At 37.2% G+C, this 72089-nt stretch overlaps 1 protein-coding gene and 1 pseudogene across 1 annotated transcript; both read left to right on the forward strand.

Annotated features, from left to right (window-relative positions):
- The first annotated feature begins 39903 nt into the window (after positions 1 to 39903).
- On the forward strand, positions 39904 to 42210 carry LOC149161218 (putative disease resistance protein At4g27220). The gene has a single exon (XM_089434812.1). The coding sequence runs from the start codon at positions 39904 to 39906 to the stop codon at positions 42208 to 42210; it is 2307 nt and encodes a 768-aa protein (XP_089290938.1).
- Positions 42211 to 42312: 102 nt separating this feature from the next.
- LOC149161219 (ferritin-3, chloroplastic-like) lies at positions 42313 to 56550 on the forward strand (annotated as a pseudogene).
- The last annotated feature ends 15539 nt before the right edge of the window (positions 56551 to 72089 follow it).

Below are 72089 nucleotides of genomic sequence, written 5' to 3' on the forward strand. Positions count from 1 at the left end.
TATTTGCATGCTTTCCTTATTTGAGAGAAGCTCAGATGCCCCAATCTTCTGTGCCATAGCCAGTGTTCATCATTCTTGCTTAGATAGCATTGTTGTTGTCCTCCTTTGAGTATGTATCAATTATTTGGAGTTCTTATGCCTTTGATCACTGTTTCTCGTGTATCAAGCTCACGAACAATGCATCCATTTGATCGAAGGATTACTTCATTTCCTTGATCACACATTTGACTAACACTTAATAGATTATGCTTTAAGCCATTAACATACATAACATTTCCAGCCTTGACCTTTTCTTTCAAAAGAACAGAACCTTTACCTTTTATGAGTGCAGGGGTGTCATTTCCAAATGAGACCTTCTTTTCCTTTTCTAAGGCACTATATGACTGAAGTTTTTCTTTATCACCTGTCATATGTTTCAAGCATCCACTGTCGATGTACCACTAATTTTCCTGTCCTTCTGCATATAAGGCTATCCCACATCTTTCTGGTTGCGATTCTTTCTTTCTCCATGTTTTAGGATTCAATGAACCTTGCTCCTTCTGAGTTGTTTGCCGAAACCTACTCCTGCATTCAGAATCTTCATGACCGAAGTTGTTACAAATAGAACATTCTACTTCATTCTCAAGAGCATAAAAGTTATTGTAGGTCCTTTTCATGATCCCAGTCATACTCCTTTATTTTTGAGCTTCTCTAGTCATGATGGTCTTGTAGGCAACACATTAAGCAGCTTTATGACCAAAGTTATGACAAGAGAAACATTGGCCATTGAAGAAATTTCTGCAATTATCAAACCTACCAACCAAATGATTGTAGTTTCTATTGACATCCATTCTTGAGGAAAATTGAGAATGATTTACCTCTGGTTGGTTGAAGCTTCTGTTCATCCTTGAAGTAGATTTCCCTCGATTTACTTGGTAATATTTGTCCATTCTTGAAGTAAATTGTCCCTGATTTACTTGGTGATCTGTATTATGCTTTTGTTGTCGATTGTTAACCTGTTCACTTTTTCTTGCTGCATCAATATAACTTTTGGAGGTGGATGGCTTCTGTGCTTGAGATGCTTCTTCAGTATATCCAAGACCTATCTTGATTAGAGGAGAATGTTGCACTTTGATAATCTCATCTAAAGTTTCAAATCCTTTAGCGAATCTAAGATTAAGAGCTTTTGATTTCTCAATATCTTTTCTAAGTCCCACAATTTCACATTCTAACTTTTCATTGTGTTTTTCTCTTTCAGCAAGTTAGAATGTCAGAGTATCTATAATCATATTCTTTTCCTCTAAACAAATTTTGAGTTTAGAAATTTCTTCATAAAAACCTTCTTCATCTATAGCATCCAAGAAATCATCATCTTCAAAAGCCATCAAAAGTCTATAATCATTACGTTGTTCATCTTCATCACTATTTGAATATCCATCACTGTCTTCATGTGTATAATAGCTCTTCTTACTTACATTATGTTTTCTATTCCATCTAACTGGTTCCTTACCTTTGTCAAGTTTATCTTTATGTGGACACTTAGCAGCATAATGACCGACTCTTCCACAAGCAAAGCATTTGAAAGGCAGCTTACCTCTGAATCTTCCAGTTCCCCGTTGAAGGTTCTTGACAAAATTTGATTCTTCCTCTTCTTCTGACATATGTCCTAACTCATTGTAATCTCCTTTTCATGAGGCTTTGAATGTAGCTTCTCTCCTGTCTAATGGTCCCCCTTTTCTCATTTCGTAAGTAGTTAGGATTCCGTGCAGCTATGACATGGTAATGCTTTGTAGATTTTTTTTTTCTTCTATGACAGAAACTTTTGAATCAAACGTAGTAGACAAAAATCTTAGAACATTTTCAACCAAAACAACTTCTTTTACTTCTTCACCCAAGTTTTTCATACAATTAACAATCTCATCTATACGTAGGAAATAGTTAGCCACGCTTTCATCATTGTGCATTCTGAGATTTTCATATTGAATTCTGAGAGTTTGTAGTTTTACTCATTTTACCTATTCATCTCCTTCATAGCTCAGAATGATCTTGTCCCATATTTCTTTTCCGATTTTGAGCTACATAACCTTGATGAATTCTGATTGAGATAGACTCCCTAATAGAGTATTGACAGCCTTTGCATTTGTTTCATACTGCTTCTTACCAGCCGTATCTGTAGGAGTTGCTGATGGAAATGTGTATCCTATTTCCACAATATCCCAAACTTCTGTACCAAGAGATTGAAGATAGGCAGTGATTCTTACCTTCTAATAGACGAAGTTGCTCCCATCAAAAATTGGTGGCTTGATTGATGCTTCCTTTTCGTAGTTGCTCATGATGATAGACCTACTCTGATACCAATTGTTGGAAATAATACTGAGAGGGGGGGTGAATTAGTATTATCAAATCAATATAACTTTTTCATTTCCATATTCAGATTCATATACACTACTTCAGTTAAGGAAAACCGCATGTATACGCAACTGTGTATAATGCAACCAGCGTATATTCAATAACTTATAAATCAGTTAGTTGCTTCTTAATGAGTGCATCAAAACATTATTAACCATATGATCAGTAATCAGGAGCAGTAAAGCAGACAAATCATCATACATAAACAACACACATGAACACCAAGATGTAAGCTGGAAACCCAATGTGGGTGAAAACCACCTGCTGCAATTCGTCTCTATCTCCTTTTAATTAGAAACTTCTTTTTACAATGTATCTGTACTGGTGCAGTCTTATACCAGTACGCAAGCTGCTACCTGCAGAAGGCTACTACCTTCTCTCATTCTCCAGCTTCTTCTGGAAGGGAGCTACAACCCCCTTTGCTTTTGTACTAGCTGATGTACTAGTACGTAGGTGCTGACCTACAGAAGGCTGCAACCTTCTCTTTCTTTCAGGGACCACGTTTCATAAATTTTCAGACTGGATCCATGAATAACATCAATCAAACATCAAGTATAACTCCAACAACCAATCTTCTTGTACAAACCAATACTGAATCAACCAATCACTTCTCTATATGCTATACCCAGAAAACAATAACTGTAACCAGACACCATCCTGAACCCAGAATACTGCAGCAATAAACAGAAGTATCTAAAACAGATTTCATGAGACATACGCTACTTCCATATGCAGAAACCTGCGTACATACGCAGCTGTATCAAGGCCAACCAGCGTATACGCTGTCTTCACTTGCTGAACCTGCGTGTATACGTACCTATGCTGCGCTGAACCTGTGTACAGATCTACAAAAGATAATTTACTATTTTACTTAATCAGACATCAATTATACCTAGATTATCATATTTATAGATCTAATCATGCGCCAATTATAATAGATCAAAAACACACAATGATACTACTATTCAAGCCTTAAGATCTTAACCCATCAATAGAGCTTATCTATCTTGTAATGCTCAGGTTCCTCCTTGATTCAGATCCATCTACACATCACAAACCAATCACTAGTATTCTAGATCTTGCTCCTCTTAATATATTCAACCCTTAAGTCAATACTCTTTCCAAAAGATCTCCTATCCTTTTTATAGTCTAGGCCTTACTCAAACCATGGTCCAAAACCATTGAGAACAAATTCTAGGGACCCAATACCTGGGTTTAACACGTTAGATGCAATACCAAGGACCAAAACCATAGGTTTAAATATGTTGGACCAATCATAAATTTTTTCACATGTACGCGCTTTTCTTTGCATGAAAGTGCGTGCATACACATACACGCCTTTTGATCGGCAATACTGCGTGTATACGCGACTTTGTTAAGATTAACCTGCGTATATCTCTTTTTCTTTCATTCTGAGACCCTGAACTGTGATCTGCCATTTGAGTGAGTTGCCATCAAGGACAACACCTGTGCCATAGTGCCAAAACTGTGTCATAATGCCAACAGAGATTGATGGTGTTCCAAAGGGAGCTACTTCTTCATTTGATTCACCTCCTCATGAAGGTAATGAAGGTGAAAGAAAAATGCATAAATCTGATTTCTGTCACACTTCTTTTGATTATGTTAAGCATGGTAAATTTCCACATAATCATTGGAAAAAAATTGCATGTTCCTTTTGTGGTTTGGTTAACCATAGTGTTTCTAGATGTTGGAAGAGAATGGCCACATACAGGAAACTTTTGAAGGAAAGAAAGCAAGAAGCCAAAGGTCCATTGGACAAGAAAAATTATGCTGTCAAGAATATGAACATGTGTTGTTCTTATTGCCATAAGCAAGGACATATTGTTGAAAGGTGTTGGACTTTGAATCCAACAATGTTTCCACGAAATTTGAAGAAAGTGGAAAAAGAGTATAGTAAGAATGGAAAGGAAGTTTCCATAATCATTGTGTTTCAGAATGGTCCACATGTTGATGTCGATGTGCAGTTAAAGGAAGCACCTTTGGTGTGGATTGGTAAGAAATGGTTAGAGTTCTTATCTAATTAAAGTTACATGTATTTTGATGTCAAAAGAAATGTGTCACATATATTTGCATTTCTTTGCTAATGGAATGCAAGTTGCAAGATGGAAAAGTTGAGTATGTAGACTCACTTTATTGCAACAAAATTATATTCATTTCAGCTTTGAAAGTACATGTACATGTGATCGAGGATCTTGTACTTATGATTGTACTTAAGAGAAAGTTGAAGAATCAAATACATGCATGAGAATGGAATGTATGAACATAGGGATGTTAATGATTTCCTTGTATTTAAACATGTATGTAATTGACTTGATGGAAAGATATCGACCATCATATTGTTTTGTTTAAACATGCATGTAATGTCATGTCGACTTGGAAGAGTTGATTTGGTCTCCAAGATTGTAAAAGGGAGATAATGATGAAGTGTTTCATCTTTGTAAAAGAATCATTAAAATTCTTTTTGTACATGCTTGACTTGAAGGGTCAATTGTTGAAAGGGCATGTTTTAGTCGGCTTGTGACTTAGTTGATCATTTGTACACAAGATGTAAAGACATGATGATGATTCACATGATGTGAAATTTGTTTCTTTTGATGGAGCAAGAATTTATGTCGTCAAGTTGTTTTCTTGTATTTTGACATCGTCTGCTGAAGAAGATTTGCAGCAGCAAAGGTCACCATGGAAGTGGCTTGGAAGCGATGTTCAACTACCTTCTGTAAATTTTGAATGAGTTCAAGGAAGACAGTTCTTAACAGGAGGACAAGCGCATCCAAGAAGGGAAGTGTCAACTACCTTCGAGTTTTGGTTCAAAGGCACTAGCCATGTAGGCAAGTGTATGGAGGTTGAAAGAAGAGGGTATTGTACTCTCATCTACTGTTCAGATTAGTATATCAGTCTTTTGGGGTCCAAAAGATTCCCAATGGGGAGGAGTGATCAGATATTGATCCAGGACTTTAATGATAGCTCAAATTTCAAAGTGTTCGAAAGAGTGTCGAACCTGAACAACTGGATAGATCTCGTCTTCTTGATTCTCGTTTCTTGAACAGTTCGAAAAACTGACACCATATGAAGGAGTTATCGCAATTTGAAAAAGTCTAGTAAACTACAATTTCCAAGAATAAAATGATTTTTGGAAAATATTAAAAAAAGAATATTCCAAGGAATATTCCCTAGAATATTCCTTTTGGCCGACCAATCAGGAGCTGACATGTGGCAAGCCCGAAGGCCACCACGTGGCCCTAGAATGGTATGGTAAAATTTGTTGGGGGTCCGACGGAATCGAACTTGTGACCTCCGACAAGCTAGCACAACGCTCTAACCAACTCTGCCAACGATGTTTCTTAACCTCTATGGGTCACATGGCATATTTGTGTTATAACTGGTCGCAGTTTGGGGGTTAGTACTGTCAGCAGTCTTACCTGCCAGTTGTCCCCACGAACACTGTTCACATAACCCGCGATGCTTAGCTGTTGTTTGCAAACAGTCATACACGGTGGCATGTCAACTGACCGCCATCTTAATGGTCCTCCTCCCTAACCACCGCATTAACCGCCCCATTTGCATGCGCAGACAGTTATGAAACTGTCAGTCCGATGGTTAGCTTGGTGGAGCGGACAAAAAGGGTGGATTTTGGCAAATTTAACTACAGTTAAGTGCAGTTAACCAGATTTAGTGGAGGATCTCTAGGGAAAATTTCCTAAAAGCACTCTAGAAGTCGCTTTTGACCTAAGAGAGTGAAACAAGAGGCTAGATAGGCTAATTGAAGCCTTCTGAAGCCAATGGAATAGTCTAGAGAAGCTGAAGAAGCCATCTTCAAGGAGATTTTCATCGAGGGAGATTTTGGAGCTTAGGGCCACCAGGGGTTGGAGGCAGTTGCTGGTGTTAGGGCCTAAATCTACCTCAGGTTGAGAAAGGTAGGTCTAGGGTAACATCAAACCATGCTTAACTTGGTAGCTAGCCCTACTAGGTCAGGAGAGGGCTCTCTCCTTGTCAATCTCAGGAAAAAAAAATAGCAAATGAGGCTTGAGATGACTGATATAAAGACTAATTTTAGGCTAGATATATGCTCAGAGGATTTTGATTGAGTTTTATGTTGGTTTGTTGGCTCAAATGTGAAAGGCAGATTTGGGTTCGGGGAATGGACTCAGTCTTGTAGAGGTTTTTGTGGGGCGAGGTAGGCAAATGCTTTAGTACTTTAAATTGAGTGAGATGGAAAGTCTTAAGACTGGTGGGGAGTTGGAGAGGGCATTAGAGTCTCAGGAATCCTCTTCAAACAGTTTAAAACATGAAAAAATAAACAAACCCTAGGCAGAGCACTGCAACATCATTGATTTCTACCTTTATCCTTGATTCATTTAGTTCGGCTAAAAATAGAGAGATAATGGCATACATAAACACATGTAAACTTTGAATTATAGAAGAAGAAACAATACCAAATCAACTTGCCACAAGAATCCCACAAAATGCTGCAAAACCTGGTCTATTCTTTTGCCAAACTGCAGAGATGAATGCACAATAATGCTCAGAGCATTCACAAGAGTCCAACCCTTACAAATGACTTCTGCAACTAAAATGAAATAAAAATGACAGCAAATGATCTGTACATGTGTAAATAGACCAGCAGATGAAAAGCATGAGGGAAATTGATAAGGAACCACTACCATCAGATGATCCATGACCTAATGGAATGCAGCTGATCGGATGAGACACCTAAAATGCATGCAACAAGAGAATTTTGATCACTGATGGAGGGATGAATATACCGACACTAACAACTGGAGCTACCAGTATTCGTTCTCAGCGAACCAATAGTCATTCCTGACTGTAATAAACCTTCTGAATCCATTGCAAAGGTTTATAGAAGCATTTAAAGACTTCTAAAGTCTGATATTCTACAAAGAAGTTTCAAGCAACCCAGTGCCAACCGTGGAGGAAGGCCTAGATTGGGGATGCAATTCTCATTTTGAGCAAATGAACAGACTATTGTTGATATCTGATATGTGCTGGAGATAGTAGAAGAGGTTTCAGAGACAGTTGAATAATTCTGAAGGATTTTGTGCCATCAAGAAGCTCAGGGAAGCTCAGTGCACCAATTGAAGGAATCAAGTCTAAGTGATCCTAGATTTGTTTGCAGAATGATGACAGCCATGATAGGGATATAGATTATTTTCTAAGCCCATTGGTTCAGTTCAGTAACCTTTGGAGTTGAGTGTGGAACTTGTAAAAGAAACTTTGCCATAATTCCAAAGAGCCAAGTCAAGATGACAAAAGCTCAAGGAGACATAGCCCATGATATTCAGGTGAGCTCCTAAATTAAATTTGATGTTATGTGTTGATGTTTATTTGCTGCATTATATGCCTATTATGTGCGTTTAATATCAGCAAAAACAAATCAACTTAAAGCATTTAAACAATTAAAAATAAACAAAGACATACCCCTGTTTCAAATACTTAATTCCACAATTGTCAACATAAGCTAGATCATATGATTGTTAAGCTTTGGAGTGGGAGGTTCTTGTAAGTATAATGAGATGTTAAGCCCTCATTTCAGATCACTCACATTCCAGGAGATTACTATCATTGAGAAACTTTGTGTAGTTGTTGGAATACCGTTGATAGCAGTATTACCCTTCCATAGTTAACTAGCATTTCGCCCACCATTTGGATTGACTACTGAAGGTTTTCCCCTCCCCTTTTCTTCCCTCCTTTACTTTGGGTTTGTTGCTCCTACAAACTTCCCAATTTCATCCCAGGTTGATCCACGGGATTTGACTATCTTTGGTCTATGTTAGCCATGTACTGGAACGTTTCTATATATAGTTTCTTTTGGTATTCTGGTATAAATCTTTCATCCAGGTGTCGCCACTCATTCATAAGCCTTTTTAGAACTGCTTCCTCCGTGCTCAGCTCCTCCTTGGATGCATTGACCTCCATTGCGGTAAGATCAATTGATTGTTCATGTTCCTCTTTGTCTGATAGTTCTGTTTGGGCTTTCCTCTTTGGTGTGATTGTTGATTTGGATGGCTCTCGATCTTGGTCTAGGTCCTCTAATAGTTCCACCTCTTTTGAGCTTTCCCCTTCCTCCTGCAGCACTTCAAACCTGTTCTGGATTACCCTTTGCTTTTGATGGTTGGAGCCTTGATTCTGTTGCACCTTTGTGTTCTTCTTTTTGTGTGGAACCTCCTTAAACCCCTCATTCTTGTCTTGTGGTGAGGTTTGTTCCTGCGACAACTTCAACTCTTCCAAACTAGATTGATTCAATGGGAATTCTTTGTACAGATGACCATACTCATGACAACGGTGACAAAAAAACGGTATGTGCTCATAATCCAAAGATTGCTACCAAACCTCATCTTGGTATTCTAATTCCACTGATTCTGGGAGGGGTTCCGAGATATTCATATAAACATAGATGTAGGTATAGGAGGTATATCTTCCCCTATGAGTAGACACTTCTATTTTCAAAAATCTGTTGATTGAGTTTCCGATACCTTCCAAGATTTCAGGGTCCAATAAATCAACTGGTAGCGAAAAGAGGCGAACCCAAATAGGAGCCGCTAGGAATTGCTCTTTGTCTGGGTTCTAGCATTCCTCCCAGTATCTCATGAAGAGACCTGCATTGTGGTATAAATAAGGCCCATTTTTGAAAAATATTTCCTTATCTTACAGATTCGAGAAAATTACTGTAAAAAAACCTCTGGCTCCCAGATTTAGCTCTATATGGCCTTTTGGCTGCCATTTATGCTGGATTGATTTGATTGAGTCATTTTCCGTTGGCCAAATGCCAATAAACTTGGAGATCATAGCATGGTATTTCATATAGCTGCGATATTTCTCTAATTTATTTGTTGAGGTCACGAATTGAAGTTTCTTGGTTTCTCTAGGGAGGAATTTACCTCCGATTCGTGCCTGCCTCTGAATCCCGCCTCACCAGGGTTACCTTTGGATGTGCCACCAAAGTTCATTTTTATGAACTCCTCTAAGGGGGAATATAAATTTCAAGGGTGATTCGATGGGGGGGGTTTTATTTTCCATGAATGAGGCACTGGAATCTACGGAGACAAATTGAGCACTGTCAGGATAAGGGCTTCCTCAAGAGGGACTTTCCAATCATCTGGGTACTATTTATCTGCAAGGATGGTTTCTCGAATGTTTTGGTTGATTACTTGCCAGACATCTATCTCAGTCTATTTTTTATCTTTGAATACCCTCTAATTCCTTACTTTCCACACCGCCCAAAGGAGAAGTCCAATCTAGATGGCCCAGGCTCTATTGAGGATAGCTCTTTTATATACTCTTTTCCTCTATATTTCAATTGTAGCCTTGATGCTTGAACGATCTTTGTCTGAATGGCCGAAGAGGTTTTCATGATTCTGTCAAAGTTGATTACTAAAGGGGCATGAATTTAAGAGGTGCTCCATAGTTTCCGACTGTGATACACATGCTACATGCTAAAGGACCCTGAACACCTCGTTTTTGTAATTGGTCCCATGTGAGGGCATGTCCATGACTAACCAACCAGAGGAAGAATGCTACCTCTGTCCATAGTTTCCCCAAGCATGGTCTACCCCAGATGGTTGGAAAATGCTGATGTTGGTGTTCTACTTTCAGTTTATATCCTTCTGTTGTAGCGACTGCAACACCCTCCAAAATTTTGGCCTGAATTCAATTCCGGAGTCTCCCTTGGATTTTTACTTGATGTATGCAAGCACTCAGGCTCACCCCGTGGGCTCATGTGAGTCTTTGCACCCTCCTTTCTTGACCATTCAATGGACAACTTTTTGCATGTTGGTCTCAATGCCACTCTTGCAGCCATGTTTTGGTCATGCACAAGGTCCTCGCTTCGTGTGTACATGTTGTATTTGCTATGTGAACATCCGTCGCACTCACACATGAAGTTGTATGCACTGTCACGCAAGCATCGTCGCGGTCGTTCAACAATCTATCACAAGCATCACGCTTGTTGCTCGCACCATCGGTCAGTCATGTTGAGCATATGTTGTCTCGATGGTTTGAGGCATCTTTTCGTCAAGTCATGTTGAGTGTGTGTTTGCAAGGTCACGTATGCACAAATTCACTCGCTCACACACTTAGTCATTTTGTTGAAGTTCTGATGACTAGATCACCCTCTAACAACCAGACCTCCACCATGCAATTGACTCAACCAACTGTCACCTAGAACAACGTAGAAGTGTACAACAAGGCATTTCAATCTACGTTGCTTGCAAGTTGATCAACCAACCCTCCTATTGGTCAACCAGAGAGTTTGACCAGGTAGTGACCCCGGGACTCACTCCCCTAAAAAATTGCGCAGAAGCTACAAACCTTGCCCACTCCACTGACTAAGAAAACTGCACAGACAGGCCAGACACACACCCAGTGCCCGTCCCTGTCTCCCTCCAGGAATTGCGTAGTTTTCCCAACCAGCCACCTAGACAGCCGACTGGTTTCTCACCCAGAAAACTGCGTAGATTTCTGAGCAAGCCCCTCAACATCCCAGCATATTGCTCAACTCAGAAACTGCACAAAGATGTTCAGCAGGTCAACCTCCCAGCAATTGTGCAGTTTTTGTCTCCAGTAACCGTGCAACCTGCTGCCAGCTCCCTCCAGGAATTGCACAGTTTTTGCTGCCAAGCTATCTCGCAGCCTGCTACCAGCTCCCTCGAGGAATTGTGCAGTTTTTGCTGCCAAGCCTCCTGAAGCCCGCAGCCAGATCCCTCCAGGAATTGCACAGTTTTTACTACCAAGTACCTCAGTTGCCAGCACTGCCTCCCTTGAGAAATTGCGCAGATCTGCCCTCTAGCCGAGCCAGATCCTGTAGATAGTCACTGCTAAGCCAGATTTCCTATATCAGTCTCCCAGTGACTTCTGCGCAATTTTCACCAGTAGTGCCAAGATCTTGCATCCCAGCTTGAAACTTGCCTCACGTAGTTTCATAGCCTTGTCCTCTCTCTTGACCACCTGCATCTAAAAGAGAATGACCATGCATCATGGTAGACTAGGAGGTTTATGGATTTGATGTCGTCTCTTCATGAGTGACTACAGATACAGGTACATGAATAGACATGACGTGACGACATATGGGATGAACAAGGAGAGTACATGCAAGAGGATGTGTTTGCAAACAGACGAACAAACGATGCATGCGAGGAGATGTGTTCACGAATGGACAAACATGCGAGGAGAAATTTTCACTAATGGACGAACATGTCAAGCATGCCAAAGTACAAGCAAGGAGCAACGTGCACATATGACATCAAGCGAACCCCAATGACCATCGAAGACTCTACACACCTTGCCATGCAGAGGTGAAGTTGTGATACACCAAGAGGACATCCATCACTCAGCAACACTGCAACTCGACATGCACACCACCACCAGCATGAACATACTAGCACTGTCATGTCAAGTCGGTTCATGAGTCATGTCAGCCACATCACTATTGTGGGCCTTACTGTTGTAAATCAATGTAATGTAATGTGGAAGTACAAGAGACCCACTTGTAATCTGAAGAGTCATGTAAAGCCGAAGAGTCAAATAAGTCAAACAGTCATGAGGGAAGTTGAACAATCACAAGGGCCAGTTTCACCCTTGGCTATAAATACCCCCTCATTTGTACATGCAAAGGACTTTTCACCTTGGCTCCTCTCACATAGCCTTGAGAGTCTGTAGTATTTTCTTTGAGGAGCGAGCAGTGGCTCCAACGCCCCTTTCACGGGGTTAGTGATGTATGGTGTATCGATGTGTCTTGGAACTTTCGCTTAATTCAGAAGCCTGATCACAGGCCAACACATTTTCACACATGTGTTGTAACTATTTGTAATATTAAACTTGAACGATTGTAATAATCGTTGCTTTAACTTGTGTTAAACAATTAAACTCATTCATTTGCTCTAATACATATAATTATGAAAATGTGTTGTATAACTTGTTAATGGTGTCATGCCCATGTTGGTTACCTCCCGAACATCAGACAAAACCTTTCACATAAACTTGTTATAACGATCGTCGCACTTGCGCGGGCTGCTCCTCTAGGTGTTGTACGTGCTATCTTCTCGTGTGTGTTGTGGCTGCCACATCCGTGTGGACTGCTCCTCTGAAATCTGTGCATGTCCTGTTATGTTGTGTGTCTTTAATAGAGTTGGCACTTTCTCCCCATCGACTAGAGACTCACTTCCATATTCTCTCTCTGCTGTGAAAGAACCTTGACATAAGTAAAATTATCATTCACCAGGCACGCGAACCTCGAAGACAAAGAAGACCACTCTCTTGTGCTGACAAGAAAGACATAAGGCAAAAATTTAAGATAATGGAAACCGGGCCATCATACCGGATGTGAATCTTACACCAAACGGTGTGAGGTCTAGTTGGGACTTCATACCGGGGAGATCCCCTTAATGTTGGCAGGTCCAGCACCGTCAACATTTCTGGTGCTAGAAGGAGGGCTGCTAGTTGTTTATGGTTGAATGTCCTCTCACCCCCACTCATCAATCATCTGGTCAAGGCAGTAACTCGCACCCCCTCTCATCTACGCGTGACTCTGATGTTGGATACTCCTCACCTGCCAGGACTGAACAAGAAATTTCGTATCAACACCTTTGCTCCATCCATCCCATCACCCATTACTTCGTGAAAGCAGTCAGACAGATCCGAGGAATACAACATCTTCCATATGCATTAAGAAAGCCAAAAACCACTCCCACAGGGGTTGTTGTATCATCGGTGGAAGAATTTCTTTCCAGACTTGAAGGTTTGGCAGAATTTGTTGAGAACGAAGAGGAACCTACGGTCTTCCAACAGGGAGAATGAGACACCCTCGTGATCTTGGGCTCAGTCTCTGATATAGGAGGTGGAGGGGAAGGCAGCGGAGGAGGATGAGGCGGAGAAGAACCAATAGACTTAGAGCCGGAACCGTCAAAATTTGAAGAAGAGGAGGAGGATGAAGAGCAAGAAGACATGGCTGACCAAAACTTGGAATGGTTGACTCAGGGACCATCGACTCTCCCGGGTGCTTTGCATAGGATGCCGAAGCAGTGGGAGAGAATGATCACAAAGTTCGACCCTGACATCACAGTGAAGGTAGAAGATTACTTAGATAATTTCTACCTACAGCTGCAGACTATTGAGGTACCGTACGATGATGTTGCATGTAGATTGTTCCCATGTACCTTGGATGGTCGCGCAACAGAATGGTATCACAACTTTCATGTCAAATCCATACACTACTGGGGTATGTTCAAACATATGTTTCTGGAAAAGTTTGTTGATGACAAGACCCCAGCCATGTTACTCAAAGAATTGGGAAGCCTGAAGATGGAGGGGAAAGAAAAGGTAAAATATTTCAATCAGAGTTTTTTGTGCATATTAAATAAGTTTGCAGTGGACACTAAACCTCATGACTCCATCACCATAGATTACTACACGTACGCACTGCCGACCAGCATTGCGCAGTTTTTCAAGTGAGCTACGAAAACAACACTGTTAGAAAACTGTGAAGAGACAATCGTTGTTGAAAAGGACATGTGCACAATTGGAGTCATCAAGGATGATGAACCAAAAAAGGACTCCAAAGATGCGAGGAGGAAGCCATAGGCTGCAGCGAGCAAGTGTAAGGACAGAGAAACAAGTGAAATTGAAACCCTTACTCGTCTTGTAAAAAATTTGACAACAAAAGTGTCCGAGCTCAAACAAAAAATAATTGACACATCTGCAAGGATCTGACTGCCCAGACAGAGACAAGGGAGGATGTCATCAGGCAACAATCACCTCCTGACTAAAACTGCATAGAGCTTAGTGTTCCAGCTCGAACAATGCGCGAACAATTAATTCTATTCATTTCATGAAGATGATCACTTAGAAGGGTCTTGTTCAGATTGGAAGCGAGTTTCAGGCTCAGTATGCAACCGTGAACTTGACGTAGCGAGCAGCGTGTGTTAGAGAAAGATTACATATGACAGAAAAATGCAAGACATATAATATGCGGAAAAACAACAAACACATAAAACGAGAGAGACAAAAATATACGTGGTTCACCTAGTTTGGGCTACATCAACCCCGAACAGCCAGCCCTTCCTTTCTATTATCCTCAATATGAAGAGACACAACCTACAACAGATCCGTTGTAATATCCTCTGTTTTCTCTCACAGTCTCACCTCTCTGTTTCTCGCTCGAATAATACACATCTATTACACAGCCTCAATACAATGCCCTCATACAAAGAGAGGGGTTGCCTTCTAGGGAAAAAAACCCTAAACTAAATATAAGTTCTACCGTTAGATCATCTGCCTAATGAACGGCCCAGATTGACTAGAAATTACTATACTTTTACAAGGCAATTTTACATCTGTTTTTAGCTTCAGGGGTGTTGCCCCCGAAACCCCCGCCGAGGGACCGCTGGCCCCTAGACCCCCCAACCCGGGGGGATCGGCCCCCCCGAACCCCCGCGGGGGGGACAAGTCCCCCCCGAACCCCCGCGGGGGGGACAAGTCCCCCCCGCACCCCCCCCCCCCCCCCCCCCCACGTGGAGGGGTGTACAAACTTCCTGGGGTATACATTCGGCTGAAACAAAGACCTCTAAATAATCATGCTCCACACCCAACAATCTCCCACTTGGAGAATGATTGTAGCAACTCCACCACTGCTTCATTTGCTGGACAATGACTCCTCTTTGGACCTGGCTGTTTCTCATCTTCATCGTCATCCTTGAAGACCAATTGAAACTAAGCATATTCTCAGTTTCTCCCTGGTTACAACTTTTGTTAGCATATCTGTAGGATTCTAGCTAGTGTGTATCTTTTCTAGCTTCAACTCTCCATCTTCCAACACTGATCGTATGAAATGGTACTTGAGCTGTATGTGTTTAGTCCTGGAATGAAATGTTGAGTTCTTTGCAAGATGAATGGCACTTTGGCTATCACTGTATAACGTGCCCATATCATGCTCCTTACCCAATTCACCCATAAACCTTTGTAACCAAATCATTTCTTTACTAGCCTCTGTAGCAGGAACATACTCTGCTTTTGTTGTTGAAAGTGCAACAACACTTTGTATTTTTGAAACCCAACTGACAGCCATTCCACCTACAGTAAATACATACCCTGTAGTGCTCTTCCTGTTATCTCTGTCACCTGCCATATCTGCATCAACATATCCCTGTAGAGAAATGTTTGAACCACCAAAGCATAATGCTTGATTTTTGGTACCTTTCAAATATCTGAGAATCCATTTCACTACCATCCAATGTTCCTTTCCTGGATTGTTCATGTACCTGCTTACAACTCCCACTGCATGTGCAATATCAAGCCTTGTGCAGACCATCGCATACATTAAGCTTCCAACTACTGATGCATATGGAACTTTAGACATATAATCCATGTCTTCTTGGGTCTTTGGGCACATTTCCTTACTAAGTTTGAAATGGCTAGCAAAAGGTGTACTAACTAGTTTTTCATTGTGCATATTAAATCTTTTCAACACCTTTTGTATGTACTCATTCTAAGACAATGTTAATTTACGATTTTTCCTGTCTCTAGTTATTCTCATACCAAAGATTTGTTTTGCAGCTCCCAAATCCTTCATTGCAAATGAATTTGCTAATTTTCCTTTGAGCACATTTATTTCCTGCATGTTAGACCCTGCAACAAGCATGTCATCTACATACAATAACAATATAATATAGCTGCCATCATTTTGCTTTTTCAGATAAACACAATGATCAGAGTGACATCTACTATAACCTTGTTCAGACATAAACTTGTCAAATTTTAGATACCACTACCTTGGAGCCTGTTTTAAGCCATACAATCTCTTCTTCAATCTGCACACTAGTTTCTCCTTCCCTTTCACCTCATATCCTTGTGGTTGCTGCATATATATCTCTTCCTCCAAATCCCCATGGAGAAAGGTTGTCTTTAGATCTAACTGCTCAAGATGCAAATCTTTAACTGCTACTAGACTTAAAATAGTTCTGATTGAAGTCATTTTAACAACAAGAGAAAATATTTCATCAAAATCAATACCTTTCTTCTGTGCAAACCCCTTCACCACAAGTCTAGCTTTGTACCTCTGTTTTCCTCCATCTTCTTCCTTCAACCTGTAAACCCATTTATTCTGCAATGTAGTTTTACCTGCAGGCAACCTGACTAAGTCCCAATTCTGGTTATGCATTAAGGAGTCCATCTCTTCTTCCATGGCTAGCTCCCACTTCTTCCTGCTTTCAACTTGCATTGCTTCTTCATAACATTCGGGTTCACCAGAATCAGTCAATAATAAATAATATAATGAAGGAGAGTATCGTTCAGGGGGCATACTTATCTTGGTAGATCTTCTAACACCACTTTCAGGTGTTTGGGGTGCCTGTTGCTGTTGTGGTGGTGGTTGTTGTTGTGGTTGTTGATTATTATTATTTTCAGGCACCTTTACTTTTTCAGTGATCTCATCAAGAACTGTGTATTCCTTGTTTTCTTTTTCCTGTTTCTTTTCCTGCAACTGATTCTTATACAAGACCTTTTCATTGAATATTACATCTATGCTCCTAATGATTTTGTGATTTCCATAATCATATAAGCGATAACCAAAATCATTAACACCATATCCAATAAAGGTACATTTCTTTGATTTTGCCTCAAACTTTGTTCTATTTTCTTTATTAATATGGACAAAGGCCTCACAACCAAAAGGCTTTAAAAAGGAGTAGTTTACCTTTTTACCTATCCATGCTTCCTCTAGAACACCACCATCCAAGGAACTTGAAGGCCCTCTGTTTATTAGATAAACAACAATATCTACAGCATCTGCCCAAAATTGTAAAGGCAATCCTGCATGCAATCTCATGCACCTTGCATGCTCCATGATTGTTCTGTTCATCCTTTCTGACACACCATTTTCTTGTGGTGTTCTTGGAACTGTCTTCTCTCTGCGAATTCCATGCTCTAAACAGTACCTATCAAACTCTTTGCTGCAATATTCACCTCCATTGTCTGATCTGAGACACTTCAATTTCTTTCCTATCTCAATCTCAACCAAAGCTTTCCATTTCTTGAAAGTATCAAATACATTAGATTTATTCTGAATACAATAAATCCAAGTTTTTCTAGTTGCATCATCAATAAAAGTAACATAATAATGAGAGCCACTGAGAGATGATACCTGAGCAGGTCCCCATACATCTGTATGCACAAGCTCTAATTTTTTGCTCTTCTTTTCTTTCCCAACTCTGATAAATTTGACTCTCTTCTGTTTTCCATAAATGCAATTCTCACAGAAGTCCAAATCAACATTCTTCAAGCCCAGCAACAAATTCCTTGAGTGAAGAATTTTCATCCCCTTCTCACTCATGTGTCCAAGCCTATGATGCCATAATGCTGCATCTGCTCCTTTGGAAGTTAAAGCATTAACAGAGTTAGAAATACCATTGCATAAATACAATGTACCAACCTTTTCCCTTTTGCTATTACCAGTGCTCCTTTGGTGACCTTCCAAGCTTTATCTGTGAAAGTTGTCACACAGCCTTCACCGCCTAACTGCCTTGTTGAAATCAGATTTTTCTTCAGATCTGGAACATGCCTTACCTCCTTTAGTAGCCATTGGTTTCCATTTTGCTGTTTTACAAGAACTTTACCCATTCCAACAATTTTACAGGGTTTATCATCACCCAAACGGACTTGTCCAAAATATCCTTGAACATAGTCATGAAAATATTTCTTATCAGGTGTGGCATGGAATGAGGCCCCTGAATCTACCACCCAGGAATCAGTAATATTTTCGAAAGAAATAATCAAAGCATCCTGTAACACCTCACCTGTCACATTTGCTTCATGATTGTTTTCTTGTTGTGCATCTCCTTCTTTTCCCTTTCGAGATCTACAGTGTTTCTTTAGATGTCCCTTCTTTCCGCATTTCCAGCACACTATCCCCGATCTGGACTTGGATCTTCCTTTCCTTGATTTACTGCGATATCCTGAGCTCTTTCCTCTTTCCATTTTTCTTCCCCTAGACTCTGCACTCAAAGCATTACTCGATGTCTCACCGGAGCTTTTCTGTCGCATTTCCTTGCTAAGGATAGCACTGATAACATCATCAAGCTTTAAAGTACTAGATCCAGAAATAGAGTTACTAATGGCCATTACTAAACCGTTCCAACTTTCTGGCAATGAGCACAAGAATAACAGAGCTCTAACTTCAGCTTCAAAGTTTACCCCTACAGAACTTAACTGACTTGTAACTGTATTAAAATCATTTAAATGGTCTGCAACATATCCACCTTCTGACATCTTCATATTAAATAACGGTTTCATAAGAAATACCTTGTTTAAGGCCGAGGGTTTTTCATATAGTTTCGCCAATGCTTGAATGAAACCCTATGTCGTTGTTTCCTTCAAAATGTTGAAGGCGACCGACACTACGAGGCACAACCATATTGTTGTGAGTGCCTTTCTATCGAGAAGGTTCCATTCTTCATTTGTCATAGCCATCGGATTCTTTGTTTTTCCGCTCAATGGTAGGTATAGATCTTTCTGATACAGATAATCTTCCATCTGTATCTTCCACAGCGAGAAGTTTTGGCCGTTAAATTTGTTGACCCTACACTTACCATCTTCCGCCATTGCTCCCACTCGAACCAGGAACCCTTCTCTCCTGCGAGTTTGTTAGCCAAATAGCCCTTCGACTCTGATACCAGTTGTTAGAGAAAGATTATATATGACAGAGAAATGCAAGACATATAAAATGTGGAAAAACAACAAACACATAAAACCAGAGACACAGATATACGTGGTTCACCTAGTTTGGGCTACGTCCACCCCGAACAGCCAGTCCTTCCTTTCTATTATCCAGCAAAATGAAGAGACACAACCTATAGCAGATCCGTTGTAATATCCTCTGTTTTCTCTCACAGTCTCACCTCTCTATTTCTCGCTTGGAGAATACACATCTATTACACAGCCTCAATAGAATGCCCTCATACAAAGAGAGGAGTTGCCTTCTAGGGCAAAAAACCCTAAACTAAACATAAGCTCTACCGTCAGATCATCCGCCTAATGAACGGCCTAGATTGACTAGAAATTACTATACTTTTACAAGGAAATTTTACATCTGTTTTTAGCTTCGGGGGCACTGCCCCCAAAACCCCCGCCGGGAGGGGTGTACAAACTTCCTGGGGTATACATCCAGCTAAAACAAAGATCTCTAAATAATCATGCTCCACACCCAACAGCGTGCAAGGACAACCGAGAGATACAGACAATGATGAAGATGTTGCACCAGATGAGGCATCAAGCTTTGGGCATGTGGTAAACATGTATCAGTGCTCGCAAGTAACGTGGAAGACGAACATCGAGAAGCAACCCCAAAAGCAAAATGACCATTACAATCTTAGAAGTAAGGGGGTTCCCCCTATAGTTGGGGAAGTGAAACAAAAGCTTGAATTGTTGAGGAAGGTTGATCCACCAGCTGTCCAAAAGTAGAAAATGAAAAGAAAGCCTAGGAAGACAGTGGCAGACAAGAGTACGTCCATGAGCAGCAAACTGCAGAACACTCTGCTGGATAACACGAATACCAGTCTTACCGTGGACGCCTTGGTAAGTCTACCCCCTTTAGATTACAACATTGTGGATGACATGAATAAAACTCACGCAAACATCAGTTTGTTCGAGTTGGCTAAGATCCAGAGTAAGCGGGACATCCTGCTGCGCGCACTGGGGTAGACATCAGTGGACAACACAACCTCTACAAGCAAGGGAGAAAGCACACCTCCTAGATCACTTTCAATTGTGCTAAACACACTTTGGATGGAAGAAGCAAACTCTATTTTCCCTCCATTCCTGATTTCATTCGAAATCTTCAACTGTAATGTTCACAACTATTTGGTTGATTCTAGCATGACAACCAACGTCATGCTACTCTCCATTGCTAAAAAGATCAATGCGCAGTGGAGAAAGACATCCGCTCAGATCATCCAACTTGATCGAACATTCGTACTAGCCATTGGTGAACTTCGGGATGTGATCATTCGACTATCTCATGATGACCGAGTTCACCAGTGCATAAACATTGTTTTTGTGGACATACCAGAAGCGTATGGATTACTACTCAATAGAGACTGGTCCAGCAAGTTGAACGGATGCTTTGCTACAGACTGGTCACACATGTGGCTTCCGTACAAGGGAAAAAACAATCAAATCCGGGTGTTATCCGAGAGATATATGAGGCAAAATGTCACTCCCATCAATGGTGAAAATGAATCGTTGGCCTTCGCAAAGCTCATGTTCAACAACTGCCTCTTGGAAACAATGTTGGGGTGTTATCCCGCACGGACAGCTCCAACTCCACCAGACACACATTTGGGTCTCCTTCCTTGCTCAACTGATGGAAATGAAATATGTACAGTACATTGTAACAGTAGTAGCAATAGCAGTAGCGAAAACAATAGCAGTAGTGCAAGCGCGTCGAATGGTCCATGTACAGATGAGTTTTGGACCATGTACTTCGACGGATCAAAGTCACAGGATGGCTCAAGAGCCGGGTGTGTCTTGATCGACCCAAAAAACAGGATACATTTGATTTCAAGCCGCTTGGAGTTCGAGTGCATGAACAACATTGCTGAATACGAAGCACTCGTGTTGGGCTTGCAAAAAGCCATTAGCCTCAACGTGTTTGTGCTCAAATTGGTAGGTGATTCAGAAATAGTGGTATGACAGGTACATAACACCATTCATTGTTTATCACCTCATTTCAAAAGTTACCAGCAAGAGGTATGGCGACTGATCTCTAACTTCCAAGCATTTAATATCAATGTTGTACCAAGAACGTGTAATGCAGCTGCCAATGCTTTAGCAAACGCAGCTTCTAGAATGTCACCGCTCAGGGATAGATTTACTGTTGAAAATTTGTATAGACCATCTATCCCGAATAACATAACTAATTTACGCGTATTTGATGATGATCAACAGATATTGCATTTCATTGCCAATGCTGATACCTTCAAGGATGCAGCAATAGACAAAGACAAGCACGAGCGATCTTTCCAAGCTGGGGTAGATATCAAGAAGGGACACCTCATCCCCAAAGGTGTGGTGTCATTAGAAAAAAGACTAGCAAGAACACTTCCAGGGACCAAGGAACAACAAAAACCACATCTCTACCATGATGCACGAATTGATTAACTTGGGAACATAACAAGATCCGAAGTTCGTCAATCTCGGTACATGTTGCACGCAAGAGGAGAAGCAAGCCTTTGTTTGCTTGTTCAAATAGTATCAGGATGTGCTCGCGTGGTCACATTATGATCTGAAAACTTACGACATGTGAATAATCTAACACATCGTTCCAATCAAAGAAGGGGTCAAGCCATATCAGCAGAATCTAAGGAAAGTACATCCGTCACTTGAACCCCTCATAAAGAAAGAGCTCACCAAGTTGTTGGATGCATGGATCATATACAGAGTTCATCATTCTACATGGGTTTCAAATCTTGTTCCTGTACAAAAGAAGTCTAGGGAAATCTGCTTGTGTGTTGATTTCTGGAACTTAAACGTGCCTCGGACAAAGACAACTACCCCGTGCCCTCTATGGAGCACATTTTGCAAATAGTGTCTGGGGCACATATGTTTTCTCTACTTGATGGGTTTTCAGGATATAATCAAGTTCTGGTAGCGGAAGCTGACATACTCAAAACTACCTTCCGTATCAAGTGGGGTACGTTCGCATACAGACGAATGCCATTCGGGCTCGTGAATGCAAGCACGACTTTTCAGCATGCCATGGACATCACCTTCTGTGGACTCATCGGACAAAGCGCAGTGGTGTACCTTGATGATGTGACTGTGATTTCAAGAAAATGGGAAGACCACATACGCCATTTGAAGAAAAATTTTGAGCGATGCCGGAAATATAGGATTTCCTTGAATCCCAAAAAGAGCATATTTGCAGTGTCTGAGGGGAACCTCCTTGGACACATCGTTGCCAAGAGCGGGATCAAGGTTGATCTGGATCAGGTCCGGACTATCACACAGATCCCTCACCCAGCCAACAAGAAAGCGATGCAGTCCTTCTTGGGAAAGATAAACTTCCTCCAGAAGTTTATCTCAGATTATGCACAGATAGTCAAACCAATGCAAGCCATGATCAAGAAGGATGCAGTTTACAGCTGGGGAAAGAGGGAAAAGTACACATTCACCCATATCAAGTAGGCTATTGCAGAAGCACCTGCACTCTACAACCCATATTTCAACAAATACTTCCGACTATACACCTTCGCCTCCGATGACTCATGCCTTGCAATACTCACTCATAAGGATGAAATGAATGATGAATGTCCCATCTCCTTCATGGGCACAAGCATGCAGGGACCTGAACTCAACTGTCCCTCCATTGATAAACAAGCATATGAAGTATACAAGGCAGTGAAACACTTCAGACCCTACTTGCTAAAAAACCATTGCATAGTATATGTGCCTCACCCAGCAGTCTGCTCACTGCTTGTACAACAAGATTTGGGTGAACGAAGTGTGAACTGGATGACAAGCTTGCAAGATATGATCTTGACATCAAGCCAGTTCACACTATCAAGGGTCATAGTCTCTGCAGACTCGCAACTGAGGCAGTACACGCACAGGAGGAAGAAGAAGAGCTCATTGGTTGGGAGCAAGAAATTGAAATGTATTATGTAGTGCGAGCACCACCCACTATAAACAGAAACTCTTGGTACGTAGATGTGTGCCAATACCTTGAGCAACGCACCATACCCTCTCACTTTTCCATCAAACAGAAGAGGGAATTGCATCTCAAAGCTTTAGCTTATCAGTTGGTGCACGAAGTGCTTTACAGAAAGCACAACAACATAATCTTGCTCAGGTGTTGTTGGCTTAAGGGGGCCTGACCCAGGTTTAGAGTTGTTCGCACCAACCAACAAAACCCTAACTGTTGGCCCTTTTGGCAATAACCTGCATAGCGCAGGCTGCAGTCTCACCCAAAGCAATATTGGGGGATGCTAGAACCATGTTTCTGCATCCAGGGACATGTGATAAATGGTTCTTAGTCTCTGACAATTTAGATCTGCCTTCGTGCAGATTGGTATCCTTCTAGGGCTCGTTTATGTAACTAGGTTAAAATGGCTTCTAGACCTTCGTGAAGGTCTGTGATCAGTCCTTGCAGACCTTAACTCAGGGATTTATCTATTTTCACGTATCAATAAACAACCCTAGATTTGAGTTCGCGCAGATCATTCAATTCGTCAGAAAACATAGCAGAATTAACTATTATGTTCGCGAAACAAGATAACTTCTTAAATCATGTATTAAGAAGACAGACCCTATGATTTCGCGCAACATTCATTCATTATTTCATAAAAATATATCATTAAGTGACGGAATATAACATAAACAGATTCAACAAAAATACACAATAATTCTTCAAAATATGTCTTTATTGATCTTCAATGTTCAGATTACAGACTCTTCTACCCTGCGCACTCAGATGCAGGGGTCCACACACTCAGCTGCAGACTCTACCCAAGCCTCATGCGCACTCAACTGCAGGAGCCTTCCCTTCTTCACCTAAGTACAGGAAGCAGAGGCTTCCTGCCTTAGCACTTGCCCAAGACAACAAAAACCCTTCAGCGTACCCAATTCTCCATCAAAAGTTATATCTAAGACTCGCTATGACTCAACTATTTATAGATTTCCTTCATACAATACCATGGTCCACGGACCATGGGTGAGTCTCAAAAACCGACTTAACTATCTATCCAAACAAGGGGCTAAGACCCCTTTGACACTTATCTATCTGCGTGCTCTGCATCCACATATCATGGAGACTTTACATATTTTACAAAAACATATACAAAAGTTGGGTTAAGTAACCCCAAAACTGACCCTAGGGACCCTATCCCAACAGGTGCCTGGAGGCACATGAATAAGAGAAGGTTTTGCAAGATCTGCATGATGGACCAGTCGGGAGTCACTTTGTGGGGAATACCACTACACACAAAGTTATGCGAGTCGGTTTCTATTGGCCCACATTATTCAAGGATGCACATGCGTACGCCCACAAGTGCCCAGTCTGTTAGTGATGCATCGACATAATGCGAAGGTCAGCATCCCCACTGCACCCTGTTGCAGTGATTGAACTGTTCCAACAATGGGGCCTAGACATCATCGGGGAAATTTTACCACATTCGTAAAAACAATGTCGCTACATTCTGACAGCTACTGATTACTTCACCCGGTGGACAAAAGCAGTTCCGCTCAAGCAAGTGAATGACCAAGAAGTCATCAGCATCCTCCAACAGAACATCATCTCACACTTTGGTGTTCTGGTATCACTTGTGTTTGATAGTGCAACTTATTTTTCATCTTTAAAGCTTTATGATTTTTCATTGAAAAATGGTTTTGTGCTGAAACATTCATCTAATTACTACCCACAGGGAAACAATCTCGCAGAATCCACAAACAAAAACCTTATCCATATAATAAAAAAGACTGTTTACTCTGAGAAGCATAACTAGCACTCTGCCTTGACGAATGCTTTATGGGTTGAATGCGTAACACCCAAACCCTCTCTGAATACCTCACCATACTTCCTGGTCTATGGTAAAGAAGCCATCCTACCGCCCAACATCTACTTGTCTGTGCTTCAGTTGTCTCAAGAATCCCAAGGCAAGCCTTGCATGCTAGTTCAACGTAGGATGGATACACTTCACAAACTGTAGGAAGAAAGGATGAAATCAAAAGAAAATTTTACACTCCACCAGAACCATATCAAGAGATGGTTCGACAAGAATACTACAGGGAAAGTTGACTTCGATGTTGGTGACTTAGTCTTGAAATGGGATGAAACCCATGAAGACAAAGGCAAGCATATGAAGTTTCAGTCCCTGTGGATTGGTTCGTACACAGTCCATGAGAAGCTTGGCCCACACACATACCATCTGTAATCACTTGACGGGAGGATTGAAAACCTTCCTGTCAACGACCAAGATCTCAAGCACTATTTTTAGTAGGTCGGGCCAAGCCTTGCGCCATGTACTTACTATTCCTGTTTCGTTTGTTTGGTTTTCTTAGTATCCTGCTATTTCTTGTCTTTTATAAATAAGTGCTACCCTTTACTGGATTCTGGTTTTTGAATGAGTATGTGGCTGAGATCTGAAGAGACTTGTGACACTTCAACACTTGGCCTACCCTGCGTCCGTCTTCTCTATGCTTGGTTATAACTTTCAGTGAATGAAGTCTTGACAGAAAATACGAGCCGTCTGCAAGGGAAGCTTGGGTCCAACCATGAAACTATGTCCACACTGGGAAACCCCATGCCTATACTTAGTCTTCTGCTATGTGTGATTAGGCTCATACAACTAGTAGAAACAGAGAAGAGGAAAATATAAATGAGAAAACCTGTGTCAAAGGTCTTACATGCTTCTCTGAAGGAACAACCTCTTTTGCACTCAATAAGTCAGGATCCCTCTTCTGTCCCAAAAATAAATAAGTGCCTATGCACAATCCTCTTTAAAAAATACAAAGCCAAAAGAAGAGAAAGGCTTCCTGCGCAGAGAGGTGAAGCATGCAACTCCACCGGGGTACTGTCTAGGCTCACTGATAGTGGAGCAATGTGTGTCTTCCTGTGTGTTCCTGTTTCATTTGTTTTGTTTTCTTAATATCCTGCTATTTCTGGTCTTTTGTAAATAAGTGCTACCCTTTACTGGATTCTGGTTTTTGAATGAGTATGTGGCTGAGATCTGAAGAGACTTGTGACACTTCAACACTTGGCCTGCCCTGCATCCGTCTTCTCTATGCCTGGTTATAACTTTCAGCGAATGAAGTCTTGACAGAAAATACGAGCCATCTGCAAGGGAAGCTTGGGTCCAACCATGAAACTATGTCCACACTAGGAAACCCCATGCCTATACTCAGTCTTCTGCTATGTGTGATCAGGCTCATACAACTAGTAGAAACAGAGAAGAGGAAAATATAAATGAGAAAACCTGTGTCAGAGGTCTTACATGCTTCTCTGAAGGAACAACCTCTTCTGCTCTCAATAAGTCAGGATCCCTCTTCCGTCCCAAAAATAAATAAGTGCCTATGCACAGTCCTCTTTAAAAAATACAAAGCCAAAAGAAGAGAAAGGCTTCCTATGCAGAGAGGTGAAGCATGCAACTCCACCGGGGTACTGTCCAGGCTCACTGATAGTGGAGCAATGTGTGTGTTCCTGCGTGACTCCACCGGGGTACTGTGTGTTCCTGCGTGACTCCGCAACACTAGAGATGAAAACTTATACTATGAATTTTTTTAACTCGCAAGCCAAACTACCCTTCTCGATTTCGAAACATTGTGATCAAGCTGAAACTTTTATTGTGTTTGACTGAGTTGGAAAAAGGTGAACCATGTCTATCCATGGGGTAAGTGGGAAAGCCGAAGTAACCTGCACAACGACTCAATAATCCTTGAAAGACCAAGGCCCTGTACTGTCAATGAACCAAAACAGAGAAGTTGGAATTCTACCAATGTGTCGCCAAGTGTTGTAGTGGCTACAACACCCTCCAAAATTTTGGCCTACATCCAATTACAGAGCCTCCCTTGGATTTTCACTTGATGTTTGCAAGCACTCGGGCTCACCCCGTGGGCTCATGTGAGTCTTTGCACCCTCCTTGCTTGACCGTTCAATGGAAAATGTTTTGCATGTTGGTCTTAATGCCACGCTTGCAACCATGTTCTGGTCATGCACAAGGTCCTCGCTTCGTGTGTACATGTTATATTCGCTATGTGAACATCCGTCGCACTCACACATGAAGTTGTATGCACTATCGTGCAAGCGTCGTCGCGGTCATTCAACAATCTATCACAAGCATCGTGCTTATCGCTCACACTGTCGGTCAGTCATGTTGAGCATATGTTGTCTCAATGGTTTGAGGCGTCTTGTCATCATGTCATGTTGAGTGTGTGTTTGCAAGGTCGTGTATGAACAAATTCACTCACTCACACACTTAGTCATTGTGTTGAAGTTCTGATGACCAGATCATCCTGTAATAGTTGGACCTCCACCTTGCAATCAACTCGATCGACTATCACCCAGAACATTACAGAAGTGTCCAACAAGCCATTCCAATCTATGCTACCTGCAAGTTGATCAACCAACCCTCCTGCTGGTCAACTAGAGAGTTTGACCAGGCAGTGACCCCGGGACTCACTCCCCTAAAAAATTGCACAGAAGCTGCAGACCTTGCCCGCTCCGCTGACTGAGGAAACTACGCAGACAGGGTCGGACAGGCACCTAGTGCCTGTCCCTGTCTCCCTCCAGGAATTGTGCAATTTTCCCAACCAGCCACCTAGACAGCCAGCTACTTACTCACCCAGCAAACTGTGTAGATTTTGAGCAAGCCCCTTAGCAACCCAACATTCCGCTTAGCTCAGAAATTGTGCAAAGGTGTTCAGCAGGTCAGCCTCCCAGCAATTACGTAGTTTTTCTCTCCGGCAACCCCGCAACCCACTGCTAGCTCCCTCCAGGAATTGCACAGTTTTTGCTGCCAAGCCTCCTGAAGCCCGCAGCCAGCCCCCTCCAGGAATTGCACAGTTTTTTCTATCAAGTCCCTCAGCAGCCCGCACTGCCTCCCTGTAGAAATTGCACAGATCTTCCCTCCAGTAGAGCCAGATCCCATGGATAGTCACTGCTTAGCCGGATTTCCTATCTCAGTCTCCCAGTGACTTCTGCGCAATTTTCACCAGTAGTGCTTGGAGCTCGCATCCCAGCTTGAAACTTGCCTCGCACAGTTTCGCAACCTTGTCCTCTCTCCCAGCCACCTGCATCTGAAAGAGAACGACCATGCATCATGGTAGACTAGGAGGTTTATGGATTTGATGTTGTCTCGTCATGGTGACTGTGACTGTAGATATAGGTACATGAATAGACATAACGCGATGACATATGGGATGAACAAGGAGAGTACATGTAAGAAGATGTGTTCTTGAACGAACGAATGAACGATGCATGTGAGGAGATGTGCTCGCGAACAGACAAACATGCGAGGAGAAATTTTCGTGAACAGACGAAAATGTCAAGCATGCCAAAGTACAAGCAAGGAGCAACGTGCACATACGACATCAAGTGAACCCCAATGACCATTGAAGACTCCGCACACCTTTCCATGTAGAGGTGAAGTTGTGATACACCAAGAGGACATCCATCACTCAACAGCAATGCAACTCGACATGCACACCACCACTAGCATGAACATACCAGCACTGTCATGTCGAGTAGTGTCATGAGTCATGTCAGCCACATCACTACTATGGGCCCTACTATTGTAAATCAATGTAATGTAACGTGGAAGTCCAAGGGACCCACTTGTAATCGGAAGAGTCATGTAAAGATGAAGAGTCAAATAAGTCAAACAGTCATGAGGGAAGTTGAGCAGTCACAAGGGCGAGTTTCATCCTTCGTTATAAATACCCCCTGATCCAAATGGAAAATGGCATCAACCCATGGTATTCATCCACCCATGTTATTCATCCACCCATGGAATTTAGCCATGGTATTGTAAGTGGCATCCACTCATGGTAGTTATCCACCCATGGTATTGTAAGTGACATCCACCTATGGTATTCATGCACCCATGGTATTTTCCCACGGTATTGTGACATCAACCCATGGTATTCATTGACCCATGGTATTGTGATATCCACCCATGGTATTTATTCACCCATGGAATTAACCCATGGTATTGTGACATCCACCCATGGTATTCATTCACCGATGGAATTGACCCATGGTATTGTGACATCCACCCATGATATTCATTCAGCCATGGAATTGACCCGTGGTATTGTAACTGAAAAATACTATAAGTAACAAGTCGTATTTTGTAAAAGGACAGATGGTCTGCCACAATGTAGCCTTTATAGTTATTATCGGTTTTAATAAAAAGTTCTGTTGTGGTTTTGTTTATTGGGCATTCTCCTCTTTTTCTTCTGGCATTCAAGTTTTCAGATCTTGGGGATCTCTCCCCCCAAGATCCATTTCAATTTTTTAGATCTTGGGGACCTCCCCCCAAGATTCGGATCAGTGGTATCAGAGCAGGTTACGATTCCATGGGAATGAGGGTTTCATGCATATTTCAGTTTCAAAATTTTGCAACAATATTCAACAAACTTCAGGCACGCACTGCGACCTCCATGGAGCACTTTCTTGGGCCAAGCGAGAAGAATTTTTCCTTTTTCATTTTTTTGCAGGATTTTTTTTTTGGGTGGCGAGTTTGCAGATCATATCTGAAACATTTGGTACAATGTTTACAAAAACAAATAATAGATTTGGATTCCTTGCGAAAAAACACTAAAATTCAAAATAAATAAATAAAAAATAATAATAACAAAATAAAATCGGCCAAATCGGAGTCTGGATGAGGGAGATATCGCTGATTTAAAATCAGCTATGTTGTAGAATTTTTTTCTAACGACAACTGGTGGACGGCAACTCTCCTATCATTTTTTGAAGTTTTTGTGCAGAATTTCAGAAAAAGGATTGTAGATCTGAGCTCCTCTTGAAAAATCACCCAATTAAAAAAAAATGGGTCTAATCAGAGTTCGGATGTGGGAGATATCGCTCATTTAAAATCAACTATTTTTTCAAAACTTTTGTGACGGTGGAAAAAATTGCAGCGCGAATCAGAGATTCTAGGGTGTCCAGATAAGGATTTCCAACACATGGGAAGATGCAAAATGGTCCTTCTACTTCCAAAAACAGGTTATAATAAATATTCTGAGTTATATTGACTGAGTTATGTCCATTTTAATTCCAGAGCAACATTTGGAGCGGGTTCCCGTTGGAGACGTGCGCTCCCACCCCAATTTAGTAGGCACTTGCTTCACATTCATCAGTTTCAGCATAGTAGCATTCGACTTGGGTTATTTGGAGACGTGCCCTCCCACCCCAGGCTATGTAGGCACCTGCTACTTCATCAACAACCAACATCATGGTTATGGGTCAACTGCACAAAATCCTTGTCATCGAAGTCCATTTGCTAGGTTGCACATTGTTAGTATCACAGTTGGTCACAAGCATTACAGGGTATCTCTATCCTCGGATCTTCGTTTGTCATGGTTATGGGTCATCCACAAAACCAAACTTCATCGAAGTCCATTTGCTAGGCCACACACTGTCAGTATCATAGTTGGTCACAAGCATTACAGGGTATCTCTATCCTCAGATCTTCTTTCATCATGGTTATGGGTCATCCACAAACCCACACTTCATCGAAGTCCATTTGCTAGGCCGCACGTTGTCATTATCACTATTGGTCACAAGCATTACAGGGTATCTCTATCCTCGGATCTTCGTTCATCATGGTTATGGGTTAACCACATAAAACCCTTCTCTTCAGTGGCTCTTCATATTCAACAAAGGCTTCGCAGGAGGGAACTTCACGCAATGGGGACCATTGCTTCTTAAGGAGGGAGGAATGATCCAAATGGAAAATGGCATCAACCCATGGTATTCATCCACCCATGTTATTCATCCACCCATGTTATTCATCCACCCATGGAATTTACCCATGGTATTGTAAGGGGCATCCACTCATGGTATTTATCCACCCATGGTTTTGTAAGTGACATCAACCCATGGTATTCATTCACCCATGGTATTGTGACATCAACCCATGGTATTCATTCACCCATGGTATTGTGACATCAACCCATGGTATTCATTCAACCATGGAATTGACCCATGGTATTGTGACATCCGCCCATGGTATTCATTCACCCATGGAATTAACCCATGGTATTGTGACATCCGCCCATGGTATTCATTCACCCATGGAATTGATCCGTGGTATTGTGACATCCACCCATAGTAATCATTCACCCATGGAATTGACTCGTGGTATTGTAACTGAAAAATACTATAAGTAACAAGTCGCATTTTGTAAAAGGACAGATGGTTCGCCACAATGTAGCCTTTATAGTTATTATCGGTTTTAATAAAAAGTTTCTTTGTGGTTTTGTTTATTTGGCATTCTCCTCTTTTTCTTCTGGCAATTCAAGTTTTCAGATCTTGGGGGTCTCTCTCCCCAAGATCCATTTCAATTTTTTAGATCTTGGGGGCCTCCCCCCAAGATCCGGATCACCCCCTCATTTGTACATGAAAAGGACTTTTCACCTAGCTCCTCCCGCATAACCTTGAGAGTCTGTAGTCTTTTCTTTGAGGAGCGAGGAGTGGCTCCAATGCCCCTTTCACGTGGTTAGTGATGTATGGTGTATCGATGTGTCTTGGAACTTTCGCTTAATTCAAAAGCCTGATAACAGGCCAACATGTTTTCACACATGTGTTCTAACTATTTGTAAGATTAAACTTGAACACTTGTAATACATGTTTCTTTAACCTGTGTTAAACAATTGACCTCATTCATTTTCTCTAATACATATAATTATGAAAATGTGTTGTATAAGTTGTTAACATTGTCTTGTCCGTGTTGGTTACCTCCACGGACATCAGACAAAACCTTTCATATAAACTTGTTATAACGATCGTCGCACTCGCGCAGGCTGCTCTATTGGGTGTTGTATGTGCTATATTCCTGTGTGTGTTGTGACTTCCGCATCAGTGTGGACTGCTCCTCCAGAAGTTGTGCATGTCCTGTTGTGTTGTGTGTCTCTGACAGAGTTGGGATTTTCTCCCCATCGACTAGAGACTCACTTCCATCTTCTCTCTCTACTGTGAAAGAACCTTGACACAAGTAACACTATCATTCACTAGGAACGTGAACCTCGAAGACAAAGTAGACCACTCTCTCGTGCTGACAAGCAAGAGCTAAGGCAAACATTTAAGATAATGGAAATCGGGCCATCATACTTGATGGGACTCCTACACCAAACGGTGTGAGGTCTAGTTGGGACTTCATACCGGGGAGATCCCCTGAATGTTGGTGGGTCCAACACCGTTAACATCTTCCTGTATTGTAAACATTCCTTTATTTTTATATCCCCATCTAAGGATATCCGTGCCTTTAGAAATCGTTATCCTTCTATAGTTGACCTCCTTGTCATATGCTACCCATTGGGGAGAATCTGGAGCATTGGGCCAATGTTGTCTACTTTTCCACTCTCACCAGGTTGATCTGGCACCTGAGCCCCAAAACTTATTCATTGTCAGGTTTGCAGATCGGTTAGTGAATAGGAATATCTCAGGAAGGTATTGACGAATAATTAAATTTTCCCTCTATTTCCATGCATCTTACCAAAACATCACTTTGTCTCCCCCCCTGATCTCCCAGAAGTTGTGATTACGTATCAGGTCCCGGTTTTCTGCTGCTAGGTTCCATATTGTAGATCCTCTTGGTGTACCCCGTGTTCTCAGTCTCCCTTTCGTAGATGGTGGCATTCTGTATTTCCTCTCCTAGATCAGCTTCCATAGGTAATTTCCTCCCTGAATCCATCTCCACCATAGCTTTGCTCCCATGACTTGATTTAGAGTATAGGGATCTTTGAGACCCAGACCCCCTGCCAGTCTGGGTTTGGTTAAACAATTCCAAGATAGGAGGGCCCATTTCTTGGATTTTTGTGCCCCTTGCCAAAGGAATCTCTTGAAAATATTTGTCATTTCAGTGAAAGAGGTTTTGGGTGCAACAAGTCCTGAGAGTTGATAGATGGGGATCGATTGCAGCACTGCTTTCAGGATAATTACTCTACTCGCCATGTTGAGGGCTCGAAAGGACCATATTTGAAGGTGGGCTTGTAGATGATCAAGAAGAGCCTTCCAGCTTGAAACTCTGAGGGAGTTGAAGCTGAGGGGAATACCCAAGTATTTTGAGGGTAGGGAGCTAATATAAAAATCCAATATTCTAGCCAGAAAGGATTGAGACTAAACAGTGCTGTTAAAGAAAAAAATATCCAACTTTTCTTTATTAATTTGAGTTCCCAAAGCTTTCATGAAGTCTTGAAGAATGATCAAGAGGAATCTTGCCTCTTTGAGAGTGACTTGGCAGAACATCATGGTGTCATCAACAAACTGTTGATGTGTTAAGGGGAGATCATTCCCCCACAGGCACGACCCTTTGAATTGACCTTCTTGAACCTTCGTTTTTATATATCTCCCAAGACCTTCCGCCGCTAGGATAAACAGGAAAGGGGAGATCGGGTCTCCTTGTCTAAGCCCCTGGGAGGCATTGAAGGTTTGAGTAGGGGAGCCATTGAGGAGGATAGAGAACACCAGAGAGGATATAAGGGAGGATATCCACTTAATCCATCTAGGGTCAAAGTGAAAGGCTTGAAGGACATGCAGAAGGTAAGTCCAACTTAGATGGTCATAGGCTCTAGATAGACCCAACTTAATCATCATGCCTTTTGATCAGAGGCTTTTGAGGGAGTGGATGGCTTCTTGAGCCGTAACTATACCATCTATGATTTGGCGACCCTTGTCAAAGCCGGTCTACTCTAGGGATACTAAAGCCGAGAGAATTGGTTTAAGAAGATTCACCATGATTGTAGAGAGGATTTTATAGATAACATTACATAAGGGTATAGGCCTGAAGCCCCGAGGCTCTTCAAAATGTTTAGTTTTAGGGATTAAAGCTATAAAAGTAGAGTTGAGGGCTAGATGTACCTTCCTTGACCTTCTGGATTCTTCTACCACCTCCAGGATGTCTTTGCCCATAATTGACCAGGCTGCGTAGAAGAATTCTACAGTGAATCCATCTAGTCCTGACGCTTTGTTTTTGGCCAAACCTTTGACCACCTCCTCCTTTACTTTAGGTCTACTGCTCCTGCGAACTTCCCAATTACATCCCAGGTTGATCCATCGGATCTGACTGTCTTTGGCCTTGGTTAGCCATGTATTGCTGGAACGTTTCTCTATACAGTTTCTTTTGGTCTTCTGGCATAAATCTTTCATCTAGGTGTCACCACTCGTTCAAAAGCCTATTCAGAACTGCTTCCTTCGTGCTTAGCTCCTCCTTGGATGCATCGACACCCATTGCAGTAAGATCAATTGATTGTTCTTGTTCCTCTTTGTCTGACAGTTCTGTTTTGGCTTTCCTCTTTGGTGTGGTTGTTGATTTGGATGGATCTCGGTCTTGGTCCAGGTCCTCTGGTAGTTCTGCCTCTTTTGAGGTTTCCCCTTCCTCCTGCAGCACTTCAAACCTGTTCTGGCTTACCCCTTTCTTTTGATGGTTGGAGCCTTGATTTTGCTGCACCTTTATGTTCTTCTTTTTGTGTGGAATCTCCTTAAACCCCTCATTCTTGTCTTGTGGTGAGGTTTGTTCCTACGACAACGTCAGCTCTTCCAAACCAGATTTTTTCAGTGGGCATGCTTTGTACAGATGACCATACTCATGACATCGGCGACAACGAAATGGTATGTGCTCATAATCCAGAGGTTGCTGCCAAACCTCGTCTTGGTATTCCATTTCCACTGATTCTGGGAGGGGTTTCGAGATATTCATATAAACACAGATGCGTGCATAGGATGTATATCTTCCCCTACGAGTAGACTCTGCTATTTTCACAAATCTGCTGATTGAGTTTCTGATACCTTCCAAGATTTCAGGGTCCCAGAAATAAATTGGTAGGGCATAGAGGCGAACCCAGACAAGAGCTGCAAGGAATTGCTCCCTGTCTGGGTTGTAGCATTCCTCCTAGTATCTCATGAAGAGACCTGCATTGTGGTAGAAATAAGGGCCATTTTCGAAAACTCTTTCCTTATCTTACAGATTCGAGAAAATTACTGTAAAAAATTTTCTGGCTCCCAACTTTAGTTCTATATGGCCTTTTGGATGCCATCTCTGTTGGATCCATTTGATCAGATCCTTTTCCATTGGGCAAATGCCAATAAACTTGCAGATCATAGCATGGTCTTTCATATAGATGCTATATTTCTCTAATTTATTCATTGGGATCACGAATCGAGGTTTCTTGGTTGCTCTATGGAGGTATTGCCCTCAGATTCATGCCTACCACTAGGATCTGAAAACAGGGCCAGCGATAGGGCCGACATTCTCAGGGGAGCCAGGTTGATTGCGTGGATTACCGCTTGAATCTCTAGCGGCTACACTGTCATAAGAGGGGATCGCTCCCCTCCCCCTTTCCGGGGCTCTCATCGCCCCTGTCAGATTCAGACTTTGTCGTATCGATGGCAAGGTGATCAGGGTGGCTTCAACGTTCGAGCAGGTTCACGAAACCCTAGTAGAGCTCCGATATTATTCTTCCATTCATTAAAAATACATTTTCAAAAATTTAAAAATTACACCCACCATCAATGTCACAAAAATCCACTACTTTATAACATTACAATATTAATACAGAGAATTTTCTATCACATTCCATATCCTTAATCCAGTCAAGTCTGACTAGCTGGTCAAAGTTAGAGGTTACATAGTCAAATATAGCCGTTAGTCCAGGCCCATATAGTCGTTTCCTAGTCAAGCTTAGCTATTGGAAGATCTACTCTCCCTATTTAACATGTAGCCATGATCTGATTATTCAACTTGTTCGGACAATGAACCACACTCGTTGTTCGAAACATGTTGACAATTATATCATAATGTGATTTACGCCGACAAAATATTCTCATAATATTGTGAGTTGTCCATCGCCATCAAGAGGTAGAATTGTCGTTCTTCATCTACATTAAGAATACAATTGTGAATTTCCATAACCAATTGCAGGTTGTCCATCACCATATGGAAACATGATGATCTAAATAAAGGTGAGAGATTCTAATAATTACTGCTATATTTTATTTTTTCATCTTTTGCTATTTGTTTCCCATGGCACTCATTTTTTTTATTGGGAAGGTGTGCATATATGATGGTGATATCATGTTGTAAATTTTACATCTAAATTTCAAGCCTTCTCATAAAGGTGGGAAGGAATTTAAAAATGCATGTCTATACTTTTAGGTAATACTATTGTTGTTATTATATATTTGAAGTTATAAGTAAAGACGTAAAAGTATTTTTATAATTTAGTTGATTTAAATAATTGGTGATTCAAATGAGATTAGTTCCTTCTCTTGTTATATCATATACCATGTGTAGTCGAGTTGAGTAAGAAGATTTTAAGTCTCCAATGATATGCATCCAAAGGAAATGATGGTTTGGTGATAAGAATGGATTGTCTTTGGGATATGTTGTGGGAGTTTGAAAGATGGACAATGCAATTTTTGTAACTTCACACTAAATCTTATTTAATCAATCCAAGTTTGCTTGCATCAAATCCACTTCACTTCAAACATTGCTAACATAGTCATGGATCCCAAGCTTCTAGACACTAGGGTATCATTGACACACATGTATTTGTGGAAAACACTCATGGTAATGTGGCAATCCTCTTCTACTCCACAATGTTATAGATATCCTCATGCATGTTGCTTAATTATTCATAAGCCTTAAATATAACCACTATTTAGTATTGTTGTTAACAAATCCAATTTTAGAAAGGAAGATTGTTTCCTTAAGCATGCAAATCATCATAATCATAAAATAAATCTTCAACAATACAGCTACTACCATTACTACTTACATGATGTGAAGGTGAATTACAAGTTTTTAAATCCTTTTAAACCTCTATGAGGCTTATAACCATTAAAATATCTCGTATCATATAAACATATCGTGATTCTAACTAAACTTATCTTTTGATTTATTTGTTTGTATTTTCTTTACTTATATAAAACTATTTTATTTATTCACTTTGATACATATTAAATATTGTGAATAAAATTATTAATACTATAAAGTATAGAAGCTTGTACATCAAAGTATAAAAATACAAGAAGCTTGTACATCAAAATATAAAAATACAAAAAATATAAGAAAATATGAAACAAAATTAGATAAAATGGAAATATTTAATTAAATGCATTCTATTAAACAAAGACAATAATTTTAGTGAAAATAAGTAAATTGTTAAACAAAAATTAAATAGAATGAACTTTTCCTTATAAACTAAAGATTAAATGGGTTATAAATAATCTTATAGATTCCCATAGGCATTTTGTAATGTTTTGAAAGACAATATAAGACTAGGTGAGTTGTACACAAGACAATCACAAAATTTCTTAACTCTTTTAAAGTTTAAAAGACTATGTTGAATTGATAAGAAACTTGATCAAGTACCACCTAAGCATATCATATTCTTGTGGATTTGTAATATCCCTCCCCTTAATAATAAATAATAAATAATATATTATTATTTATTATTTATTATTAAGGGGAATCTTCCTCACCATCTATTAAATAGAACAACATTGGAAGGGGAACCACATGCACACACTCCATGTGTCTACATGCAACTTTCTTTTGATTTTTAGCTTTCTTGTTTTATTTCCTTCTTTTTGATAGTTTTTTTGTTTTATTTCTATTTATTCTTATTTAGAGTTATTTAGAGTTTTAGTATGGTTATTACTATTTTTATTTATATATATTTTTAATATGATTTATTATTTAACATCTATGATTTATTATTTTTATTATTTATTATTAAGTGATTTATTTATTATTATTATTTCTATTATTAATTATTATTTATTTATTATTTTTATTATTTATTATTTATTATTAAGGGGAGGGATATTACAGGATTATTTTTCCAACATTGTATTCAAGTAAATATAATAATCTATACTTTGTTAGCTCAATTTGTAAATTGATATAAAGGGATTGGAATGGAGATAGAAGCTATAGAATAATTGCAAGTCATTTTCTATGAAATTCATTGTACAAATTATTAGTTTTGATAACATTATTGGAAGTCACTTTTCTATGTTATTCATTGTGCAAATTACTAGTTTTGATAACAATATTTTGCTCTATGTAAGATAAGCTTCCTTTTTCATTTCATATATTCTTTCTTATATATAATTTTATTTTTGTTATATTGAAAAATATATTCTTTAATATAAGAAAATTATATAATTTTTTTTATTTAAATTGGAATTGAAAAATATTCCTTTTAAATAAAAATAAAATAAAAACTTAATTAAAAAATAATATTTACTCTAATAAAAAATAAAAATAAAAATATATTTGAATTAAAAACATTATAAATATTTATAAATTATAATTTAGAAGTGCTCTACCACCTCCTAAAAATATGGTAATAGCAATAAGAGTGGCCTGAAATACAATAACAAATGCAATATAATGGTGAGCTTATTACAAATTTTCAGGAAATATCTTCACCAATGAGTCATCTTTCTACATTATCAATTGCAATAAAAAATTGAAATAAAAAAATGTGGTTTAATAATTTGGTACCTATACACTTTATAATACATCTCTAATACATCATAGTTTGATGTCTTAATCTTAACTATAATATATGTGCAATCCTCAGTCACCAGCCATCACCTTATTATCTCGTTTTACCCACCTTATACAATTAAAACTTTTTTTTATTGAAATTAATTTATAAAAAATATTATAATTTTAATTAAAAAATATTTATAATTTAATTGAAAATAAATAGATTTAAGTTCTTCAGCCATCACCTTATTATCTCGTTTTACCCACCTTATACAATTAAAACTTTTTTTTATTGAAATTAATTTATAAAAAATATTATAATTTTAATTAAAAAATATTTATAATTTAATTGAAAATAAATAGATTTAAGTTCTTTTCAAAGTAAGCGAGTTGATGGATAATCTTAACAAAATCCAACGTAATATATAATATATTTCGTTGTCGTTTGTCCCCACCCATCCCTTTCTTATCTCATTCAAGAAAATGACACCCACCACTCACTTCATAGTGGACCACAGATTTTTTTTGGAAGAGGGGCGTGGATTACTTTTACAACTTTGTCAACTTAGTGCAGTAATAAGGAAGGTGCATGGAAATTCAATAATGCTCCTTTTAAGTCGCTTTAAGTCGCTTTCATGCCCACGTTCAATTTCATGCATGCCCAAGTTCAATTTGATGCCCACGTTCAAGAAACGACAGTTCCACCTCTCATTCCTAATAACTACTAGAAGTTGAATTTTTCTCAAGAGAAGTGGGAATTTTGAGTGCGGCCCAAGTTCCAACTATTGAAAATTTTCTTTTCAGTCGCTTTCATGCCCACGCTCAAGTAACGTTAGACCTCCCCACTCATAATAATGACAAGGGGGGCAAAAAATAATTTTAAACATCCCCATTCATAATAATGACAGCAAGTAGGGCCAAAAAAAAGTTAAAACAAGTGGGAGTTTTGAGTGCGGCCCAACTATTGAAAATTTTATTTTTTACTTCTCTCCAGGGGCAGCTGAGTTGCTTCACAGCTACTGAGTAAGAACGAAAGCTGAGCTGTCAGATCAAGTTAATTTCCAGCTGTTTGAGAGCGAATTTCTCTGAACGTCACTGTGAAAACGAGGTGAACCAGAACTGCGAAATAAATCCACACACCCTCTGCATAGCCTTGGCGCAATTTGAGCGAAGAGAAATCTTAATCTCGCTGGTGATTTAGCCCTGGGAAGAGCAATCTTAATTTTGCCTTGAAAGTTTGATTTGGGATTCACGCGCTGTATATCTCTTGAAGCCAATGGCCGGCGTTAGTACTGCTACTGGATTTGCAGCCAATGTGTCGAGCAATATTTTGAGTGGCCTTTGGAACAAAGTTGCTCAGGTTGTCAAAGACATTATTTCTTTGCCTCAAGCTGTCGCTGAAATGGAAGATCAGGCTCAACGTCTGGACAATGTAATACATGGTATAAACGAGAAGCTGGCTCAAGAACAAAAACCCCCTCAAATAATAGTTAAGGCTTGGCTGGACAAGGCGAGACAGGCCATTGAAAGTTCAGGATCTATCGGCAACGAGTACCAGCAACGAAGAAATTGTGTGAGTTGCTGCCCAAACTGCTTCTCCCGCTATGAAATCAGCAAACGTGTTGGAGATTGGAAAGTGGAAGTTGCTCAACTCCACTCAGAGAAGGAGGCCGATTTTCCAGCCAACGGAGAATACGGTGAGCTTACTCCGCCGACCCAGATGCCGATCCAGACCCCAAAGTTTTTTGGAAATGGAATAGAAGCTGCACAGTCGGAGCTTGAGAGTCTGTTAATTGAAGACATGAGCGTTCGAGTTATCGGTGTGTGCGGCATGGGGGGTATCGGTAAGACGTCGCTGCTTCAGACCATCAACAACAGCGACAAGGTACGCCAATCATTTAACCCCATCATTTGGGTCACCGTCTCCAAAGATCCCAAGATCTTAAATCTCCAAAAGTGCATTGCTGGTAGATTAAACATAACATTACCAGATGAATGTGATTTTGAAGGGCGAAAATCTGCACTGTACTCATATTTAAAGGATAAGAATTTTCTCCTTATTCTTGATGATATATGGGAGAGTCTGGAGCTTCAAAGCCTGGGAGTGTCATTGAATGACACAGCTTCTAAAATTGTTCTGTCCACCCGGAGTACAGCTGTTTGTGCGCGAATGGGAGTGGATGAGATCATCAGCGTGAAACCGCTGTCAGATGATGAGGCTTGGCAACTGTTTTGTAGCGGAGCTTTTCGGCATGGGAAAGTTCCACAGGAACTGGAAGACATTGCCAGGAAAGTAGCCGGGGAATGCAAAGGTTTGCCCCTTGCTATAAATGTAATTGCTGCTGCAATGCGAAACAATAGCTATCAACATGAGTGGGAGCATGCTTTACAGCAAATGCAAAACCTGGAGGAGACCTTCTATGGCACGCACGATGAAATTGAAAAAAAATTATTTCAGCGCCTCAAGTTGAGCTATAATGTTCTTCCAGAGTATATGAAGATTTGCTTTCTATATTTTGCAGCTTATCCTGAAGATGAAGAAATCGAGGTCGAAGAAATTATAGACCTCTGGGTGGCAGAAGGTCTGGTCAAAGGCAGCGGAGAGAATTATTTGGCTGACACTGCGCACAGTTTTCTCAACGACTTGAGTGATCGCTGTTTGATTGAGGTGGTAAGCAAGGATCATGTGGGAAGGATTCGGATTGTGAAAATACATGATGTTCTTCGCGATCTGGCGATTCGGGTTGCGGAGAACGAACACAGGTGTTATTTTAAAGAAGCCGGACGGGGCGTGAGCAATTTTCCCTCAGAGGAAGTCGTGGGCGAGGGCTGTGACAAATTGTCGCTGATGAGTAATAATCTACAATCCCTCCCGACAACATTCGCATGCTCGTCCCTCTCAGTTCTCCTGTTGAGGGGGAATCGTGGTATTAAGGAAGTTCCTGGAAGCTTCTTGAACGAGTTGCCCTCACTGAGGGTCCTCGATCTTAGTTACACTGGCATAGAGTCTCTGCCGCCCTGCATCGGAAATCTGAAGCATCTTGCCTCCCTCCAACTAAAGGGAACGGGCATTTGTGAATTGCCTGAAAGCATTGGCGACCTGAAGGAGCTACAATTCTTGAATCTTAACGGTTGTAATCAATTACGGTGTCTTCCCGATAGGATAAGTGAGCTCAAACGGCTGAGGGCCCTCGACATAAGAGGATGCAGCAGTTTGGAGCATCTTCCGCGTGGGATCTCGCAATTGGTTTCACTGGAAAGATTGGAGATGTATATTGCATTGGAGTTCGAGGAGGAGGAGGCAAATGCAGAAAGAAAGAATGCTTGTTTAAAGGACCTGCAAACTTTGAGCCGTCTCAGGGTTTGCGAGGTAAAGATAAAATCGGCAGTTAAAGAGGGGTTTTTCGGAAATTGGTCAAAAATGAGAGATCTGTCTCTGGATTGTAAGGATGCAAATGGTCAAGATTACCTTCCGCAGGATATGCAGGCAATGAAAGATCTAGAAAGTTTGACTCTTGAAGGATGCGATGTGGAGCGACTGCCGAGTTGGGTGACTCAATTCCGAAAGCTCGCATTGCTTTAGCTAGATGGATGTAAGGAGTTGAAATATCTCCGGGCGGACTTGCCATGTTTGAGACAGCTGTGGATATGGGATTGCGATAAGTTGGAGGAGTTGGAGTTGGGGATGGGGGCAGTGGGAGCAGCAAGTGCAAGTGGAGGGTTGGGAGAGGGCGCGTCACCGCTATCCCCTATGCTCAACTCTGTCTATGTAGAGGGTTGCCCGAAATTGAAGAGACTGCGTGGCGGATGGGACAAGCTGAATCATCTGGAGGTAATAAGAGGTTCGACAGAATGGTGGGATGCAATCCAATGGGAGGATCCCAACATGAAAACATTACTTCAAAATAAATTTAAGCCATTCTAGAGTGTGTTAGCGTGGATGTAATTGGAGTAATTATTATATGAAATGTAGTGTTTGTCATGTCACGTGTCACTCCGTGATTTTTACATGTTCCTTTACTTTTGTGTAAATATAAATATTTTCAAACTATGTAGTTATATTTTGTATTTTTGTAAGTAATGCTAATAAAAATAAACGTCATATATTTAATGGGAATTTTTAAATTTATTTAAATTAAAAAAATTAATTAATATTTTGGTTAACGTTGTTCATATTTCTCATTATTTGTAATTATATTGCTTAGTATGTAGGTTTATAATTTCAAAAAGCATTAATAAACATTAACAATATTAATTTTTACTTATCTAGATTAAAAATATAATTATTAATCTATATAATTATTACTCTATATAGGTAATGAAAATTTATTTATGTATTGTAAAATAATTAAATATGCTAAAATTTTGGAATACATAATTAAATATATTAAAACATAGTTTCCAATAAATATTGTATTTCTTTTAAACATGAAATTACATTTAAATGAAAATAAGATTTAAATTAAATATTAAGTATTTATTGAAATTGATTATTAAATTTCTAAATTGTAGTTAGTTAAATTCAAATAATTAAAAAGTAAATATATCACATGTATTACTGAAATTTTAAGTTAGAAAATTTATGAATATAAAAAACCTATAAATTAAAAGATTTTATGATGGATTTATTTTGGATATCAGAGTAATGTTTAAAGTAATAATCATTTATGAATATAAAAAATTATTAAATTAAAATATTTTATGATGGTCTTATTTTAGATATTAGAGTAATGTTTAAATTAATAATTAATAATATTAAATTTAATATTTTGGTTTTAATTCTATTTTGATAATAGATTTAGTTTGTTAATGAATCTATATTCAATATTGTTTAAATATTAATTATCTTTTGTTTAAAATTTCAAAGTGTTAAAAAAAATATTGATAAAGATAAAAATTGATATTGAATTAGTGTAATACATTGTTTCATAATGTGAGATTTTGCCTTTTTCTTGGCACAGAGTCAACTTTATAATAAAGTCCGAGGCATAACATTGCAAGGTTCATATATAACATAGTTGGAAGTGTGCTACTATTGTATTGGTTGAGACCCTAGTTCGAGTCCTAATGGTAGTCAGGTCATAACAATTTTTTTATTTTTTTATTTTTGCCATAAAGCTTTATTTTGTTCAATGTTTAGCAAAATGACGGTGTACATTTTGTAGCACTGACATAAGCATTTGAGTATTTTGTAGAAGAGCACCTAGAAAGGGGTAATCTATAGAACCCTTAATTTATTATGTAGTTTTGTATTGTTTATGAGTTTCTAGGGTAATTATTGGTCCAAATTGGATTCCAGATGATGCATGATGATCATGGCTTAGAGATGAATGCTTTTAGAGGCATGGCATGTCTTGTTAACAAATATTCAATGTCGAGAATCTCTATTGCATGATTTTTTGGGTCCATGATGAGGGTGTAGTGATTTTTTTATCTATAGTGAAAATACGTTCCCAGAAGGATATTTGGTGACCAGATTGTTGAGCATGTTAAAGAAGAAGTATGACAAGGTATGATAGATTATGGGCAATAATTTTACAACGACAACCTACTCATTTTGAAATCTTATTTCGATTAAAGATAAGGTCGATCTAATTGAAATAATTTGAAAAGAGGTCGATAAGGAGTTGCAGAAGGAGTTGGGTGCCTCTATTGAGGTTGGAACCCCAATCAAGTTAGAGCCTTGAGTAGGTTGGATCTAACTCATCATCAAGGTTAGTTCCTTCAGCAGGTTGCAGCCTAAAGTAGGTTGGAGCCCGCTCATCATTAAGGTTGGTGCCTCAATCAAGTTGTAGCCTATAGTGAGTAATTGTTTGCATACTTTTGAAGTTGGTACCTCAATCATGTTGTAGCCTACAACAAATAACAACCTGCATATCTTGGGGGTGGTTGCCTCAAATAGGTTGGAGTCTGCAAATCTATGTAATGAATTGAAGATAAAGAAGAAGAAGGATTAATGCTTTTCTCTTGTATGGATTTCCATGAAAAAACTTGTATGTGTTTTATGTGATGGCTCCTTGATGTGTTATTAATATGATGCTCACTTTATGATGCATTATTTTACGTATTGATACATTTATTATGGTTATGATTCATTGTATTATAATTGAATTACTGTGAAAAGTTATGAAATAGTAAAATTGCTCTCACACTGATTCAACCCCTTTGTAGAAATTTGATAGAAATTGCAACTGCTCAATATTTCAAACTGAAAAAAAAGAGACACAATTCTACTCTACTAATATGCGGAATAGAGATCACAATTTAGAAAAACATGCATAGACATGCAATAAGAAAACCAAAAATCTACAGAGATTTCTAGGGGAACCCAACTGGGAAAAACCCCTCAAGCCCCTTTGCATTAAATAGTTGAATAGAGAAACTATTACAATTGCTAGCTCCAACTCTGAGCTCAACCTGCAAAAGAATAATTGTTCTCTCTACTGAATGAGAAACTCTAGCCAACACTTAGTCAATTATCTGCTCATTAAGCCTCCTATTTCCTTGCGCAAATCCTCAGGAAATTAGCCCCTAAAAGATAGGAATTTCCTCCAAATTGATTGCGTAATTCCAAAGGATTGATCTCATGATTGCATGCAACACCTATACACTCAAACTAGTATATAACTCATGTTACACTGGCTTTGACATCTCCACTTCAGCTGTGGAACTCGAATTCCATGCATGCATTAGCTATTTTGGGCTAATTTATTAGTTAACTGATAGATATTTGAGTTAAACTATTGTCCCACATCACAACTGACCTTCAACTGAATCTATCAATAGTTATAGGTCAATTAACTGAATACAACTGAAAATAAATGAATGATATTACTAAAATTTAGCAATCACACATGCATAACTGAACTCCAAGCCCACTAACTTGAATTTACTGAGTTAATTGAGTGACAAGATCCATGTCACACTAGTCAACTGCCTTCGAGTTGTCCTGCTGATGTGGAAATTCAATTTACTTAATTTGAATAAGGCTAAAGTCAAATTGAGCCTTTCTTGCTACATTTTTTCAACACTCCCTGTTAGCAAGAAATAGATTTTTCACCACCCCTATCCAACACCTATGGAATTAGAAATTTACCTCTTGACAATACCTTTGTCAAGATGTTAGCATCTTGCTTCTCAGTTGGAATGCACTCTAGCAACATAATTCTCCTCTGCACACAGTCATGCAAATGGTGATATCAAATATCAATGTGCTTGGACCTGTCATGAAATATTAGATTCTCATAGAGCTTAATGCACCTATGATTATCACAATATATCACTATCAAATCCATCTCCTGACTAAAAAGACCCACAAGTATTTTCCTCATCCATATGGCCTCGCATGCTACTTGACTTGCAACCATGTATTCAACCTCTGCTGAGCTGAGTGCCACAAACCTTTGCTTCATGTTGTACCAGGAAATAGTTGCGAATCCAACACTAAAGATAACACATGAAGTACTTTTCTTGTCTGATGGACTCCTTACCCAATCTACATCAGTGAAGCCTTGAAGCTTCACTCCCTCTGTCCTCTTGTACCATAATCCATACTCAATAGTGCCTCTAAGATACCGTAACACATGCTTTTCTACCTTCCAATACAACTTGGTAGGCCTCACCATAGCTTCACCCAGTTGGTTTACTGCATAGCACATGTCGGGTCTTGTGTTCACAAGATACATCAAAGACCCCACAAGCTGCCTGTAAATGGTAACATCAACATCTTCACCTGAAGTGGCATTCTCCTTCCTCCAGTTTGTAGCTAGAGGTGTGTCCATGGGCTTACAATTCTCCATGTGAAATCTTTGAAGTATTTCAGAGGCATACTTCCCCTGAGTTTTTTTTTTTTGGAAAAAAAACATGGAAAGTTAACCCATGAGTGAAATTCAGCCCCTGAAATTTTCTCTAGATTCAATGTACTATGATGCCCACAACTCCCATAATATTTACAATTAATGTAGCAATAATGCAAAGAAAAACCCAACAACATACCCAAGGCTCCAACAAACTAGGAAAATGTCATCCAAATATTTCAAGAAAACCCCAAATTCAACTTTTCAAAACCTACATATTAGCCCTTGTAAAGACAAAATAATACACCATAGTCGATAAAATATGTGCCTTTCTTAGACATAATAAAAGTAAACATAATGAAATTTTCTAAAGCTTAAAATTACTAGGTGATTTGATAGATAATCTTATAGAATCCTACCATAACACACCCATCTCTTTGTCATTTAAAAAGAAAAATGTCACTAATTTTTTATAAAGTAAAGGATTATGGCTAATTGAGAGGTGATCTAATTAAATCCCATTGTAGCAATTTTTTTTCTTTTTAAATAGATGGAGCCTAGGCTAGGGCCAACCCTAATGTTGAATGAAAAAATGGTTTATGCACCAATGGGATACAACAACCATTGCACAAGACTTGGTCGAGCTTGGACACCCCTTGGGATAGTTTATTTCCCCCATAGGTGGCAATCACTATCAATCCCTTCTCATGAGATTTGAACTTGAAAGTTAATGGGGACTAAACCCCATAGAAGCCAACTAGTTTACATCTCATGGGTAAATCACATCATAGCATATTTGGTCATGGATTATTTTTCCACTTACTATGATTAAGGAGATTTAATAAATCATACTTTACTTACTCAACTTGTGAATGAATATAAAGAAGTACAATAATGGTTTCAATATGTTGAAGTGCTACAATAATTGATACTAAATTTAATCTTATGGATATTCTCTATATTCACCATCTAAATTGTTTGTTTTTTTAATAACAATGCTTTTCTCCAACCTATGAGGTGTAGATTGATTGATTTGTGTGGGGTTTTAGTCTCCATCAGGTCTCAAATTTTAATTTTATAGGGAGGGGTTGAGAGTGGGAGATAAATATCGGGGTTGCACTTTCCCAAGAACCATTCAAGTTTGACCAAGTCTTGCACAATCTTGGTGCCAACATCATATTGGTGGGTAGATTGTTCTTCTATCCAACATTAGGGTTGGCCTCATGCTAGGCTTATCCTAGTTTTGAAAAAAAGAAAAGAAAAAAACATTGCTATGCTCCACACAAATCAAAAGCTTTCTTAACTCTATAATTTTTAAACAATGGGAAAATTCATCATAACTCAGTTGTTAACTAACAATGGGGGAAAGCATTTGTGGATAACTAACAATGGGGGAAACCATTACTGGATGTTATCCACAAATGTGAGTTGCCTGATCACTATATTCAAGAAAAACCATGCCTCTTGGAATAACCCACTAGTGGATTGTAAGGGGCTATGCTTCCTCTCCTACCAAATGTCTTTGAATCTTGGTTCATTAACTTATTACGTTACATCTAATAAAAACAAACTCTTAAACAATCATAACTAATTCCGTTACCTCTATTCAATATCCTTTCATTCATTAAAAATATTTATAAAAGTTTTCTAAAATACAATGGTAAAACTTATCATAAATCAGTTGTCAAACCAACAGTAGGGATAACCATCACTATAGCTAATTTATATAATTAACCTATATTTATATAATAATTATTATTATTTTTAAATTAAAGTAATTTTTCTATTAATTTTACACAAATAAATTTTTTTTTTTTTGTATTTATTATATTACATATTCCATCGTTGTTATTATTCCTGAAATGCAATGTAATCTTCAATAAAAATGCACTCGTTTTATCATAAGTTATGATAATTTATTCATAAAATTGTTAATTGTCCAATAGTGTAATCTTCAACCTAGATGTATAGGATAATTTCATCTCTCTTCTTTTATGATGTACATCATAAGTTCATCTTTAAAAAAATGTAAGTACTTAAAATATACCAACATAGATCCATTTTGATTTTAGATTTTGATGGTAGATCTAGAGTTAAGATGGATATATGATGATTGAATTATTAATTAAAATTAAGTATATTTATAATTATACAGATAATATATTTTATTTTTATGTAATTTGACTAAGTCAAAATGCTAAACATTACATTACATTATAACATCTCTACCATAATGGACTAGAGAGCTCTTCTCGACACAATAATAAATTCATTATAAATCACTTTATTTTGTAGTAGAAAACCTAATGACAATTACAATTACAAATTCAATTTATATTTTAATTAGTATAGTTTGCCCCATATATATTTTATTAAGATAAATATTTGTCATACATTATCTTTATATTTTTTAAATGTTTATTATTAATAGTAAAACTAATAAGTCCATGAGGTCTTGGATAGACGGTGATCGAGTGTGATGTTAAGGTACTCCTAGATGTTAAGTAATCGGTTCAATTACATGCCCTAATCGGGTGTTATTCTCGGACATGACCATGATGTAGCCTCACCGTTGCCGAACTTACCAAAAAACTTAGAAGTTAGCTTTTAATATATATTATTTTTAATATGAATAATTTATTTATTAAATATGAAGAATAATACACTGAATGATGGAGCAAACATGAATTTAGCAATCATAGAATAAGCTTAAAACATTTCCATTAAGTAAGCCAATATTTATACATTTTTATGAGCCAATGCTCATCTCAATCATCTCCTATAATCTTTCAACTAATTCTACAATCTCTCCAAAATTCCCTTAACTAAAAAAATCTTTATCTAAATAATACTTTCGAGACATAACAATAGCAACAAAAAAATAAAAATCATAGCAATAATAATAATTCTAGAATACTCCAAATGTTCATTTTCTAACATTTCTTCCCCATAATGATCATTTGGAGAAATTTCAAAAACATCTTTCCTTTGGTAGTTCCTTGGTGAAGATATCTACAACCTGAGCCTCTATTTTTTAATACATGATCTCAATCACACCTTGTTGAACTATATCTTGAACACAATGATACTAGATATCAATATGTTTGATCTTCTTATGAAAAACTAGATTGTTGGAAAATTTAATAGCACTTTGATTATCACAAATCAACTAAGTAGGTTGCTCTCACTACTCATGTAGATCCTCCAAATTTTTTCTTAACCATACTGCTTGACAAGATGTTGTTGCTGCTGCTTTATATTCTACTTTAGCTGTGGAGAGAGAAACTATATGTTATTTCTAAATATTTGAAGCAACTATGGTTGAACCCATGTCGAATGAATATCTTGAAGTTGATTTCCTGTCACCCATGCAACCTTCCCAATCTAAATCTGTAAAATCAATCATCCTAAAATCCTCTATTTCTCTGTATACTAAGCCATAACCAAATTTAGCAGGCATATATCTCGAAATCCTCTTAACTTCCTTCTAATGCAATTCCTTGGGTTCTGACATTAACTTGGATACCATATTTATTGCAAAAGATATATCTAGTCGAATTGAAGTTAAGTAGATCGAAATTCCAACCAACAATATAGAGTAGCATCAACTATATTGGAGTCATCATGTCTATATAAATTCATCGTGACTTCCCAAGGAGTTGCAGTTGGTTTGCAACTCAACATGTTGAACTTTTTGAGAATATCCCATTAGTATAATTGGCTTGTAACATAAAAATACCATCTTCCTTCTGCCATACTTCTATACCCAAGAAATAATATGACTCACCAAGATCCATCATTTCAAATTTTGCAAACATATGTGACTTAAACATTTGAAACAATTTATAATTTTTCCTTGTATAGATCAAATCATCAAATAAGAATATCTTGTCCTAACTGAAGTATATAAAGATTAGATTCAGATGAACTCTTGACTAAACCATGATCTTGAAAACCTTATCAATTTTTGAATACGAAGCCCTTGGAGCTTTCTTTAAACCATATAGAGTTTTCTTTACTCTGTACAAAAAATCTTCTTTTCATGGAATCTCAAAACCTTTAGGTTATTGTACATAGATTTATTCATCTACATAACCATTCAAGAATGTTAATTTAAGATCCATCTGATAAATTATCCACTTATATTGTGCAACCAGTATAAGAACCATCTTGATTCTATCCATCTTCGCTACTGGAGAAAATGTCTTTGTATAATCAATCCCTTCCTTATGAGTGTATCATTTTGTAGCTAGGCGGGCTTTATACTTATCAATTGAACCATCTGATTTATACTTAGTTTTACGCACCTATTTAGTACTAATTACATATTTTCCTTTGGGTAATTTGACCAAATTCCAAGTATCATTCTTCATTAAATTATTGATTTGTGCTTCCATGGCTTCATTTCGTTCCTTTTTAATTGATGCTTCTGCATGATTATTGGATCATTCATCTCCATTGCTTTAGCCATAAGTGCAAAATTTACAGCCTAACTTTATGATCTAGTAATAATTTTTTCAAAATTACTATCATTTAAACTTTGTGAATTGCTTGAAACAAAGGAGAGCTTGAAAATCCTATCTTCAGTCATTTCTCCTCTTGCTACCACTTCTTCTTTATTCAACTTATCCATGATTAAACATCCTTTGTTTTCAAATACCAACTTATAATTATGATCCATCATTTGTCCCATAGAAAAGAAATTTATTCCTCAAAGTTGGTGATATCAATGTGTCATTAATAAACTTCTTCTTCCCATTGCAATGTGGAATTGCAAATGTACCTTTCCTTTTCACTTTTGCAATACTATCATCATCAAATACAACTTTACCATAATAGTTACCATTTATTCTAGTAAAAAAATCTTCTTGAGATGTGACATCCTGAATCAATATACCATGCATTAGTTTCTTCATTATGTGCCATCAAACTTGATATGAACCACTTATCATTTCTACTTTCTTCAACCATTGTATTAGCACCTTTTCGTTCATTATCTCTCATTTTTGCATAACAATCTCTTTCAATATGACCAAATTTGTGACATTAATAACATTGTGGTCATTTTCTTTGATATATTTCTCTTCCTCCATCTATTCCTCTTCCTCAAGATCCACATTTGCTTCTTCCTCTGAACCTACTCAGACTCCTTCCTCTGCCTCTTGAAGGGAATACATTTCCTTGTAAATTATGTTGATTTTTGTTCTAATTATGAAAGCTTTGATTATGGAATTGTCCTTTGCTTCTTCCTCTCCCCCTATACTTTGTGGAGAATGCATTATCCATGTATTCACTTGAATAATTTTCTTCAACAACTAACAAATATCCACTTAATTCATCAATCCTCATGACATTAAGATCCTTAGAAACCATGATACTTGTAGTGACCATTTCAAATTTTGGTACAAATTTTTTTAAGATATTCTTAATCATTCTTCTTTCTGGAACTTCTTTTCATAATGTCCTTGTCCGATTCACAAGATCCTGAATTTTTGTGATGTAATCATTCACTCATTGATTACTTTGCACCTTTGCATTTCCAAAATTAGTCCTTAATTTTCATAGTTTAGAAACTACTACTCTTCATATGTATTTTTTAAATTTTTCGATGCATCATTAGAGGTTTGTGCTATACTAATTTGTGGAAAAATTGAGTCATCAACTACGATGCCAATTAAGGAAAGTGTTTCATTGTCTTTCTTGATAGATTCCTTTAATTTTTTATTATCGTTAGTATCTAGTGCTTGATGTTCATCATCATAAGGCATATCATAACCATCAATTACCAATTCCCATATATCTTTGCTTATAAAGATTGGTTGCATTTTTCTCCTCTAGTAAACATAATTAACACTTGTGAGTTTTGGAAGTATTATATTGCTTTTCACCATTGTAGAAATTGAATAGGACACCAAAGGAAGCAAAGAAAACAATAACAATGTCCCACTTCAACTCGAGACAAGAACGATTGTCCCAAAAAACGAGACTCAACCACCGAAAATTTAAGGATGGGATTTTGAAAAATCTCACTGCTCATAATACGTGATCTCTAAAATGTTTGATGATATTTTTGTAACAATATTCAAATGTCTAAAAAATTTATATTCTCTAAATACAATTTTGGCAAATTTTAAGGTAAAATAGTTCTATATTGTAAAATTTGGGCGAATAATATATAAAAAAATGAAATTAGTGAATAACTTTTTTTGGTAAAAGCATAGAAAAGTAGGCCACTTGTAAATATTAGCCCCTAAAATTTTACCTATCGACCACCACCTCCACCAAAATATTTTATTAAATTAAGAGTACAAAGATTGACTATATATATATAGATAACCTCAACTTTTAGTTTATATAAGTCATTGGTAATGCCATGGATAGAAAAATAATTTTCTATTTGGGTAATATCTAAAATAATCAAATTTATTCGTATGAACTTTGGAGAGTGATGCATTAAATCATGATCCCCAAAAAGTGGTTGGGATTTTTTATAAAGAGCATGTGAGTGATTTGCATTTAATTTTTTGGGATTATTTCTTAGTTAGATTGATGTCTATATCTAATATATTGATAACCAAGTGGGTACCTAATATCTTCAACACCTTGCCTTATTAGTTCATAATCATATATAGACTTTTGAAGGAAGATTGAATACTATTATCTTTGTTTTCAAGTTGTTTCTTGTAAGAAGGTGGGATTTGAGCTCATTGAATATACAAAGAATAAGGAAAGCTAATAACATTAAATTCATTGTAAAATGATACTAGACAATGTGACATGTTTTTGAATGAAGAGAATAAAAAATCAACTTGTAAAAACTTCTCCCAAAACGTATTTTATATATATGTTAATTAGCAATTAAATAAAAACAAAAATATTATTTTATTTTATAAAACAAAAGCTATTCAATATAAAATTTATATCAATAAAAATTATCAAAATATATATATATATATATATATATATATGTATTTTTTATTTTTTTATAATTATCTTAAAAGCTATAAATTTAACTAAATATTTTAATCATAACATGTACATAAATATCTTAAAAACTATAAATTTAACAAAATATTGTGATCATAACATGTACATAAATATCTTAAAAACTATAAATTTAATTAAATATTTTAATGATGACATGTAAGTTACCCATAATTTCTATCACTGACATAGTTTTAAAAGTCAAGTTTAAAATAAACTAAATTTTAAATTTATGGGTAAATTTTGATAATAAAAAAATGATTGTCCTGCGAGACGCTCTCTAGCTCAATATGGAAGAGATGTTGTAATGTCCTGTCCTATTCCGTTAAACATTTTGACTAGGTAAAATTGCATAAAAATAAAAATAAAAATGAAATTAATCTTTAAAATAAGGTTGAGGTAAATTAGTAAATTTAGCATTCATGGTTTTGACAAGCCATGGTTTTTCCCATAGTATTCTTAACCCATGTTTCTTCTCATCATATTTTTCTCTATTATAGCCTATTTAAAGGCATAAAATTCCATATAATTTAACTTTTTATGTGTAAGATGAAGCATGTAATTTACTTCATATTTGTTTGTATATTATGGATATATTTTTGAAGAAAAATTGAAAAGTAGTTGTATATTTTTGCATATAATGTATATATCATGCAAAATAAAATTTAAAAAATATAAGTCCATTGATGAGTGTGCATGAATACTTTGAAAATAACACTATACAGTCAAAAGGAATGATAAATAAAAATCAGAGTAATGACAAAATTCTATTTCAAAATCATCTCCAGTAACATTTTCATTTTTCTTGAACTAAATTTATTTTTTTATAAATTTTTCCATTGTTTAAATTTACTTGAAATCTAAGATTTAGTTCCAATCAAATTTAAATTTTATAGAATTTTGAGATTTAAATTTTATGAAATTAAAATCACACGAGGAGAAGTTAAATTAAATTTATTTTTATTTTTATTTTTTCAAATTAACTTTTCTTTAAATTTATAAATATATTTTAATTTAAAATTATTTGAGTAAAATAATAAATAAATGCAATACCCCTCAGTGAAGTGTAAATATTTTAATTTACTAAATTATTATGCTGTAAGGCGTTCCATTTGAAATGAACTTCCCTCTGGGCTTAGCTGTCTTCACTCTGCACCATTAGATCAAGTGTTAGACGATTGAAGTGTTCCCTTCCACTGATCCCACCAAGTGAACTGATTTACTCTGCTCAACCAACTCGATCAATCCTTGATTTACTCTCCTCAAGTAACTTGCTCATTAATTTTTCAGTTGGACCATTGCATCCCACCCACTGAACTCACTGTCTGCAGACTCTTTAAGTTTCCGCTGAACTACACGGTAAGCCGACTCATTAGGTTTGCGATGCTTTCCCTTGACTCTCAAGATCATGGGGAATCTAACCCTGAGGTGATTGTGGGAAACACCCAGACTCCATACATTTGTGAAAGATCTCGTCATAAGGTCACACGATCGAACCCTAGGGCACATTCCGTGGACGAGTACACTGAGAATTGGTGGTGAAAGGGTTAGAACCGCGTCACACGAGCCAGTGAATGGTTAGAATATGTCATTGAGGACACCAGAAATACTTAGTATGCAGGTCAAGACTGATGGAAAAGTTATTTGCAATGCCAAACTCTGGAGATTCCAACTTGCACATACATATTGTACAAAATAAGTTAGATTTGTTTAGTGATTTCGTCTGTGAAATTTTGTGGTTTAAAGATGAACTCAAGATCTACACATGGCTTGCTCTTCATCATGAAAACATCACTCTCAATACCAAGGATGCATTAAATTTCTATTATATCAGCATGGGATTTATGTAAATCGTGCTCTTGTTAGTTCTTTATGGATGCATTAACTTCTGCATACTCTGAAGTCATGTCAAACTTGTTTTTGGCAGTGTGGAGTACAATGTTTCATATGTCTATCATGCTCTCTTTGGATACTTTGATAGAGACAACGTGGCTCTGCTAGGCTTTGCTAAGTGAGTACCTTGAGGTTTTCTTCATATATTGGTGTGTATGTGTATATGTATGCTTTTTATATATCTATGTAAGAGGAAATAAGTAGCATATTTTCTCTGATCTGACAGGTACTTTAAGGATGCTAGTGACGAAGAGCGGGATCATGCAGAAAAGCTCATGAAATATCAGGTTTCTAAGACTTGAGAGTTTTAATTCAATCTGTTGTTTCAAGCCTTAAACATTAGTCACACTGGTTATAACTGTTATTTTAAACTCTACCCTGTATTAGTGCTTTCTTTGAGTAGAACATCAGAGGTGGGAAAGTTAAACTACAGTCCATTTTATTGCCTGCTGTCATGGAGTTTGACAACGCTGAGAAGGGTGATGCCCTTTATGGTGAGTCCAATCCATGGACTTGTATATTTTCGTTCATGTGTCATGTCATTTTTTGGTAGAATGTAGCCTGATGTTTTTTTTGGTCGGTTCTCAATATACTGGTTATAGCCATGGAGCTAGCCTTGTCTTTGGGGAACCTGACAAACCAAAAGCTTTTGAACTTGCATGCTATAAGTATCGACTGAATTCTTTACTGGTTGATTCGATATATCATGTTACTTTTAAATATTTAAAATTATGTTGCGTTAAGAAATAATTTTGAGAGGTCATGCATTTGATGGGAGCAGGTAGCCCAAGAGGCTAACGATGGTCAGAAGATGGATTTCACCGAGGGCAATTTTCTCATTGAGTAGGTCACATGCTCTGCAATTCCTCCCTTTACAAGTAGGAGAGAAGTATAAATAATGATCTAATAAGAGGCTAATTTTATGTTTTCCTCTACAATTTTGCAGGTTGAAGCTATCAAGAAAGTATCAGAATATGTGTCTCAGTTGAGAAGGATAGGGAAAGTCCACGGTATGATGATGATATGTTAATTTTAATAATATTTGAGAAGAGGCATTTTTTTTCATACTGACAATGAAAGTGAAGAAATTATATGCAGGATTAGTGATTTGATCATGGCTCATTACTAAAAGCTGGACTTGTAATTCATTTGATTCTGTCCTTTCTTTCTTTGCACTTGTATGGAATTTTGATCAGATGCTCCTCAACAGAGATAATGTGGCTGACGCAGGAGCTCTTGCTGCTACCTGACCTGACTGAGAATTAGATTTTGAACCCTATCTTGATAACTTGAATAACCTCGAGTCCTTTGAGATAAATTTTAGGTAGTAAATGATCGCAATATATATAGATATATGTATATATCTATCTTAATATGAATTTCAATGTTATGATTTATATTTTTGTCGCAATGCCAATGGACACATCATCAAACTGTTTCTCAATTAGCCCTCGCTAGAATGCTTGGGGATATAGTTGCATCCATTTGGGTTTTTCAATACAGAAAGAATTTGTCTGATATGATTGATGTTGGGCTTTATTTCTGATCTATATTATTAAGGAGCCCTAAGATTCTTTGTTATGATTGATGTTGGCTGGCCCTAAGATTCTGTGTTATGATTGATGTTGGTGTTCTACTTCTTATCCCTAATATGAGGCTAGTAATCTTAGAGAAGTTGCACCCATTTCAAGGTGCGTGCTGAGTTGGTTGGTTGGACGTGATTGTTCTATCTCATTTCATGGTGTTAGTACTTGGCTGTCACCAATTTTAGGGAGTTTTCCTCTGATTCAATTTCAAGGTGTCTCGGTTGGTTTGTTAGATACAATTATTCTATGTCATTTCATAGTGTAAGCACCTGGTTGCATGTATTTTTTGGGAGTTTGCATCTATTTCAATTTCAATGGTGTTTGACTTGGTTTGTCGGATGCAATTGCTTAATGTCATTCCACAGTGCCAGCACCTTCAAACTCCTATAATTAAAAACATAAATCGAAGTACAATAAGATTAGAATGCTTCTAAATGATGTGTATGGGTCATCTATTTCGAAATATTTATTCTTGGGATATCATGTTAGTTGGATGCATTGGGACTTTTAGGGAGCATCTTCATGTGGATTAGCCTATTTTTTTCATCATCAATTTTGTTTTTAAATATATTTTTGAAAGTGTAAATGGATTTCAGTCTGGAAAATTGCTTCTAAATGATGTGTATCAAGGTCATCTATTTCAAAATGTTTATTCTTAGGATATCATGTTAGTTGGATGCGTTGGGACTTTTAGGGATCATCTTCATGTGGATTAGCCTATTTTTTTCATTATAAGTTTTGTTTTTAAATATATTTTTGAAAGTGTAAATGGATTTCAGTCTGGAAAATTCCCCCCCTTATATTAAAAGTCATACAGAGTCTGAAAATGTTTGACGTTATATTGATAACCACAACAAATCAAAACAATATCCAGGAGAAATGTTATCACAACAAAAAATAAATTAAAATCCAACTAAGCGCGGGCGTGGACACATTTAGAAATCTCCAAATTTAGCGAAGCTGCTAAACTACAAACTTTTCCAAATATTCAGTTAAAGCTTAGATGATTGCATTGGAAGTCCACAGAGCGTTTCAATATCCAGCTAAGAATAGAAATTTCCAGGTTCTAACGATCCTGCCGAAAAACCATTGGTGGTTTCAAAGTCCAGTACCGATGCTGCCCATAGATTCCAAAAGTGGTATTGTGTGTGAATATCCAATATCTTGGATAGCCATCTCATCTCACTCAGAATTCTCTGATCCCCTTTTCTCCCGGGATCATTTATAAAAACCAGCGGGTGAAAAATGTCAAGCTTCATGTTTTCTCCTGCTTTAAATAATTCACCATAAATCCACAACTATGAAATACCCAACCTGAAAAACAAATATGTAAAAATTTTGGAAGTAGTCAATGTTAAAATCTAAATCCCATTGTGAAACAACAAACGACCAACATCCCTTTGTTAAGTGTCCTTTTCTACAAGCTAAAACCCCATTTTTAGATTTTCGTTCTACATTTCATCCTCATTTGTATTGGATAGTAAAAATGAATCAAATCACAAAAAAATATAAACTCTAAAATTCAATCATTAGTGTGTCAATGGACGCAAAAAAAGATACTTTTGCTTACCTTGGATATAAATGACCCTTTCGAATTCCTTCTATTCTTCTCAAGGTTCTGGTTGCCATTCACACTTGCAACAATGGCCTCTTCAAATGCAATTTCTTCCGTATAAGTCTCCAACGTAGGTTGAAGTTCAATCTTGAACTTTTCTAATCTACTGTTTGTCTCAGGCTGCATGCATGAATCATTTTTCCAAGCTAGTTTCACCGACCCTTGATATAACTGGGCCTTCAAAATCCCTTTTGTTGTTCTCTAGCCTCTGGTTGCCATTCGCACTTGAAACTCAACTTTGATATACAGGCCTTTAGAAATCCCTTTCGTTTTTCTTTGATTGAGGGTAGCTTCTCACAAGCACATACATATTGTACAAAATATGTAATTCATGCATAAACAAGAGTGGTTTGAGGCCTACAAGGCTAGGAAAGGACTAGATTTATAATGCGAGTGGTATTGCAACTCCTTTGGATGTGAGAAGAAGTGTTCCTTACCACTGTTCTCTTGATGGAAAGGACTTCCTTGCACCTTTCTTGAGCCAGAGATCGGTGAAGGGGGCACTGAATGTCGAACAGGGTGTGGAGTAGGTACCTTGTAATCCCAGGATCCATAGAATTATCCAAGTTGTAAATGTAAATGCAAACAGGTAAAGGTTCATGGTGTGTTCAACACTGTTGGTGCTAATAGAATTCTTCCCATCGAGGAGCTATAGTCAGTCATCGAAGATCTATCTATATTTAGTAAGGGTATTCATTCCGTTCCATGGATTACTCACTCACAAGGAGTAGAAACAACTCTTCTCAACCGTACCAACTACATCCCTATACTCCCAATCTGGTGCAGTTGTCTTTGTCGTGGAAGGCACAAAAATTAACAGAGAATGAATGCTTAGATGGCAGCTATTCAGGGTGACAAGGAGCAACAACTTAGAGGCTTGATTGACAAAAAAACAAAGATGGAAGCTGAACTTCAGTCTACTGAGACTATGAATGGTGAACTGCAACAAGCTCAAGCTGAGACACAAAGGTTGTTGTCAATAATTCTACCTTGTTAGCTTTTTCCAAGCCATTTATGATTTCTTTTTAGTTGTTTATAAAAGGTTTCAAGGAATTTTCTTGCACTGCTTTGTTCCCTCATAGATTTTCATGAACAAGATTGCACAACATTTGTTACTCACCACTATCTTCCAGGGATGAACCTTTCATTAAACCTTTTGTAGCATAACATGAGACATATATTGACAGGAATTTACTTGAATTAAAGATAAGGGAAGGAGACATGATCGTTCTTTATTGGAAGAAGTCTACAATTTATATGCAATCCAGATTCATTGATATTCTTCAATATGTTGCTTCACAGTCACCAATGAATGGATCTGCCCAGGTTCTTCATTAATCTTCCTTTTGCATTTGTAAATCCATGTTTCTTGTTGGATTGATGTTGTTTGTATGACTACTTTCTGTCCCTATGACTACTTGAGATATGGTGCTAAAATGATCTAGGGTTTTCTTACAATTACTGATATCTGAGGCTCAACTAACATTGCAACTCGTTTTTCTTTGAATGTATAGAATTTAATGGTTGCTTTGCAATGGTAGGTATTTTCGATAGAATATTGGTTGCTTTGAATGAAATTTCCTAGTTCATCTCGGTTTTCGTATGATAGAATACATCTGAGAGTTATACGTGGGATAGGATATCTGTTATACATTGGATATTGGGAGAGAATATATGTAATACATTGGATAGTGGTGTAGAATATCAGTTATAACACCTTGGATAGTGGTATAGAATAATAGTGACGAGCTATTTAGAAAATGGTTTATTCTCATCTAATTTATGAAAAATTTCAATTATGTTTAGACAATGCAGTACCTTTACAGAAATGGTAGGTCGAGGACACATGCCACAATCACATGCAAGACACCCTGGCATGGTTCCTGACCATTTTGGTCCAGCTATCCATCATCCTTTAGGGCCACATCCTCTGGATCAATTACCTCCTATTGAGCTTCTGGAATGGAGATTGGCAGGTCAACATGAAGAGTTACAAACGCTTGTGATGGATAACCAAAGGGTGGGTGCAACACATGTTGGTACCCTGCAAGAGTTGCAGAGAATGCATGCTCAAGTGGCAGTTATTCAGGGCAACAAGGAGCAGCAACTTAGAGGCTTGATTGACAAAACAACAAAGATGAAAGCTGAACTTTAGGCTACTGAGACTATGAATGGTGAACTACAACAAGCTCAAGCTGACACACAAAGCCTGATGTCAATAATTCTACCTTGTTAACTTTTTCCAAGCCATTTATGGTTTCTTTTTAGTTGTTTATAAAAGGCTTCAAGGAATTTTCTTGCACTTCTTTGTTCCCTCATAGATTTTCATGAATAAGATTGTCACACCACTGTCTTCTAAGGACTCTGTCCCTATGATTGTGTTGTTTGTGTTGTTCATATATATATATATATATATATATATATATATATATATATATATATATATATAGATATATATATATAGTGCTGGATGTTTTGGTTTTTGTGATAATCTTGCATATGTGTTTTTCTCTTTTTCATTATAATGTCAAATGTTTCTTCTATGAATGCCTCTTCATTCTGTTTCTTATCATTTCATTTTCTTAGCCTTGGTTCTAAAGATGTCATTTTGTAACCTAACAATTGTAAGTTAAATTTATTAAATGGATATCTTGTTAGATCTAAAAAAGTTATTGACTTTGTTTTATGCATTGTATAGTGACAAATCCTGTTATTGGATATCTTGTTAGATCTAAAGCGAGTCATGAAAATTCTATGGAGACAGGGTTGGGCTTAAGCCCTGAAATTGAATTTGTACCCTAGGTTCAAATTATGTTTCTACTGACCAAATTCCTAAGCATGCAGCCTGAGTTATGCCTGTAAGTTCGACATTAAGATCCTTTTTTCAGTTGGCCATCTCAATGACCTTTTTTCATTTTTTAGCCTGCATGTTTCATTTATTTCATGGTTGTAGGAGAGTTGAAAATTGCATGCCTTTTTCTTTTCCAGAGAATGTATCCAATAAATGAGACTGGTAGTGTTATCAGAGATATTTTTAGGAGCAAACTTTAACCTTAAACATTTCATGTTTCGTTTATTTCATGGTTGCAGGAGAGTTGAAAATTGCATGCCTTTTTCTTTTCCAGAGAATGTATCCAATAAATTGCACTGGTAGTGTTATCAGAGATATTTTTAGGAGAAAAATTTAACCTTTTCGCAAGTTTTCATTAAACATTTCATAATAATGTAGTCAATCTATCAGTTGGTCTTGGAAGCAACTAGAATGGAATGAGTAATATACAAGTTTTCAAACTAGTTCCCTTTTCCTTGATGGTCTCATAGAACTACTAGCCAATAACCTTCATAGAAGACTAACTATGCTTGAATGGAGAATTACTCACACTAAGTCAGTTGCTTGGATCAAACTATCCATAAGATAAATATTCTCTGTCTCTAAAAAATATATATATAAATATTAATGATGATTTTATTATTAGTAATTGATTAAATACCTCATCTTACTTATGTGTTTTGATGATTGATATATGTTTTCTAAAATAAACTAATTGTATTATAGAAAAATAAATAAACCATTAAAAGTATTTATTTTACAACTACATGTATTTTAGAGAAAATGTACAATTTTCTAGTTTAACTTTATTGATGAGTCGTGTGTATCACCTCTTCAAGTGGCATCTACATTTGAATTGGAAATTTTGACATTGTAATTGTTTTATTTGTTCTTAGTTTGATAAGCCAAAGATTTACTCTTAAGAGTTCACCACTTTAGTTTAAAGTTACGTAGAACAATTATTTGAGACATTGGTTAAATTTTAGTTTTTTTTGGAGTTGAATGCATCAAATTTGGAAAATAAATCTACTCAGGAGTTTGGGACTCTTATTTATGGATTCTTAGCATTCCCTTTCGCGAAATGCTCTATTTATTTTCTCACTCATTTATATTCTTTTCTTTACATTGTCGAGAATTCTTATAGTTCAGGTGTGTAGTAATATCTTGCACCTATGACTTCTCCACCTCATATCTATCCCTTCGAACCATTTCTTCCTATCAAGTTGTATGCCAATTTATCCTATACCTGAGAGTGAATAAATCATGATTGCCAAGATTTGTTATCTACTTCGTGTGAGAGATTGGATTGTAAGTCAATCTACTTGGAGTATTATTGAAAAACTATCTTCTTGAACTAGGTCTTATTACGGGATGCATAAGGATAAATTAGATGTGGACATATTAAGTCGTAATGAGAGGAATGATATAAAACATTAGGAGGTTAAGTAAATATTATCCATAAATAAGAAAGTCACTCCTATTTACAGTGAGAAAGTAACATGACTAAGGTTTAAACTAATAATTTTTCATATTGAATTTGAATAAATTTTATTTATTATATGCGTGAATGGTTTTGACACACAATGTGAATGAGAACATTTTTTAGAATAGGAATGAAAATAAATACAATACTCTTTTGATAATCGAAATGCCAATGATGTAAATATCATTTTACTTTTTGGTTCTTTTATTCTCTCATTTTTCTAATTTTCACATTTTATTTTTTATGGATATGTGTGCCTTGACAATTGTATATTTATAAATTGTATCGATGTGTATGAGAGAGCTCATTGTTGACCCATTGCTAAATTTATGTGTGATAGAGTATTAGCAATTCCTTATATATTTTTGCGAAAGAAAGACTAAGAAAATCGATTTTGATTCAAAATTTATTAGAGGTAGGAATGGCCTTAGGCCTAGAGCATAGTCTTAAATTAACATGCATAACTTTTAATCAAAAAATTCAAAATTATTTAATGTGAATATACTAAATTAGCTTATAAACATGCTATTTCAAAATCCCAAGAGTTTCCCATAACTTTAAACTTATTTATATAATGTCAAAACAATAGTCATAATTAATTAATTAATTAATTAAAGACTTAATGCTCAATAAGTTCAGGTGAGTTAAGAACACGGAGCAGCAACATATAGGCTTGATTAACAAAATGACAAACATGGAAGCTGAACTTCAGGTTACTGAGACTATGAATGGTGAACTACAACAAGCTCAAGCTGACACAAAAAGCCTGATGTCAATAATTCTACCTTGTTAACTTTTTCCAAGCCATTTATGATTTCTTTTTAGTTGTTTATAAAAGGCTTCAAGGAATTTTCTTGCACTACTTTGTTCCCTCATAGATTTTCATGAATAAGATGCATAACAATTCTACCTTGTTAACTTTTTCCAAGCCATTTATGATTTCTCTTTAGTTGTTTATAAAAGGCTTCAAGGAATTTTCTTGCAGTGCTTTGTTCCCTCCTAGATTTTCATGAATAAGATTGCATAACAATTGTTACTCACCATTGTCTTCCAAGGACTCTGTCCCTATGATTGTGTTGTTGATATATATATAGTGCTAGATGTTTTGGTTTTTGTGATTATCTTGCATATGTGTTTTTCTCTTTTTCATTATAATATCAAATGTTTCTTCTATGAATGCCTCTTCATTCAGTTTCCTATTGTTTCATTTTCTTAGCCTTGGTTCTAAAGCTGTCAATTTGTAACCTAACAATTGTAAGTTAAATTTATTAAATGGATATCTTGTTAATATATGAAGTTTTTCGGAAAAAAATCACATTGAAAATATTTGGTCGACGCATTTCGAACCAGCGAGTGTGGTTCATCTTCAGGACAAGATGAAGAGACAAATCTCAGAAGAAGGCTAAATAGGAAGAAAGGTCAACCTAACGGCTAGAGTAAAACGACTATATTTGACTAGGGAGGGAAATTAATTTGTTTAATTATTTATAAATTATTATTATTAAAATAAACTTAAACGACTATATTGGACTAGGGGAAGGAATTATTTAAATAATTAATAATTCGTAAATATTTGTTTATTTAATTTGTTTATTCATTCCTTTGTTTATTTACTTATTATTATTATTTAATTATTATCCGACCTAGAAAAAATAATAGCTAAAGAAAAAAATAAACAATGATAATGAATCAATAAATAATAATATTCATCGAAATTAAAAATAAATTAAATGAAGAGGTAAAAAATAAATAAATAAATAAAATATTAAAAAAATACAAAAAATGAATAAATAAACAAATAAACAATATAAAAATAAAAACAAATAAATATTAAAAGTGAATAAATAAATAAATAATAATAAAAATGATAATAATGAAAATAATAATAGTAATAAACAAAAATATTGATAATGAATACAAAAATAATACTACTAATAAAAATTAATAAAACAAATAAAAAGAGAGGGTAATCCTCTTTAATGAAAATTAATAGGGAAGAATAAAAAGGGGGGAAAAGAACATAAAACCAATAAGAAAGGGGATCAAAAAGCTCAGACAAAGAGGAGAAAAACTAAGAAGAGAGGGCGGGAATCCAACAACTACTAATTTTCCAGCCGTCATCCCTATTAATATTATTAGAAGACCTCTCAATTTCAATGGCTTCCCTAAACTTGCGGTGATGAAAATGAGAAATCTTTGCAATGACCTTAGCCTCCTCAATGCATATATGATGTTTGGTCTTCGCTGCATGTTCCGCCAAAGCAGAAGATCTAGTCCTCTTGTGCTTGATATTAGCAGCATGTTCTTTAATCCTTTGGTTAATAGACTGACCTGTTTCGCCAATGTATGAGGTCCCACACGAACATGGGATTACATAAACACCTTTCAAATCCATAGGGTTCACTTGGTCATTGACAAACTTTAGGGAGCTTCTAGTGGTGTTGAGGGGTCTAAAGGTTGTGGGGACATTATGCTTCTTTAGGATTCTCGCAATCTTGTCTGTCATCCCTTGGATGAAGGGGAGGTGAACTCCTGAACGATGATCAATTGTGTCAGTCTTAACCTTAGGACCCTTACTAGCTTTGAGGAAAGCTTTAACACCCTGCTACCTACTATAACCATTCTGGACAAAGACATTAAGGAGATGGGACTTTTATTTAGAAAGGTGGTCTTCATCTGAAATCCTTAAAGCACGAGTGGCTAATGTGCTGAGAACACCTATCTTCTGAGCTGGAAAATGATGGGAACTCACATGAAGATACTGCTGAGTATGAGTCTTTTTTCGATACACCTGATGGGAGAAAGATCCATCAGCTTTCCTTGAAATGAGGACATCAAGGAAAGGAAGGCAACCATCAACTTCTCGCTCCATGGTAAAATTTATGGAGTTAGATTGATTGTTAAGATGCTCGAAAAAGCTATCTAACTTATCAGGCCTGTGTTGCCATATGGAGCAAGTGTCATCAACAAATCTTTTCCAAAGCTTAGGTTTAAAAGCAGCTGAGGATAAGGCTTTGGATTCAAAGTCTTCCATGAACAGGTTTGCAACAATAGGGGACAAGGGTGAACCCATGGCCACCCCACAGGTTTTTTTTATTAGTAGTATTATTTTTGTATTCATTATCAGTATTTTTGTTTATTACTATTATTATTTTCATTATTATCATTTATTTATTTATTTATTCACTTTTAATATTTATTTGTTTTTATTTTTATATTGTTTATTTATTTATGTATTCATTTTTATTTATTCTTATTTATTTATTTATTTATTTTGGTATTTTTATTTTAATATTTATTCATTTTTTATATAATTTTTATTTATTTATTTTTACCTCTTCATTTAATTTATTTTTAATTTCCATGAATATTATTATTTATTGATTCATTATCATTGTTTATATTTTTTTTAGTTATTATTTTTTCCAAGTCGGATAATAATTAAATAATAATAATAAGTAAATAAATAAAGTAATGAATAAATAAATTAAATAAACAAATATTTACTAATTATTAATTATTTAAATAATTCCCTCCCCTAGTCCAATATAGTCGTTTAAGTTTATTTTAATAATAATAATTTATAAATAAATAAATAAATAATTAAACAATTTAATTTCCCTCCCTAGTCAAATATAGCCGTTAGGTTGACCTTTCTTCCTATTTAGCCTTCTTCTGAGATCTGTCTCTTCATCTTGTCTTGATGATGAACCACACTGGCTAGTTCAAAACACGTCGACCAAATATTTTCAATGTGATTTTTTCCGAAAATCTTCATATATTAACAAGTTATGGATCACATAAGCTTGAATTCGAAAATGGATATCTTGTTAGATCTAAAAAAGAGATTTATTTTATTGACTTGGTTTTATGCATTATATAGTGAATAAAATGAGTCAGGAAAATTATGTGGAGACAGGGTTCGACTTAAGCCCTTAAAGTGAATTTGTACCCCAAGTTCAAATTATGTTTATGTTGATCACATTTCTAAGCATGCAACTAGCAAAGGACTTGGCTAAAGTTCTGTCGATGCAGCTGCAAAATTATGTTGAAATTGTAGAGTGTGAATTAGAAAGAGCCATTTACAGTAATTTGATTGAAGAGACTATCTTTGGTCTTGTCTCATAGGGATTTGTGTTTACTTATCACTTTTGATTGTTGCATTTCTTTGGGTATTACGGTATGAAAAGTCTACTTGCAGAGGACACTTTGATGCCATTTCCCAAGTAGGTACATAGATATGTTTGTGCAAGACGTCAAATGAATTCTATGTTAGACTTTGTGCCTAATCTCTAAGATGACAATTCCAGTTTAGTTTTCAAGAGGTGCCCTTATAGAGCATTTGAGTTGTTCATGGTTACTAGCTTGCAACTCTTCTCCATTCTGCAACTCTTGACAAATCTGGAAGCATTTCCCTAGTCTTTCTTTGTCCTCAAAACTCACAGAGTTACTCTTACTGTTTCTCACTAATAAGCCCTAGCAAGTCTAGAAGCATTCCCTAGTCTCTCTTTGTCCTCAAAACTCAGAGAGTTACTCTTACTCTATCTCACTATTTTGCCCTGTTTTTTGTTTACTATCTTTTATATTCAGTGATCTTCTATATTTCACTACTCTTCACAAATTTATGCCTTACGACGTTTCCTTTGTAACATCTGGTGCAAATGCTAGTTGTAATGGTTTGGCGGACTATGGAACATATAGAAGGCATGGTATGAATAGATAATAAACATAAATGTTTATTTTATTCTAAATTTAATTAATAAAATTGGTCAGGAGTTAAATTAAATTAATTTTTATTTTTATTTTTTCAAATTAACTTTTCTTTAAATTTATAAATATATTTTAATTTTAAAATATTTGAGTAAAATAATAAAGAAATGTAATACCCCTCAGTGAAGTGTAAATATTTTAATTTATTAAATTATTGTAATGGTTTGGCAGACTTTGGGCCATATAGAAGGCATGGTATGAATAGATAATAAACATAAATGTTTATTTTATTCTAAATTTAATTAATAAAATTTGTCAGGATCAGCCATGGAAATTACAAAGGGAAAATATGCTAAATGCAAATTTCACTTTCTAGATAGTTAGTAGATAATTATTCCTCTCTGTAGAGATAAATCATCTCAATTAGGTAAAAGGGAGACAAGAGGGTGTGATGGAATACTTAGAGCCTAGTTAGAGGAGGCCCAAGAGAGGAAACTAAAGGTGAACAATTGATACCTCAAACAAGACGTTGTTGAGGGAGGCAGGACGCTACCAGGAAAAATGAATTCTTGAGTTGGTTGGCTAGTGGAATTCCCAGTTAGACCTGTGAGGTTTGTGAAATTGTAGGAATTACCTAGTGTGGTCAGATAAGCCCTAGGTGGACCTAGTCTGGTCCCTACCAAGAAAAATGTTCTGGAAGTGAAATTGGCTCGGGGAAAGTTCTTGTAGAGACTACTTGTATTCATTGGTTGGATGGAGAAATATTTTCACCTTTGTGGTTTTCGTGGTGGCCTAGTTGACTTAAAACAGATAAGTATTTTGTGTAACTTTTGTTTTAGGTTTTGTTTCCTTCTAGGTGTAAATGGTTTTTTTGTGGTTGTTATTTTATGATTATGTTAAATCGTAAAATTTTGATTGTGATTTGATATGAAACAAAAATAATAGAATAACTAATTCTTATAATTAGCTAGATTAGTCTCTAGGCCTAGCCACATAAATACCAACAACCAGAGATAGTTTTGAGCTCTAAATAATAGGACTGGAGGAAGCGAGGTAAGCCCTGGACTAGGCCCGCCCTCTTCCACCAGACTAATAAGTAAATAAATTTGCAGACAGATGATTGAAAACAAAATACCAAATATATATAAATGAGTCACTACTATTTTGTATAATCATTTCTAGAAATAATGTTGGGTCCCTATAATACTAATGATTACCCCATTACTATTGTAGTTGCATCCCTTATTAATATTGTTGTGCCCCTATTACCCCCATATTGTTATTACTGTGCCCCATAGAATCCCTCTATTGTTATTTTTGTGGCTTTACATTATTATTGTTAGGTCGGCTGGGTTATATTGTGACTCCTTAGACTCCTATATAGAAAGAAGGTTTTGTCATTTGAATCATCAAAGAATTGTTCATTTATGTAATGTAAAGGAGGTTTCCCCCTCGAAGAGGCTGAATTCTAAGGTGTTGATCTATCTTTTCTATCTTTTTGGTTGAGCTGGTTTCATAACATTTGGTATCAGAGCTTTGAATTCTAGGGTTTCACTGCTCCAAATAAGTCATCGTGGCATTTTCGCTATAACTTTTTTTTCTGCGAAGTTTTAGACAAAAACCCATTTGATAAGACATCGTGCTGAACCTTGGGTCCTAATTTCAGAGCTTTTCATGCTATATTTGCGGAGATATGATCTGAGGAAGTTGGTCTTTTTGCAGACTCCTGAATTACATTCCAAACAGGTGACCTGGGGAAAATCGTCATAACTTTCTCTCTGAGCATTGTATTGAAATTTCGTAAGAAGTTACAGAAAGAGGACGGACTGTAGTTTCTTGTAGATATTTTTCAGAGCCAAAGTTCGAAACAGTGACTCATGGCACGTCATACAAGTTCGCTCTACTGAACTAGTCTATAATAAAGTCACTGTGGGAGATTTCGCATAACTCTTCCTTGAAGAATCCAATTTGAGTCAAACTGGTGGCATTGGAAAGAAGACTTAGAGGGCTACTATAAGTCACAATTTCAGAATTTGATGATCAGAAAGTACAGAGATACATCAGAGGCAATATCAAGCTCCTACAAAGTGAAAAACGGTGTGTAGATTTTTTTAAATTTTTGCTTAAGCTTGGTTTGAAAATTTATTTTGAAGGAATTCAAAGGGCATAGTAGAGCATTATTATTGGTATATGATTCCCCAAGGAAAGAAAATGCAAACACCTAGTAAGCAACCTGAAAGCTCTAGCATGACTCATGAAGAAGAGGAAGAAATGCTACATGATATATCAAAATTACAAGAACAAGTGCAACAAATGTCACTCTCACAAAAGCTAACAGAAGCTAAGATAAATGGCGTGGAAGCTAAGATGAATGGCATGGAAGCTAAGATGGACAACTTGAAGATAGATTTGAACACAAATTTGAAGACAGGCATGGCAGATTTGAAGACAGATTTGAAAAATTTTCTACAAAAAATACTTACTAATGGTGAAAAGGTAGTAAAGGAAACTCATGATGCGAACAAAAGAAATGTTAATCATGATTTCATAGACTCTAATGTTGGATCGAAGACCCACCATATTCCAAAAATCGATATGAGGAAGTTTGATGGCAAGGATCCCGCAACATGGATATTACAGATGGAGCAATTTTTCGATCTCAATAATGTGCAAAACACACAAAAGGTACGTATTGCAACTTTATATTTGGAACCAAATCAGTTTGTATGGTATCAATGGCTTTGCTCTCGTAAACAAATTATCACTTGGGCAATTTTTACGGAAGAATTGATAGCACATTATGAGGATAAAAAAAGCAACACTTTTTTTAGCCAATTGATAAGTCTCAAACAAAAGGGTTCAATAATGGAGCACATTGAGGAGTTCCAAAAATTGAACATAAGGGTAAAAAATATTCCAGAGGAGCATAGGATTGATGTGTTCATAGGGTCTTTAAAGGATAATATCCAACATGATGTTCGCCTTTGGGAACCTGATTCATTAGAGAAGGCATTCAGGTTAGCAAGAAAAATGGAAAGCAAAATTATGGCAACCAGGAAGCATACCACTCACAACTATAAAGATGGAAGTGTTGTTGCCCCTAGTCTTCCACAACCTATAAGGTTGACACCACAACAATTGGAAGAAAAAAGAGCAAAAGGGCTTTGTTACAGTTGTGATAGCAAATACACTAAAGGTCATAAGTGTGCTGAGAAGAAATTATTCTACATAGATTGTGAAGAGGAAGAAGAAAAGGAGCAAGAAAGGTCAAAAGAAGAGGATATACTCCAGGAACAAAGCCTAGATAAAGAAGAAATGAATCCGACCATATCTTGTAATGCATTGGCGGGAATTACCACTCCTCAAACCATCAAGATAGAAGGACAAATCAAGAAGAAAAAGGTAATAGTGTTGATTGATTCAGGAAGTACCCACAATTTTATTCATTGTAAGGTAGCAAAAGAATTGAATTGCTTCTTATATCCAGCACCAGAGTGTCAAGTGATGGTTGCAAATGGAGGAACAATAAATTTTTCTGGAAAGTGCCATAATATCAAGCTATCCATGGGAGAATATGTATTGACTAGCCCAATGCTTTCCATTCCAATGGGAGGTGCTGATGTTGTACTAGGAGTCCAATGGCTACAATCCTTGGGTACAATAGCTTTTAATTTTCAAGAACTTTTCATGAAATTTTCTATGGAAGGAAAGGAAGTTGAATTAAGGGGTATTGCAGGGAAACTGGGAAAGATAATCAGCTCTAATGGTATGACAAAGCTTCTAAAAAAGGAACAAAGGGGTGTAATTGCACAATTATGTTCGCTAGATGTTTCCACATTGCAATCATCTATTTCTCCAGATCTCCAAAAAGTCTTGGACAATCATTCCAAGGTATTTGAGACTCCCAAAGGTCTCCCACCTATGCGTGATCATGATCATGCTATTCATCTGATTCCAGGAAGTGTTCCTCCAAACATCAGGCCGTACAGATATCCCTATGCCCAAAAGAGTGAAATTGAACGTATGGTTGCAGAAATGCTAGAGGCTGGTATAATTCAACCAAGTCAAAGTTCTTTCTCTGCTCCAGTAGTATTGGTGCACAAGAAGGATGGATCATGGCACATGTGTCCGGATTATAGGGAGCTCAACAAGCTCACTATTAAAGATAAGTTTCCCATTCCTGTCATTGATGAATTACTGGATGAATTGCATGGATCAATTTACTTCACCAAGTTGGATCTTCGTTCAGGATATCATCAAATCAGAATGAAGACTGAAGACATTCCAAAAACAACATTTAGAACTCATGAGGGTCATTATGAATTTTTGGTCATGCCTTTTGGCCTTACCAATGCACCTTCAACATTTCAAGGTTTGATGAATTCCATTTTCAAACCATTCCTTAGAAAATTTGTGTTAGTATTTTTTGATGATATACTAATCTACAACAAGTCTTGGAAGGATCATGTTGAACATGTTGACAGGGTGCTACAACTATTGGAGGAGAAACAATTATATGCAAAAAGATCCAAATGTTTCTTTGGAGTACAGGAGGTGGAATATCT

The sequence above is a fragment of the Pinus tabuliformis genome, chromosome 5_2 (genome assembly GCF_031772625.1).
Source record: "Pinus tabuliformis cultivar Carrire ecotype Pingquan chromosome 5_2, CPIR1, whole genome shotgun sequence".
NCBI classification, from domain to species: domain Eukaryota; kingdom Viridiplantae; phylum Streptophyta; class Pinopsida; order Pinales; family Pinaceae; genus Pinus; species Pinus tabuliformis.

Bases quoted from the DNA above. Each gene is read 5' to 3' on its own strand.
- LOC149161218 (XM_089434812.1), top strand. From the start codon at position 39,904: ATGGCCGGCGTTAGTACTGCTACTGGATTTGCAGCCAATGTGTCGAGC.